The 72,089-nt window shown below is 42.3% G+C and overlaps 2 protein-coding genes across 2 annotated transcripts; both read left to right on the forward strand.

Moving 5' to 3' along the window:
- Window positions 1–11,151: 11,151 nt before the first annotated feature.
- LOC311500469 (receptor-type tyrosine-protein phosphatase epsilon-like) lies at window positions 11,152–30,787 on the forward strand. The gene is made up of 20 exons (XM_084561889.1): window positions 11,152–11,344; window positions 19,082–19,151; window positions 20,481–20,577; window positions 20,972–21,045; window positions 21,475–21,611; window positions 21,766–21,856; window positions 22,002–22,078; window positions 22,164–22,200; window positions 22,281–22,378; window positions 22,987–23,106; window positions 24,042–24,205; window positions 24,898–25,033; window positions 25,219–25,368; window positions 25,835–25,928; window positions 26,253–26,329; window positions 26,473–26,607; window positions 26,843–26,968; window positions 27,132–27,283; window positions 28,281–28,416; window positions 28,546–30,787. The coding sequence occupies exons 2-20, from the start codon at window positions 19,085–19,087 to the stop codon at window positions 28,618–28,620; spliced, it is 2,043 nt and encodes a 680-aa protein (XP_084418015.1). The 5' UTR covers window positions 11,152–11,344; window positions 19,082–19,084; the 3' UTR covers window positions 28,621–30,787.
- Window positions 30,788–30,806: 19 nt separating this feature from the next.
- On the forward strand, window positions 30,807–31,631 carry gnrh3 (gonadotropin-releasing hormone 3; the record flags this gene model as incomplete). The annotated part of the gene is made up of 3 exons (XM_084561888.1): window positions 30,807–30,949; window positions 31,155–31,235; window positions 31,575–31,631. The coding sequence occupies exons 1-3, from the start codon at window positions 30,812–30,814 to the stop codon at window positions 31,629–31,631; spliced, it is 276 nt and encodes a 91-aa protein (XP_084418014.1). The 5' UTR covers window positions 30,807–30,811.
- Window positions 31,632–72,089: the final 40,458 nt, after the last annotated feature.

A 72,089-nucleotide genomic window follows, 5' to 3' on the forward strand; every position in this document is an offset into this window, starting at 1 on the left:
CATCTGCTGGGAGAAACCTCTTTCTCAGAATTGTGGAAACGGAGCAGAAATGCAGCACAATGGGACTACCATCAACTTCCACTGTCAACGGAAACATCCAATGTCAGAAAAAGCGCCGCCATACTTATTGTACAGTATGTTCTCCTCCTAAGCTTCCCAATGGGCGAAAATGCAATTTATGTGCATATTAAATGCAAGATCACTCCTGGTTTTGGGAAAGAAAAGCTGTCATATTCGTAAGAGGATGTGCCAATTGGAAAGGTCACAACTGTCTATAGAGAACAAATGAGGCCGGTAATCGTTTTTCCTGCCAGCCTTCTACAGGCACATAAAAGACCAGGTGCTTGTCTGAATCTTGATGATCCCCTCTAAGTGAAATCATTGACGCACATCCAGCTCAATTAAGCAGCTACTATGGTGAGCAAGGAATGATCACATTCTGTAGTAGACAGTGAAAAAAGTCACGCTGTGCGATGAGCACCGTGAGGATGAGTTAAATTGCTGATTATGATTGGCTGTAATGTTGCAGACGACTCTACGAGGAATTACAGAGTTTAGAGGACTCCTTAAATCCTGCGTCTAAACAAGTTATTCGCCCCAGAAATCCAGCGGCCAAAGTGCCTCTGACATTAAGTGTACCTCGGCGAGAACTCCCAAGCTGTTAAAGCGGTGTGTACTGTAACACCTCAAGGTCGTGTGTGGCATTGGGTGAGGAGGATTACAGGGGCTAATGGATAGTGCTTGAGTTTAATGAAGAGGCCTGATGAGGAGGCAGATTGGTCCCCATCAACGGATCAGCCACTGTCATTTCGATTTTCATGGGTGACCAGAGGCTTCACATAGGGAATGTCACAAGTGATTGCTGGTCCCTGGGGGACTAAATTTGGCTTTGTACTTATGGTATGTTTACTTTTTACAGTCAGCCTGGACTGATCCATTACAGATACAGTGTCGAGTTCAGCCTGAATTGAGTTCTTTGATGCTGGTTCCACTTTCAGACTGTTCCACCCATGTCTGGAATCTGTCACATGCGGGGCATTCAGAAACACAATGTACTGTAAAAATGGATTTCAGGCTGTAAGTCGGGCAGCGTTGCACACACACGCACACATATGGCTTATATGAAGAGTAATCAAAAAGCTGTTAGGCCGTCTTGTTTGGAAAAATGCAGCTTTTTTTGTAGTCTGCAGAGCAACCGGGAACGTGGATTGGATTGTGGTTGAGCCCATGATACTTAATCATTTTCTTATCAGTGCTTGCTGTCAGAGCCCAGCTAAGGAATGACCCCGAAAGAAAGAGGAGAAATGAAGGACGGAGGGCGCCACATGTTAGGCTGTCGTCTTCTTTGAACTCAGTAGCACAGCTGCCTATTGACTCCGGTGCTTTATTCCGCCTGATACCCACTCTGTGAAGGTTAATGGGGGATAAAGCATTTTGTCATAAAGCTCACAGAAGCACCTTTTCACTTACTCTGGCATTAGAGCCAACAGGCAGGACAGAAAGAAAAATTTATATCACTGCCAGCGGTCACTAGTGAACAACTTGTCATCATGGCCTATTTCAGAACAATATACCCGCTGGTGCCAAGCTGTGGATGCTTCGAGCGCAAGGGCGCAGCTTAAGATGTGTGGAGTGAGTTTGTCATTTGTTGGAGGCAGGTTTTCAGCTCTGCATGAAGCGCTAATGAATCCAGTGAGTGCAATTTATTTACAAAAAAACGCAAAGGGACTGTCTTGGTAAATGCTAAAAACTTGTGATGTGAAGAAATCCTTCTCTCAGATGGGATGTAATAAAGTGATGAAGGTCAGATTTGGATTTTTTTTTTTATTAGGACAGAAGTCTTTTTGACATACAGGTGGAAAAGGTCTCCCAGGCCTTGAGGAAGTGAATGTACAGTACATACAACATTGTCTATCCCTGAAATGACCTTCACTGGGAGCCGTGGTGCTGTTTCACTGTGTAAAGTTCTAGTTTTAACGGAGTAAAAGAAACGAAAAGAAGAAACAAAACCAAACAAAATCACCAGGTACCGAATTTATGGACCAATGAATCTTAAGAATTTGGAAACTGAGGTTTTTATGTCTCACAGTGTGATGATTTAAACCTTAAATAATGAGAATACATGGTTGTTGTTGTTGCTGCACTTTTAGGACAAAAAAACATAAAACTCAGTGAAGCAGATGTATATAAGGGATCCTTTCCTTTCTCTTTATTGGGCATAAATGTTTCTTCTATGGCAACTAACGTCAGCTGGCCGAGCAATCCACATGATTCACACTTAATTCAGCTTGGTTAATTAGACCAGAGCATTGACGGTTTGGTCTCTTCTGACTTTATTATGGAGTGAAACTAAAATAATTCAATTATATGATGAGGTAAATTAGTTAAGTGATTGGGTCATCTCTGCAAACACACGCACATTGATCTTCATGAATCACTAAGCAGTGTTCAGCTTTAGCCCATGGTTTATGTGGGATTTATGGAGCAACACTGCCCCCAGCTGAAACGTGCTACGTGCTGCTGGTACAACCAGTTCAAGAGTACGTGTTGCAAGGAAAAGTGAGCACAAACGCAAAATGTGCATATGTGACAGGTGGATGAAATGCAGACCGTGTTTCAGAGGCAATGAAGGCACAGAATGTGTTTGATAATGCACAACCAGTGATGAAGAGATACAGTGAATGGAATTCTTCTATAAACAGCTGTATGCTGTTAAACTGTCATCCCGTTTCAGGTATGATACCTTTAAGATGCATATATTATTTTTTGCCTGAAATACTGCAGGCTCTTCCTCTGTAGCACAAATGTTTGATTATCTCTGACACTTCATTTGTTTTTGTTACATTTGAAATTATATATTTGCTAACTCTTAGTAAACAAGCGAGAGTTGTCTGAATCAAATACCAAATGACACCACTGCCCAGATCATGTTAATTCACAGACTTGATATTAGTGATTTTGTTGCTGCCAATGAAGACTCATATTTTGTAATCTGTGTAATTAATAATCTGTATTAATTAATTTGAAAGGCTGCAGTTTGTTAAAAAAAAAGGCCTGCATAAAATTCAGAGCCAACCTTTCTACACAAACTGTTATCTGGCAGAATCTTTTTGAGAATCTTTTTAATGAGAATGCGTAAAAGGGGGACAGAACTGTACTTAAACAAAACTGATAAAAGAAACAGAGTGTCTGTCAGTCAGCCAGATCACAATATGTCCAAACAATGCTAAAGAAAGTGAACTCGACGTGTAGAGTTTCTTGAAGACGTTTCGCCACTCATGCAAGTAGCTTCTTCAGGTCTAAAGGACTGGTGGGGAATTGGGGTTTAAACAGGAACATCTGTGAGTGTTGCTCATCAAAAACTTGTATGGCTAGTGTCAAACAGAGTTCATTGAGACAGCACTGATTTCAGTACGATAACTTCAGTAAACTGGCAACAAATCACAGTTTAAATCTGTTATATTATACTGTATAACACCTTAAATACTTAAGGTTTTAAACAGATTTCTCAAAAAAAGACTGCAGACACCTTACAGAATCATTTGCAGATTATTTGTCCAGCTTCATGAATATATTCATTTGGCAGCACTCTTATTTCCCATCATTCAACGCTTATATTCCATTAACTCAACGTTACTTCCACAAGAGGTCAGCAAAGCTGTCCATTTTTTTCTAAATGACTGTGTTTTCATATCACAGAGCCACAGATGATGATGGTGTTGCCTAAAACACAGACTTTAACACTCTGTTAAACAATCCTTATAATATATTCAGCAGCCTCTACATACTTGGCATGTGCCTTCACATCCTGAGAACAGAGAGGCTTTTACACAGATGCCCTTTGGCTAAACTGAAGTTTTCCTTGCATGGGAGCTCATATTTGACACTCATGAGTCACATGCGAATGTCACTTGCTGTGCACAGACAGGTTACTGCTATTTAACGTTAACAAAATTTGTCAGCAGCAAAGACACATGCTGAGGATGACTCAGATTGTTTTTATTCGTTTGATTCTTATAGTAAGAAAATAAATTCTAATCTGAGAAAATATGCTCACATACCACGCCATACCATGCCACATACATTTTACGTGATCATATAATATAAGCTTACACTGATCAGGCATAACATTATGACCACCTTCCTAATATTGTGTAGGTCTCCCTTGTGCCTCCAAAACAGTTATAACTCATCAGAGAATGAACATGGACCTTCAGAGGGTGTCCTGTGGTGTCTGGCAACAGGATGCTGTTAGTGGGGGGCCTTTGGGTCCTATGGGTTGAGGGGAGGGGCCTCTGTGGATCATCCCACAGACACTTGATCAGTTTGGGATCTAGTGAATTCGGAGGCCAGGTCAACACCTTGTGCTGTTCTTCATGTTTTTTAAGTTGTTCCTAAACTGTTTGTGTGTGTGTCTGTCTGTGTCAGGCTGCATCCTCCTGGGGATGGCTGCTGCCATCAAGGAGTGTCATTGCTATGGGGTGGGGGTGCTAGTCTGATCTAGGTGGGTGCTACATGTCTAAGTAACATCCAGGTCTAAACGTTTCCCAGCAGAACACTGAATTGTCACAGGATGGTTAATGTCATTAACTTCACCTGTCAGTGGTCATAATATTGTGCCTGATCGGTGTATTTCAGTGATTAATCATATTTACAACTTTTTCTAATCCCGTGAATGCAACACGGCAGCTTCATCATTACCAGCAGGTGGCTCTACCTACAAGTCAAGCCAACCTTTTGGCCAGGTCCTGCTTGTGTATTATAAATGCTGTCCGTGTGATTTTGTCACGTAATGACTGAAATGACCCCGCATCGTGGGACTTTTTCATTGCATCCAAATTCAAGTGAGCCTTTGGGAGCAGACATTAAATACACATATAACTGGTTGAGCAAAATAGTTGTATGGGGCAGAGGCAAATGTGTGCAACTGAAGGTGCACGTCTGTGGCATCGTGTGACCTGAGAAAACGGCATATACATACATAAGGTCAATGCGTATTCGTAATGCAAATCCACTATAGGAATGCTACAGCTTTCAGCCTCCCTTGGTGCACTCAACAAACACGTTAAAATGTCAACCGTAAAACGACCATAGGGGAGAAAAATAAGAACAGACTGAGCCTTTTCACAGGCCTGCCCTTTATCGTCCAGTGATGCAGGAATGTGAAGGATGCTGAGTGTCCACCTGATACTGCTTTGCGCCCGGGGGAGGGTCTCCAGTCTCCACTCTGGCTGCCATAACACGGCTCAGCTCAGGCAGGCAGGCAAGGCAGGCAGGCAGGCGGGGGAAGCGCATCCTCAGAGAGATCTGCTGGAAACATGATCATCAGGGGAACCTAAACGCATTCTTCGGCTGCGGTCAGATGATTCGACAAGTGAATGTGTTTTTGTGCTTTTCTCTCAAGGACGTGTGAAAGAAGAGGAGACAGGCGTCGCAGGAAAGACACGAGCCGACATCATCAGCCGGTGCGCCGTGTGAAGCGAGGTCATCGCAGTACCACGGTAAGAGCCATTTAAAAAAAACAACGCACTGAAACACGCTGGTCTAGTTTTGCGTATTTATGCGTAAACAGCGACGTGATTATCTCGGTTATTCCACTGATCTGATCATCACGTTGTAAACCTCTCCCCGGCTTTGAGTGTACCGTTGATGCATCAGGCTCCATGCCTGTCTCTTAGAATTAGACTACTATGCATTTCGCTAAAATCAGAAACGCCTTTGCTACAACCAGCTCTCCAGAGAGGGAATACGCATGCAGGCCACGAGGACTGGACATTATCTGTCGCTATCTACGCTGTCATTCCTGAACACGTACAACATGGACTCCAGTAAATATGGGTTAGTGGAGCAAATCCAGGCGCCCTGCGACCACCGGGATGCTCCATGGGATTATATCCTAGTCGATCAATAATTGCTTTTATATACGTTTTACAGGGATCAGAGATTCGTTTACTTACTCACATCAGGAATTGACATTTTGTGTTCATTAGATATGCAGCATCATCGCTGGTCTAGACAAAAAAACGCAAGGGGGCGAGAACACCTACTGGGGAATACAGCCCACAGACCACAGGCCTGTGGGCTGAAAACAGTCACTGTTGATGCTGTGGCTTACATAGTATGGGTTGTTTTCTGAAAGGGAATGATATGTTATTTTAATCTTGGAAAGAAAAAGATTTAAAATGCGCATGCCTTCCTTTATGAATTTGGAACAAGCAGCCAAAGCACAAAACAAATAGAAAGGAAGATGTAAACCAATTTTAGAACCGCACATAGGACTATGATCTTGGCGTGATATGATGAGGTGAGGTGACACTGTCATCATTTTTGCGGTGTGGGAAGCTGATTGAAATGCCATGTGTTCAAACATGAATTGATGTCCCTCATTCACAATAACCTAACCTTCAGTTCCATCCTGATTAAATGGCCTAATAAAAGCTGATGTTAATTTTGGAGCTAGCTCAGATTCCTCATCTGCGGTCTGAATACTGGGCTACGTAGCCCACATCTCTTTCATCTTGGGAGCACGCGGGCTATAGTTAGACACATGTTAACACAAAGATCCATTTCCACTTGATGACTTTTCAATATCCTGAGGTGAGATTGATGCTTGTAATGAACACTGGCCTTATTTGATCTGGTTTGCAATGTGTTATATAAGAATGGATGATGCAAACGGGGAGCACGAGTGCAGAACATTGATACAGCCACAGCATGTGTGTAGAAAAATGTGAGTCAATACAGAGTCAACATCCATTTCTCTGATGCTGCTAGCTTAAAATGGCACTCTTCCATATAATTTAGACAAAGCCATAAATGATCTGTCAGATGACCGACACAGAACCTCAGTTAGTGTTTCTTTTGCTGGTGTCCTGAGGCATGAGGCTGGCGTTGAACAGCTCGGCCAGAGAAACAGCTGTGGGCAGTTGCAAAGATGTGGACATGACCAATAACTAAAGTCGGGCTTTAAAGTTTAGACTGAAGATGTTTTTTTTCGAAGCTAAAGAAGGTCTAATAGTGTCATCTCTACTGCAGTAACTTTACAAACAAGCAGTCACGGGAGATCAGTACCTTTTTCCATGCTAACTTTTTTGTATTGATATGTCTGTGTTAATAATTTTCTTTTTCACACATTAAGTTATTTTGAACCCTCATGCAGAACTAATGAAGCCTGAGAGGACACTCTGTTGATCAGATGTGGATTTAGTCTTAAATGGCCCTTTTCATTTTGGTGCTCTGGTGATTGCTGCTCATCACTCTCTGATCGAAACTCTTCTTCTCTGTCACCATCTAGTCTGAAACAAGAGGATTATGTTTCATCCTATGGACTACATGTGTACTAAGCTGTGGTAGCTGTTTGCTGGGACAAATAAGATAATCCAACTGCACTTGTTTCATGATCACTGCGGTCTTGGTCATGATGAAGTATGTTGGAAGACAATGACTGATTTCTTTTACTTATACCACGTAGGTGCAACTAGACATAGGTCACGTGTGCACTGCTATATGCTGCAGCACCATAACCCAAATTTGAAAACAAACCTTCTTGCTGGCATTTAACTTCTGACCCAACACAGTTTCTTGTGTACCATGTTTTCTTAATACAGGGAGTCTATTTCAATACTGGCCGTGCAAACCACGACTTGTGCTGCAACCGTCTGCATGAGAACAGGAAGTACATGTGCTATCGTTCTGTTTGTTAGTAGGGGAAGAAAACGAAGTGTTCACTTTACTGAGACGTGTTGCACTTAAACACAAAAGGCTGAAGGAGTAAAGCAAATCTGAACAGGGCCGTGTTAATTAGCAGTTTGTGTGTTCAGATTTAATTAAACTATATTATATTGAATATAAAATTGTTAAGACTGCTGCACCTAATTTGGGAAAGTGAAACTGTACTGCAGGGGTTCTGTTTGCTCAAAGCTCTCCTGCTTTATAATACTATAATACAATACAGAGGACTCTTGCAGAAGGAGCTAGCTTGTTACCCTCGGCTGAGCTGAACGAGTGTTGGAGCTGTAATTGCAGTGATTATCATCGCTTGCCCCCGGTTTCACCTATGCTGTGCCCCAGAAGTGTCATTTTCTGAGTCCTCAAACCGGAGACTGAAGATTACTCCGCTCATCCCCCTGATGCCAGGCGTGTAAAAAATAATATTTCTCAGATATTTCCCTTGGCAGTAGCCACTCATTTCAAAGCATTGGCGTTTGAGGCTCAGGTCCTGTTGACATGCTCACTAGACCAGTCGGTTAAGGTTCAGGAGTTGCTGATTGTAATTTGAAGTTTCAAACTGGCGGACCTTTTAGTCACCACTATGAAATGTTATTCGTCTGTTGTTGTCAATACAGTTTCTCACAGATCTGACGTGTGAAATACAATTTTCCAACTTGACTGAGAAAATCAGCTTTCTCTCTGCATTCAGCATCATGAATAAATGTTACTGCATCTGTGCTCTCTGAAGACGTAGTTTACCCCATTACTGCTTGTATGCAACCAAGGATTCATCATTTCAGGGAACCATCAATATTAGATTTTATGTTACAAAGGCAGCATTTGAATAGCGTGAATTCATCTCACCAGAATTCTGCATGGATTACAAATATTTTGACCGTGCAGCTCATAAGAGAGGAAACGGTATTTACTTCGTGGCTGGGCTTAGCTAGAGTACTCAGTGTTGCCTGTTTTGGGATGAATTAATGATCGAGCCACCGAGTGCTGGGTGATGACTGCACTCACATGAAACTTTAATGACCGGCATGTTTCCCGTTAGTCAATGGACAGAGCGGCCCAGAAAGGAAGTGCTTGTGCCTGTAATAATCACATGCATTGAGCATGGCTCCTTTTTCTCTGGACTGAATGCGCAGGGCTGAAAGGAGAAAAGGAAGCAGATAGTTGCCTTAAAAGCTTCCCCAAGGACTTTTAGGCAAGTGAAATTCTGTATAAATAACTAAGCATATTTTATATATTTTTTACGCTTATTATAATTTAGTTCAAGCTTCTTAACATTTATATTAACATTGCAAAACGTGTAGTCGAGCTCTTCGAAGGGTATCATTAATTCAGAATACCACATTACCTATTTTATGCATTATTAATATAGTTTTGCTGCTGCTAAGTAACTTTTCTTTAACAATAATTTTGTCACTGGTCGGCAGCTAAACTGTGCAGAGATCAGCTGATATTAAAATGTGTGATTCACCTCGGATTTTTATTTGTTTGCAAGGTCAAAGTAGCCTGGAAACCAGACCAAAAATGCCTTGTGGCAGACCCTTGGTGTGGAACCGCAACGTTGGGAACTGAATATGCTGCAGCAAAGATCTGCTGTACAGACGAGTAACAGCGACTAATCACCACGGAGGAAATTTATTTACAGTAAATTGGCTCTGATTGAGTGAAGGTGTATGCAGCTGCATGCAGACATGTTTTTTTTCTCTGTATAACCGGAAACTAACCCCATTATGAAATCCAAATGTTACCAGACTCAGTCTTGCTATGCCAGGCCTGGGTCAACGGGAAACTGTGCATGCCCTTTTCTGAAAATGTCTATCCAGTGTACTCTCTAGTGCTTGTGGTACATGTTAGAGATGCTAATTTTGCATGACATTGTCCACATTGTCACAGAGAGCCTGTGAGGACAGTTTTGTAAGGACTTCTGTGGCTCCAGGGGAGTTTATTTTTATTTTTTTTCAATTTACTAAAATAACATTGCGTAGGTCATTTTTGCTCGAGTTTGAAAGACATTGATGTCCACCAGACAGAAGCTTTTGACTTTATGAGACGTGTCCAATCCAGTCCCATTTTGGAATTTGACCCGTACCGGGGATTACATAGCCATGATAACCCCGCATCTGTTTTGCTAAGCAAGACGCGGAGCAATAAAAAGATTGCCAGATATGAAATTTTCAGTGGAATTGTCATCGAGTGACTGCAGATCCGAACCGCCAACAGAAGGCAAAGCCCGTAAAAAAAACAAATCTGAGATTTTCCTAAGAACACATTCTTCTAATTGAATGAACAAAATCACCCCACATAATTCAGTGTGGATTAGTTCATGAACCTCAAATCATATCAAATCTACAGATATACCAGAAAGTTGACCTAGTTTTTGCCACTACAGTGGAGATAAACTGTAATGTGACTCCTGAACGTCTGCCATCATTATAGAAGTGCAATAGTAAATCGTTAGAACATATTTTTAAAGAGTCATTTATTAGGATTGTTTTACCAGATTTACAGTCCTCCACTTAAGCGGGTGCTTTGAATGGCGAAGCTATTTATATTCAACAGCTTTAAAACATGTTGCGCAGCTGCAGCATTTGGGGAAAAGAGTTGTTTTCCATTCCGCGTTCATTCACTTTCTTCATCACAGCTCAGACCGAGTGGGCCCATGCAGCTGGGCATAGTGACTAATTCACATCTCCCTGCTTTCTGCACAGCTGTGTCACAGCAGCAAAGTGTTAACAATATGCCTTTGTGTCTCACACCTGTGGGCAGTGGGACTCAGGGAGAGCAGGAGCAAGTGGGCAGAAGGGGGAGTGCTTTTTTTTTCTCCAGAAAAAAAAACAAAAAACGGTAGAATACCATCACAGTGATGTCTTTGTGTAGTTTGTGAAGAACCCACATGGTTTGTGTGATTTGTTTTGTTGCGTAGGCGTGTGCGCAGGCACATCCAGGGCTGCGTGTGGTGACAGCTTTAATTGTACAATGCTGTTTGTGATCAACGCTCGCATGCCTACAGCTCTTGGATTTGAAGATGATGCTTATGGCTGCTAATGTTTTTTCTTTACAAAAGTGGAATCCGTGAGTTTTTAGTTGCAGAGGAGCGCACTAACACGAGGCATGCAATGTACAAATGGCTGCACATTCACATACACTCACCCAGTGGAATAATTTTCAGTGCATAGTCATCCTCTCTGACACACTGCACAGATGCACACCCCTACACATTCCAGTCCTCTTTTATTGTGCATTCATGCATTTCGAGTTTTTTTTTTTTCCTTGAGTAGGCCTCCAATAGTGGAGCTGAAGACAATCTGCCTTTGTTTTTCCTTAAAAATACGCTAACTACCGAGTTTTTAACTGTTGTCTTGTGCTTATTTTTCCAGATTCCTATGATCCCCTGGTCCCTGATCCCGATCTGAACCTCTGACACACCTCAGAGCAACTGCACCAACCCCACTCATCTCTTCATCCCGCGCTATTATCGATGCCTCGGAGGATGTGAGTAGGAGAGGGACAGAGGGCAGAAAACCTCAATAAATCCAACCAAGAAAGGAAGCGGGATCCCGTGGTTGTTATGGACTGACGGGTCATCTGATAGCAGATCACAGTGGTTTTGCTTGGAAGTGTAAGTCTTTTATTAATCCGTCTGACCAGGTCAATTCTCTTTCAGGGAATCAATTGAAATTCTATCCATTAAAGGGGAATAATCAAATAATGACTCCCTTCTAGATAAGACTAATTGAATTATTCCTCCAAATTGATTCTTTTCAACATAACTATGCAGCAGATAGCAATCTGAGACACTTAAACATGGTCAGGAGGACGAGCTAAAGATACAGTATCATTCCCAGTGTTAGGTTAAATGTCTGTTCGATAAGAAATGTGTAATATGATGCTTTGTAAAGTCTGGCAGGTGAATTTTTAGAGGTGAGCAAAGCCTCCCTCATATAGGAAATATAAGAGGATGCATTTGAACATATAGCAGTGACTTCACAGACAGTGAAGCATTATCTTTTTTACCATGTCTGAGTACTAAGGATGTCTTCTATTCTGGATGTTATCTCTGAACCTTGAATCTAGACATTTATCTCCTGCAGCTCCGCTCCACTCCTCTCCCTTCCCTTCTCATCTCATCTCCTCTCATCTTTCCTCTCCTCTCTGCTGCCACACTTCACTGACATGTGTTTGTGCTCTCGTTCTGTCCTTTTTGTTTTTTTGGCACTAGACAATGGAAGTGGTGGCTGTTTCTGGTATTCTTTTTCTTTTCCTTTGTTCCTCTGTTCCCTGGGAAACACACACAAAAAAAATCTTTTATCTTTTGTGTACGAGACATGCCATTTATTCTGTGCCAAGCACAAAATGTGAATCTGTTTTTGAGGCCATATCGATCCACGAGGAAACTGAGACGTGATTGGATAAAGTTATCTATTTGATATACACTATATTACCAAAAGTATTCGCTCACCTGCCTTTACTCATTCTATGAACTGAAGTGCCATCCCATTCCTAACTCATAGAATTCAATATGATGTCGGTCCACCTTTTGCAGCTATTACAGCTTCAACTCTTCTGGGAAGACTGTCCACAAGGTTGAGGAGAGTGTTTATAGGAATTTTTGACCATTCTTCCAAAAGCGCATTGGTGAGGTCACACACTGATGTTGGTCGAGAAGGCCTGGCTCTCAGTCTCCGCTCTAATTCATCCCAAAGGTGTTCTATCGGGTTCAGGTCAGGACTCTGTGCAGGCCAGTCAAGTTCATCCACACCAGACTCTGTCATCCACGTCTTTATGGACCTTGCTTTGTGCACTGGTGCACAGTCATGTTGGAAGAGGAAGGGGCCCGCTCCAAACTGTTCCCACAAGGTTGGGAGCATGGAATTGTCCAAAATGTTTTGGTATCCTGAAGCATTCAATGTTCCTTTCACTGGAACTAAGGGGCCAAGCCCAGCTCCTGAAAAACAACCCCATACCATAATTCCTCCTCCACCAAATTTCACAGTTGGCACAATGCAATCTGAAATGTACCGTTCTCCTGGCAACCTCCAAACCCAGACTCGTCCATCAGATTGCCAGATGGTAAAGCGTGATTCATCACTCCAGAGAACGCGTCTCCACTGCTCTAGAGGCCAGTGGCGGCGTGCTTTACACCATTGCATCCGACGCCTTGCATTGCACTTGGTGATGTGTGGCTTGGCTGCAGCTGCTCGGCCATGGAAACCCATTCCATGAAGCTCTCTGCGTACTGTACTTGGGCTAATCTGAAGGTCACATGAAGTTTGTAGCTCTGTAGCAATTGACTGTGCAGAAAGTCGGCGACCTCTTTGCACTATGCGCTTCAGCATCCGCTGACCCCTCTCCGTCACTTTACGTGGCCTACCACTTCGTGGCTGAGTTGCTGTTTTTCCCAAACGCTTCCATTTTGTTATAATAGAGCTGACAGTTGACTGTGGAATATTTAGGAGCGAGGAAATTTCACGACTGGATTTGTTGCACAAGTGGCATCCTATGACAGTTCCACGCTGGAATTCACTGAGCTCCTGAGAGCGGCCCATTCTTTCACAAATGTCTTGTTTCACAGTCTGCATGCCTGAGTGCTTGAATTTATACACCTGGGGCCAGGCCAAGTGATTAGAACACCTGATTCTGATCATTTGAATGGGTGAGCGAATACTTTTGGTAATATAGTGTATTTTGTCATCGTTTGAGGACATTCTTTGACTTTGCTTTCACTATAAAGCAAAGAAACCTATCCTGAAGCATACATTCTCTTCGTATTTTTTTATGTGTCACTGACTGTGTCACTGTAAAAGTCTATAGTTATCTACTCTTGGTCAGAAATCATAGTTCAATAAGCATCACATGTGAAAAAAATCTGCACTCTATGCTATGTCACTGATGGAACACGTTGAATAATTTAGAAATGCATGCATTTTTCAAATCACTTTCACTAAGCTTTTAGCATCTTAGTAAGGCGGCTGTTTATTTACAAGCACATATAACATCCAGTGTCTGCTGTGGTTAGAAAACATTTACTTCCAATGTAATGGAAAACTACGATACAGTGATGCATTCGTGCATAATGTGTTAAAGCGTTCACTGTACCGTTGATCTGCCTGTGGGTCAGTGATAAATATATCTGCAATGATTGGATGAATTTCCATAAAATTTGTCTTTACGTTCATAGACCCCAGAGGATAAATCCACCGACTTTTCTTTTAATGCCACCGTGAGACATTTGTTTTCTGACTGAAATGCCTCAACAGTTACCGGATGGATGGCAATGACATTTGATACAGGCGTTCATATTTCCCCCGCAATGAAGTCCAATAACTTTGTCCTCCAATAACTTTACATCCTACACTATAATCAGGCCACCATTTTCATGTTTATGTTATGACCAGGAACCTGCAGAAGACATTCCCATTAGTTTACAGCTAATTAGCAATGCTGCTAACACGCTGCTAAGCCTGATAAACATCCAAATGCTATCATTCTCGTCATTACCACCTTAGCATGTTAATGTTAGCATTTCGCTCAAAGCACCTCTGTGAGTAAGTGCACGCTTACGGACGACTGGCTCACCGTCTTGTTTTATTGCACAGTGCATGGCTAGGAAAGTTGACGTGTGCAGTAAATTGAAATGCTCGCCATTTTAGCGACATTAATTTCAAACTGTGTTCATTTAAAGAGTACTGAACTGGATGGCGTAAAAGTGTTTATTGCTCATGATTGTCTAACCCATAACTGTAAAATATAAATCCTATTTTGATAGACTCGAGAGCTGTTCGTGGTTTATGCCTCCTGCCTCGCACATACTGGGCCCATAATATAAAAATAGACCCATAAACCTGAGCTTGATCTGCAGGTATAGATGACAAATCTATCATGACTATAAAAGCAGATTTAAGGAGATGGATTTAAGTTCGATTTTTAAAGGAAACGATGTATCAACAGAGCGCGTACATGCATAATGTGAAACTATTTTGTGCCATTTAAGTAGTACCAATGTAAATCACATGAAAGACAGTGTTTTAACATTTTAAAATAGTGTTTTAAAAAGCACAGTGCCTCTGTAAAGCTGTAAGCATTTTGTTGCTGCTATGGTTTTGTCCAAATGCTTTTGAGAATGTAGGCAATAATTGCTGCGCAAGCTACGCTCTGACATGCCTGGTTGTTAAGAAATAGATTTTTAGAGAAATGTATTGCATTATTAACTAGTGCTCTATGAAGTTACATTGCATGGCCACAAAAAAAAAAAAAAGAAGGTCACACACTCTTGTTGGACTGCCTTTAGCTTTGATTGCAGCACACATTCTCTGTGGCATTGTTTCAATAAGCTTCTGCAATGTCACCAGATTTACTTCCATCCAGTGTTGCATTAATCTTTCACCAAGATCTTGTATTGATGATGGGAGAGTCTGACCACTGCACAAAGCCTTCTCCAGCACATCCCAAAGATTCTCAGTGGGGTTAAGGTGGCCAATCCATGTGTGAAAATGATGTCTCATGCTCCCTGGACCACTCTTTCACAATTTGAGCCCCATGAATCCTGGCATTGTCATCTTGGAATATGCCCGTGCCATCAGGGAAGAAAAAAATCCATTGATGGAATAACCTGGTCATTCAGTATATTCAGGTAGTCAGCTGACCTCATTCTTTGGGCACATAATGTTGCTGAACCTAGACCTGAGCAACTGCAGCAACCCCAGATCATAGCACTGCCCCCACAGGCTTGTACAGTAGGCACTAGGCATGATGGGTGCATCACTTCATCTGCCTCTCTTCTTACCCTGATGTCCCCATCACTCTGGAACAGGGTAAATCTGGACTCATCAGACCACATGACCTTATTCCATTGCTCCAGAGTCCAATCTTTATGCTCCCTAGCAAACTGAAGCCTTTTTTTGCGGTTAGTCTCACTGATCAGTGGTTTTCTTAAGGCTAGACAGACTAACATCTTTCCCATGACCACGGGATGTGTCTTTCAACATGGTTGTTTAAGAAATGAGAAGCTACTCATTGCATCAGTTGGGGTTAAATAACGTGCTGCCAGCTGAAAGATAATTCCCCATGCAGTAATTTTCCAATAGGAGGCTTGTACCTGTTTGCTCAGTGAAATCCAGGTGGCGACTTTTTTTTTTTTTGGCTAGGCAGTGTACATTATGCTTAAAGAGCATGAAATACGTTGGCAGAGATTAAGAGTAAGACAGAGATGTCAGAGATGTGCTATTGTCACAGTGTGACAGAAGAGTTTTGAATCTCCTCAAATCTGTTTGAGATAATCCATGCCACTGTTCTAACATGAAGTAGTCTGCAGGCTTTTTCCAATTTCAGTTCTTAATCTATCAGATTTAATGTCCGATAGTGTTTGCGTGATTATCCGAGTGATTTATGAGTTGAATGTTGGTAATTTGTTGATTCTGAGCAGAAACCTCTATATTGCTACAACAGTTGATCTATTAACATCAAGGTATAATTAGGACCTCAGTAATTGTTTGAAAGCTACTGTACACTTAACATTATTCAATTGAGAAGCCTTTTTATATATGCACATCATCATTTAGTGTTCTCAGTGAAGCCTCATACGATTCATTATTTATAGGAGGTGTTTAACTGAGGTCAGGAGGTCAGCAGTGAGCTTAGACGTGTGTGCTTTATTTAAAATATTCAGAATTCCTCTTAAGGATTTGCTTAAACACACAATGTGTATATGTCGTAAGTTTAAGTAAGTTTAAGTTTAATCGATGAAGATGTTGTCCAGTCACATCTATTTTAACTTGTCTATATCAAATCTGTAATTCTAAGCAGCATAGACACTTTGTCTTATCAGGTTGGAAACTGATTACTTATTTCCTAAACCTGAATAGTTTGAACTGACTTTCAGATTTTAGGGCGAGTCAAGATGAGGAAGATGTTTAACTGCTGAACTTTTAGGGCGTCATGAGTCTTGGAATTTGACAGATTTACAGTTTAAATCAAAACAGTAGGTCTATTTCTGTAGCTGCCACACATGTAGTGCGTTGTCATGCCGTGATCTCATCCCTGTTCACAAATCTAAGTGAGTCAATGTTGAATAATGCATATTCGCTATTGCCTAAAATATTAACCTCCGAGATTCAACCAGATCATTTTGCACTCAGGATCTCAGCATTGCATCATGCGTGCATGTGATGATCTGCTTCTGCACTCCCAACACAAGTGAAGCAGTGTAATTTAATTCACTGGGAACATTAATGTCGAGGAGGTGCTGGAGGTTGAAGTGATCCAGATGTTGTAAGCATTTCATTAAAGAGAAAATAAAGCAGGGATATGCCATTAATGATGCTAGGAATGACAGGAACAGTTATCAAAAATGCGTTCTTCCTGCAAATCCTCTTTCATATTAAGGTTAGGTGATGTCATATGGTAATTAAGATATACAAATAGCAACTCATGAGTCATGAGATGTGGTCACAGTTTGGTGCCCTGCCTTCTAGTTCTACTGATCAAGATATTGATACACTGGTCTGCTGGTTCTTCCTCTCTCAGTTTCCTCTATTCTTTTTTTTTTTTTTTTTATCACTTCCTCTTTTTCTCTTTAATTCCCTTTCAGATGCATAAACCACCCAGTCTAGTTAACTCGGAGCATTTTACACATTCTGCCATTTCCTGGCCATATGCCGTGTACTGTATACAGTGGCTGCCAGAAGATGACAGATATGCAGTGGCCTGTGCAGTGACCCATTCGCGCAGTATGCCTTGCAGCATGGAGCTGTAGGACTGGGCCGTGTGAGTGAATGTGGCTTGCCCAGTGGGGGAGAGTGGGGAACAGGTGCTGGCGCTGTCAGCTTGTTAACACTGGAGAGAGAATTGGCTCCTCCAACGGAGTGTGGCACATATGCAACACATAGCCTTTGGCTGTGGGACGTATGTGCAGGCATGCATACATGTGAAAAGCAGTGTATACGTGCACACACATACTGCATGATTCTAGGTGCGTGATTCTAGGGCATTGATGGGTTTATTTGAGACAGGACTGGCAGAGCCTAATCACTCCCTCCCGTGTGTGCTTGTTGTCAGCCTCCTGGGTGTTTTACAGTGAGAGAGAAATTGTATAATGTGCAAAACCCAAAGCCCCTAATTTGTTGTCCAATAATACTTTATAAGTTTTGACATAAATTTTGTTTTGTGAACATTGTTAGAGCATTATTATGGAGCTCAGTTTTCCACAAAAGCTTTGGGACGTATAGTTTTATGAAACCCCCCAGGGTTACGCGCAAGATATTCTCTCAAACATCACAAATTAGGCCCCTAGATGACCCATTTCTAGAAGAACTAAATTGACACAATGAATTATTCCATTCAGTCTTGTGGCCTCCATAATGAGAAGGGGACAGAACAGAGGATGAATTAGGACACTCAATTCTTGCTTCTCTCATTTATTCCATCAAAGACATTTAGGCATATTTGCCCAATTTATTCTGTGATTTCTTGCCCTATCATTTGGAGGAAATGTGAAGGAAAGAGGAAAGGGATGTGAATTTAAAGGAATTGGCCACTAGATAAAAAAGACTGAAGGATAATGTGTTGGAATCCATTTAATTCTGGCGTACTTGACGTACCTTCTCCTTTTGTAAAGACACTCGTGGCACGGTGCCCCAAATACATTACTAATGGCTTCTAGCAATAACATAAAAGGGAAGAGTGAGAATGCAGTTTAGAATAAAATAATTGTTCACTGCAGAAAAAAAAAAGAAAGTGACAGAGAAACGGGAAGGAACTGCAGTAAAGTACAAAGCCTTTAAGTGCAATGTATAATATGTGTATGGTAATTTTCTAGTCTGGTTATCAATTCCCCTAAAAAAGAGCACATGGCTTACTTTTAAATATTCACAAACACCTACTACAATGTCTTATTGTCACTAAGCAGGATGCTTTGTCGGGCTGCACACTGTAGTACATCAAAGAGCACGCAGCAAAATGAGAGGGCTTCTGACAAATACTACTTGAGCTCAACTCCATTGCCAAATCCACGCGGTCCACAGGGTATATGGTTACTGTCACCTGTGGGTTAAAGCCTCTTCTCCGGTTTGATGTCTGAATATCATGTTATTTGATGCTGCTCTTTCAAGTCAGCCTGACAGGACGAGACTGCGAGCAGATTTCCCAAAAGGACTTAGACTGCTCAGCAGAGAGACACGCAGACATCACTCTCAAGCCGCATCAAAGCAGAGCTCTCGTCTCTGGCCTCTGTTTGCTGCACCGAGCTGCAGAATGGATTGCATATTGAACTGGCGCCGTCTAGTGGAACTTCTGAGAATTACAGAGTTTTAATCTGTTTGTTGAAGTGACTGTTGTGTTTTTTTGTTTTTTTTATCCCCAGACAATGGTGTTGTTTCTGGTTGGGATCACTATTGCTGTGAATAATTCATCTCATGATAACCAAACTACAGGTAAATGTTGGAACTACGGAGCAATTATTTTATATATGGCAAGAATCAGACGTTAAAGCATGACTGTGTCACTTTTGAAAGATTAAATAACTATATATGTTCACATCCCAAGGAAACAGTGAATTCATTGAGATTTAAACATGCCCGTACTAATTTTAAACATTTTGGGTCTTTATGTGCTCTAGTGTGACTGGTATCAATCAGTACAACAGACAAGGTTTGCAAATTTTAGACTCTAGATTCTTCTACTTGTGCAACTGATACATTACATTTTACAATTGTATTATCTGTAATTGTAATTGACTATATTGTGCAGCAAAATAGCCTTGAAGGAAAGTGTAATTTGCTGTCTTGCTGCTTTAGATGGAGAGAAGTGTCATATCAGTAAAATGCTTGAAATATATTTATCAGTCTTGTACAGCAAATTAACAATGACTCCATTCTAAAATCCATTGAAGAATGCAAGACAGTAAAAAAATGCAACTCACTGGCTCAATCACATACACAGAACTAACAATACAGTCATTTATAATCATCCCTCTTCTGTCAGGACAGAAACCCCTGCAGCACGACCTCAGAGACACCAGGCTCCAAAATAATTCAAAAGGGTTTCTATACTTTATAAAATGTTTCTGATTTTGACTATAGTATGCACGTAAGATGTTCTAGCCTAACGGCACTAACTCAAACAGCCCTCTATATATCGGTAAAATGTTAAATATGAATCTTCCACCAGGATTAGGTCAGTTCAACTAATCCTGCACAAAGCTACAACATTATATCCTACATTGTATCCTGAATAAAGGTAGTGACTTCCAGGAAGAAATAGTCCGTCACATAACTACCAATAAAACCTCAGCCTGCAGTTTTCTTGATTATATGAATCCAAGTTAAATCTCAATAAATTGTCAGTGTGTGACCTTTAAAGCTTAAAATTGGATTGCTATACACGGTTAGTTTAGCTTGCACAAAGTTTCCACATTGTACATCAGAATATTTCTCAGCTGGAGATAGTAACATCCAGTAAAAATAGTCGATATATCTACACATAAAACTAGATTGTATTTTCATTCATTTTTAGACTTAAATTAATACTATTTAAATCGTAATTAAATAAGTGAGAAATACATTCTCAATAATTTCTGACCTTTCAGTGGAGCCAAACAAAGCTGATCTAAATGTCTCCCAGTTTTAAGAATTATCATCAAGAAAGAAAATGAAGAAGAATGTTTATTTTTCACTGCTGTGGTTTATTCCTTTATAGGTGATGTTTCAGTAGCTTGCATTCTTGGGTAAAACTAATATGTTTCACGTCTGTCTTTTATCTAGGAAACTCCCCTCACCAGTCGGCTCATGTGCTGCCCTCCACACTGGTCATATCCCTTCTTCTTATCATTATTGTCCTGCTGACTATCTACTGCCTGAGGTGAATAAACCTACACCCTTAGCTCTTCATCTTGTACTCTCACTCCCTTTTAGCGTGCGTGTAAGCATAATAGTGAATGTGCTGGGTCAGGGCATCGGGGCGGGGGTGGTTTGGAAACAGGCGGCGAGCGGTGGCTTATGGGTAAACAGCTGCACTTTAAGTAAGACGGCAAATAAAAACGGTGAGGTCAGGTCAGGCCACAGACGCTCACTCCCTGACCGGTCAGCTCAAACCTCCTCTTCCCGGCGACGGCATGAGGAGGAACAGCTTTGCCTCTCTGAGATGGTTGATATTGGTTTTGGTATTTGTTGTTTGCTTATCACATGTGCTTAAAGCTCTGTTCTAGCTCATTTTTGCTTTCTTTTAATACGTGGCTTTGCTGTCGTTACTGCAGGTTCAAAAACCACAGGAAAGCTCTCGTCACCTCGGTGGATAAAAAGATTCCGAATGGCTTCTTGGAGGAACAAGGTACCGTTGTGCTGTACTCAATATAACAACCACTGCATGAAAATGTAAAACAGCCTTTTAGTTTTTATTTCTTTTTTTTTATTTGATTAATAAATTTTAACTTTAAGCAAAGTTTTGATCGTCTTAAGTCCGTGATACCTGTAAAGGTTTGGGAAGGCTCTCAGCTTTCCCAGCACGTAGGGAGACATAAAGCTTCACTTCAAGTACAAAAAAATAAACAAATAAATGAAAAGGCCAAATTCTGAGTTAAGACAGTTACGTGCAGCAACTCCATGTTTATGACTCTAGAAATCATTTCTGTCATGTACCCACAAAAGTAGGAAATCTTAATAGCCATCAGGCTTGTTTTTTCAGGTGCTGTGAGAGCTCGTAATGTTCTCTTTTGGGAAACGTTAGCAGTCTGACCGCCATATATATCTTTAAACACAGGAGAGCAGACAGTGGTCCTCCTCCCCAGATCTCCCTCGCCGTCCAAGAGGTACTTCCCCATCCCTCTGGACTCGCTGGAGGAGGAGTACCGGATACGCTCTGCAGATGATGGGAAGCTCTTCAGAGAAGAGTTCAATGTAGGCACAAGTTTATTTGGTGTGGATGAAGATCCTTGTCCTGGAAGCATACAGCAGTACAGAAAACCGTAATAAAAATGTTCTGTTAGTGGGCTTTGTGCCCTTGGCTTTATTTTTATTTTTACCTCCTGAGGATTGGATTCTGTCTTTACAGTCACTGCCGTGTTACTACCACCATGGGTCCTTTGAGGAGGCGAGCAGGGAGCACAACAGAGAGAAAAACAGATACCCAAACATTTTACCATGTGAGTGCCGATCTGTATTCTGCAGCAGGCGATATTAATGCAACCTTCTGACTCACAGTTTTATTGATAACTAAATCACAAGGAACACTGAACAAAGTGAAATATAAAACACAGCTTTATTTTCTTTTTTATTATTGTTCCACAGATGATCATTCGAGGGTGGTGTTAAGTCATCTTGATGGACATCTGTACTCAGACTACATAAATGCATCTTACATAGATGTGAGTATTAATACTCGTACACATTTATTGTGGATGATCTTGGCAAATGATCGTGAATACAGTGTTTTTTTTTTTCTTCTTGCAGGGTTATAAGGAGAAAAGCAAATTCATTGCAGCTCAAGGTAAATGCACCTTTAATTTTAATTTTACATATATGACTACTCACAGGCTATGTTTAACGCTTTCCTCCATTCTCTTTCAGGCCCAAAGCTTGAAACATTGGCTGACTTCTGGCGGATGATTTGGGAGCAGAAAACGGCAACTATAGTAATGCTGACGAACCTGAAAGAAAGGAAGGAGGTATTCTCCCTCCGCAGCACATTCCTCTAACGCTACAGTATTACAGAACGAACCTATACAATCCATACGGCTCCGATGCGCAATTAGTCAAACCCACTTTTGTATTCTCGTGACCCAAAGTCATGGGCATAATTTATTTGACCCCTTTCCCAAATGAGAATCCATACGGAGTGTCACCCTGCAGATTACTTAGCACGGCATTAAATTTAGCCTCGAAGGGATGATCAATTGAGTGCTCAACAGCAGGTTTGATGGGGCAGAATCGAGGCAATGGGGATCAATGACGAAATAATTGTTGATAAGATCCTAGGAGGCTTCATGATAATTAGTCTGAGAATCTAGTTAATGAGTTGAAACGTCACTGCGAAGATCCTATTGACTGACAGAGTCGCACAAAGTCGCTGTGATTGCCTTTGAATTGGATTGTGAAAACACACACACATCAAATACACGTTCCTGTACGTGCAGTACACACAACAGATCCAGCTATGCAACCTCAGATTCAACTGTTTTGCGTATTTTTGAGGTGTAAATGTTCACTTATGAGGTGTAAATGTTCACTCCAGCACAAGAAGAATAACCTCTTTACTGTTGTGATTCTCTTGCAGGATAAATGTTATCAGTACTGGCCAGAAAAGGGCTGCTGGATGTACGGGAACGTCCGTGTGGCGATGGAGGACTGCATTGTCCTGGTGGACTACACCATTAGAAAATTCTGCGTTCAGTATGTGAGTAAAAACTCTTGAGTCCACAGGAAAGCATTAATGATACCAAGCTGCACAGTACGGAGCGCGGCGCTTCACTCGACTCACTTCACAGCGCAGAGCAAACATGTAATTATACCGTAGAGGCGCAAGAAGAAGACATTTATCCCAAAAAGTAACCTCAAATTAAGATAAATGTTTGCTTTTTATTTAGACATTTACACCGGGCGTAAAATAATAAGGCGTCATTTCACCGTTGCTCTTAATATAGTTCTTATTTGCTAGTAAAATATAAAAATCTATTCTCATAATAGCTGGATTCTTATTAAAAATTAAATAAAGCTGCACAGCGATGGTGTAAAAAGTAATGTCACCCACGGGGAACATTTGGGTGAAGTGTAATAGGGGACAAAATATAATAAACAAAAGTATGGAAACACATTAAAGAATATTAAAGGTAGCGATAAAAGGCACAGCTTTAATTATCGATATTTAGGCGTGTTTTAGCATACAGTAAGCACCATATTAATTTGCGGCTTCATTTTAAGAGATTCCTGCACATTTAGTATGAAAGCGCTCGGCGTACTGCGTAGACTTCAGATGGCGAAATTCAGTTTGTTCCTTCTCCATCTGAAGCCAGACGAGTGCATCCTCTCTCTGCCTCCAAAATCTGTGACTGTGCCGCGTCTCCTCAGTAAAAGCCGACAGACTGGCTGCTTTTACGGTTAGCTCTGTGAACACGGAACAACCAAATGTTCAAGAGAATGAAATGACGCTCTCTTGAGCATTGATGAGATATGAGGCAAAGGCAAACCATTGATAAAAAATAAAAAAAAAAGACAAAACACCTTCTAAAACTGATGCAAATCCTAGGTTCATTTTCCCATAGTTTGTTGTTGATTCCTTTTCTCAGCCTTGTTCATGCACAGGAATAAATCTTGCGTGTCTGTGCTCCACAGCAAGGCAGCGATGGTCCCCGAGCTCCTCGGCTGGTCACCCAGCTCCACTTCACCGGCTGGCCGGACTTCGGGGTGCCATTCTCACCCATCGGCATGCTGAAATTCCTCAAGAAGGTCAAGGCTGTGAATCCATCTTATGCTGGACCCATTGTTGTGCACTGCAGGTAAAATGTGTAGCGTGACGGAACCAGGAAGAGTTTGCCAAGGCAGCACAGTCATATAAATAGCATCTGAGCTGATTCAAGGAGGGTTATATGTTTAAGATGTATTCAAAAAAGAAGCTCAACGAAGATAGGTAAAAACATTTATAAATGTATTTCCAATTCTATTCTGTAGTTATTCTGCAGTCCCTCATTTTGTATGTGCCTCACCAAAGAATTCTGCAGCCGACCGTAGCAACTGCTGCAACAGGTGCTCAGGGAGAGGGACTGTTGTTCTTGAATGGGGCCCATTGAGGAGGCCTCAACACCCCGCTGTGGAATCCCAGCTCTGTGCTCCCAGAGGTGCAGTGTGCTGAAATGACCCTTGTAAATCTATTAGGGGTGTGTTGGGGCTTCAGAGGTGAAGCACTTCTACATGTGGTTGACATCTATGTTAAGATAACATGACAATGCTAAGAGAAAGCCAATATATACTATATATACACTATATAGATAACATTAAATCATATTAATATGTATCGTGTGAGAAAAATGATGATGGTTGCAATGGTGTTCCTCTCTTGTTGTGTGTTGTCTCGCACATTTAAATATAATGTTGCACAGACTTCTTATTCCACACGTTTCGTGTTGCAACCATGCTTGGCTGTTTGTTACAGAGAAGACCTTGTGCCTCCTCCTTGTTTTTGCCTCCACAGCGCCGGGGTTGGGAGGACTGGGACGTTCATTGTCATTGACAGCATGATCGACATGATGCACATGGAACAGAGGCTGGATGTCTTTGGCTTTGTGAGCAGAATACGAGAACAGCGCTGTCAACTTATCCAGACAGATGTAAGCATTGACCCTTTCCGACCTGCTGTACCTTGGACTGACAGCTCAACTCGCTGCTCTGGTCGCGGCGTAAACAAGCGGGGGGGACATGGAAAACAACCGCGGCTGTGATGCGAAAAATAGTAGGAAGTAGTTCGGCGAACTACAGGTGCTACTCCCATGCTTTCCTCTCTCTTCTTCCTCAGATGCAGTACTCCTTCATCTACCAGGCTCTGTTGGAGTACTACCTGTATGGAGACACCGAGCTAGATGTGTGCTCTCTGGAGGGCCATCTGCAGAGGCTTCACAACACAAGGGCTCCCCACGACAGGCTGGGCCTGGAGGAGGAGTTCAGGGTACGAAGAAAGGCGCTCCCTCTTAAACATTTCAGTCAGTAATGAATCGTCCCCCATCACCCTGCGCCCTGCATGGGTAGATTTTCATGGAAAACTTGCCCTGGGTGCAGCTCTTGGCAGTAGTAACATAAATAACAATGCTTTGGATCAACTAAAACTTTATAAGCCATCACCATCTGCCATGTGGAATTTACTGTAGCTCTGTGAAAATTTCACATTTTTCCTGCAAAGAGTCCTCCACAGTTCCCTAGACACTGAGTGGAATTATTCCCGAAAGCCTCTTCTTCTCCTGATGTCTTCCACCTTTTGTCCATTTGTCCGTACCGTTATTAAGATATTTTCCAATGCAACAACACCAGCTTTACAAAAACAAAACCAAAAAAATGGTTTATTAGTTATTCTGCTCTGTACTGATGAAAACTTTTTTTTCGATTATGCCACTCCGCTCACGTTTCCTCCCTTTCAGAAGCTGACCAACGTTCGCATAATGAAGGAGAACATGAGAACTGGGAACCTTCCTGCCAACATGAAGAAGAACCGCGTGCTTCAGATCATTCCGTGTAAGGACTACGCTCCGATACTTGGAACGCCTTCATAATACATCACATCCGACTAACATCAAAGTATCACAGCGCTCGTGATGATACACCGATATCCGGCTCATCGGCTCATATCTGTGTGATCAGTGATATTTAAACAGGCCTTGGATCTCTGCTTTAAGTTGCGATTCGAGTGGGAAAAGAAAGCAACTTTTTACACTGAAAACCGATATAGACATGTTTGGCCTTAATAACACAGCTGAAGTTTTTTTTTTCCATTGGCCCTCTCAAACTTTTATTTTATTAGGAATCAGTTGTGGAAACTTTTTTTTTTTCTTCTTGCAGATGATTTCAACCGAGTAATACTCTCAGTGAAAAGAGGACAGGAGTTCACCGACTACATCAATGCCTCCTTTATTGATGTAAGCGCTCCCTCACGACCTCCCCGTATAGATTTCCCATAGAAGTATAAATATAAAAGCTCATTGTTTCTTTTACAAAACAATGCAAAATATTATGTTTGCCGCACTCTCAAGTCTTGTTTACCGGGTGATCTGCCCTCCAGGGCTACAGGCAGAAGGACTATTTTATCGCAACCCAGGGCCCCCTGTCTCACACGGTGGAGGACTTCTGGAGGATGGTGTGGGAGTGGAGGTGCCATTCAATCGTTATGCTCACCGAACTCAAAGAGAGGGAGCAGGTACAGTACGGCGCTCTCGCAAAAGTACAGGCTGGGAAAAAAAAAAAAAAAAAAGCAGAGTTGCACATTTTAAACAGTCTCTTTATTTCCATTGCTTTATCACATTTCCTCCTTGATAGTTTACGTCTGGATTTAGTTGTTTTTAGCGATACAAATGTAAAATGTGGAAACAAAAGCATGAGGTAAATCTGTCAAATGTTGCCTGATTGCGTTTCCATGTGACCTTTCCAACCAGGAAAAGTGTTTCCAGTATTGGCCATCAGAGGGCAGTGTAACATTTGGAGACTACACCGTGGAGCTGACTGGAGACACACTGTGTGAAACCTTCACTCTCAAAGACATGGTTCTCACCTACAGACCAGTGCGTGATTATAACACTTAATTCACCACATATTCAGCCATGTTCTCTCTGTGCCGCCTGCATCTACATGAAAAGAGCTTAAAGTTCATGGCATTTGTTTTTTTGTTTTTTTTATTTATTCACGTGGGTGAAAAACAACACCGTACTCTGCCCGTCTCTCCAGGAAAAGCAGTCACAACACGTCCGGCACTTCCACTTCCACGGATGGCCTGAGATCGGAATACCAGCCGAGGGGAGAGGCATGATTGACATTATTGCCGCTGTGCAGAGGCAGCAGCAGCAGTCTGGAAACCGTCCCATAATTGTGCACTGCAGGTGAGGAACTTCGGCTTGACAATTCTGCAGCGTGGTGCGCACCATCAGATGGAAATTATATACTCCATATTACATTATGTGTCCGTCCACTCCTGCTTTTTAATATAGCCCCTTTCATTTCCACTCTGCTTTTTATTACCCGATCACCGGAATATCTCAGAATGATACTGGAAGGGATTTCAATTTTAAGGATACATTTTTTTTGTTCCTACAAATGTCTGTTACAATAAATTGTACATTTTCCCTCAGTAGACCCGGTGCTCTATGCCTAAACCACTTATGTGATCCCTTATAAAGACTTAGCTGTGAAAGCTTTGATCAGAACCTAGCTTCAGGTGAAGTGATTCTAAAGCAGCATGCCCCTGTGGGATTGATCCAATCCACTGATTCACAGTCAATTAAAACCTCTCAAAGTGAAATCTCCTCTGACTCCCACTATGATTAATCTGATAAGATGAGCTAACGACAGGAAATGGTGTCATCACTCTCTTCTATTCCTTCATCACCACTTGTCTAAGAGGGGCTTTTTAAAGCTTTTTCTCCGTCTCTGGGGAATGGGGCTAACCCGCTGCAATCCCTAACGTCTCTCTACACTTCTCTTCCGAATCACACATCTCTCCCGCTCTCTCTCTCTCTCTCTCTCATGCTCCCTCCCTGTCTTTCTCTCCATCCCAGCATCATTGTAAACATTGACTCAGTCAAACGCTGAGCTTCCAAACTGATTAGTGTTAGCGTTTGGATTAGCCTCTCTTTAAGTGAGGATAATTATTAGCACCATTACACAAAGGTCACCTTTTCTCTTGCTAACTTTTTGAGTTAAACGATTACAAGTTGCACTGCAGTTTTACTGTTATTAGAATTTCACATTTCCTTATTCTGCTCCAGAGGTTCATCTCTAAATTGTTCACAATTGCGGTTCAGCTGTGAGCCTTGCAGCCTTCAAACACCTTGCAGTATGTGATGTGGCTGCTGATATTTCTGTCCTCAATCTTCCCAGTGCTGGTGCAGGACGAACCGGCACCTTCATCGCCCTCAGTAACATTCTGGAGAGAGTGAAAGCGGAAGGCCTCCTGGACGTTTTTCAGACAGTGAAGAGTTTGCGCATGCAGAGACCGCACATGGTTCAGACCGTGGTAGGTGGAGAGCCAGGTCATATCAGTCCTGCTGTGCAGAAAATGTCAGCTTATTTACTTTGGTTTGGAACTGTTTCTGCTCGTCTACACACGGTGACTCTGTTCTCCCTTTTGCCTTTTTTCTTCCAGGAGCAGTACGACTTCTGCTACAGAGTGGTGCAGGATTTTGTTGACATTTTCTCAGACTACGCCAATTTTAAATAATACCTTCAGACGGTGTCCTGTGCGCTTCTGTCAAATTAACGTATGCAATTTTTTTCTGAATGTTGTTTTCTAAAGCTCTTTTTACATTTTGCACTTAAAAAATAAACCTTGTAACATACTGTAATATAACTGAAAACATCTGCGACACAGGTCTTTTTCAAGAATGTTTGACCTTCCAGTACGTGAACTAATATGTAAAATATAGAATTCTTTACATAATGGGTTTGGTCGGATTGCTCTATGTAAAAACAATAAAAAAAAAAAGTAATAGTTTTATGAGGCAGAAATCCAACATTTATTAGATCAAATGTTCATTTGAATATTAATTGTATTCCAGCATTATCTATTTGCGTAAAATATAAATACTGTATATATTACTCTGTACTACATTTTCCTCACTTCCTACCTGAAATATAAGCGTGTTGTGGGGTCCACCAGTTCTCTTTTATTTCTATTTTATTTTCCTACAGACCATAATGCCTTTCATTTACATCAGCCTTTTATTTTATTGCCCATGCAACACGTTTGGATTGTTGCAGAGAGAATAATGCATTGTGATAAATTGTGTGTTAGATACATAAGATAAAATGATTAATAGTTTTTGCAAAAATGATATCTTATTTGACATGTGTGAATAATATATAATCTACATTTAGCTCAAACTAAAATTTCCATCACATTTCCTTCTGTTAGATGCTACAAATTACCTCACTTCTGTCTGGGAATAACTTAACAGCTGCTGCCTGTTGCAATTTTATTCAACTTCACCAACTTTCTTTTTTTGCCTGTGGCAATATTACTTAGTGGTTTGGTGCCTGACTGTGCAAAATGCAATTAGCCCACATTGGAACAGGCGAAATATAATGTACTGTGACGTATAATTCAAACGTATCGTCGCAGTTAAGCATCACGCCCCGCTTTAAAGAGGTGGGGGGAAGAAGCTCTCTTTAACAAGCCAACTTTACACTTGCATGTTTGCATACGGCAGTGCCATACAGATTAGAAAGAGTTCTGATCTTGAAAACCTTGTCACCGAGTGACACCATTTTAGATGAGACAAATGTTTACTGTAATTTAGAAATGATAGATACATTTCAAGTGTATTGATTTTGAATGCTGGTCTCATGGTCACCCATAGTTCGTGCAAACACTTCCCAGAATATAATACTCATGCAAATATACCTTTTTTGCATATTTTAGTTGTTGCAAATATGTGTGTAAGAAAAATCAGTGTAGAAATTTGGATTTAAATGAAATAGCTGATATTTGTTGCAGCTGAACCCTTTTCATCCGCAAGAACAACGTGGAACATGTCCGGGACGTTGAAAAGTGTTGACTTCAAACACCACTGCTTGTCTTTATATGAAACATGCACTTGCAGGCATTGTGGCATCATTTGACTATGACAGTGTCTTGGTTTCATACATTTAAACCCCCAAATTTCTGCAAAGCATATATTTTTGCAAGGCTTTTCCTTATTCCTTTGTGAAACAGTAAATTTGGGATTCTATGGGGGTGAAGAACTTTTTACTGTTTATACTTCCATTGTTATCTGAAACCGGTCGATGCACTGATCGTTCTGTTCATTCGGTGTACATAAATACTCGTGCTGGTCATCTGCGAAGTTTATTGCATTGTTGACTCGTCATGCTGAAGGATGTAAAAAATGCACAAACATCTTGTTTCAGCGATGTTTCTGCCTTTTCAGCCTGTACGGATTTGAGCAGCTATTTGTTTGCTAAAAGCTGAATCCAATAAATTATAGATGGAGAGAGATTTCATCTTAATGTTGTCTTTTTTTTTTTTGTCCACCTCTGCATCCAACACAAAACACATTTTGATATATATTTCATGCCGCTTGTAGCCTCTCGGTGATGTCAGAATATCAGAGCACTTAGCCAGTCCATTAGTAGTGTTTTGTGTCCCATTAGTCAGTAAATGTGTCACACCTGCAGAGAGGGGATTATAATCCTGACAGCAGCCTTGTACAACACCTATAAAACCCCCTCTGCCTAATGTACCACATGCTAACAAGAAAAATACAGAGGTGAGTGTGTCTCAACTGAAATTTGTTCAATGTTCATTAAGTTAGAATTACCCTTCTTATTAATTACCATGTTGTTTACTAATGTGATATTTTAACCCCCCCTTTTTTTTTAATTACAAATTTTGTCCTTCCTCTGCAGTTCAAATGGAAGCGAGCAGCAGAGTTATGGTGCAGGTGTTGTTGCTGGCGTTGGTGGTTCAGGTCACCCTGTCCCAGCACTGGTCCTATGGATGGCTACCAGGTGGAAAGAGAAGCGTGGGAGAGCTGGAGGCAACAATCAGGGTGAGTGATTGTTTTATGCAGAGTCTAGAGTTTCAGGAAACGTGCTAACTTTATTAAATTTAAGGCTAAATTTAAGAGAAATATCTTCATAAAATAGGTCTCACTTTTTTTTTTTTTTTTTTTACTACGCTGTAACTGCTGTGTTGAGGTCAGATTTCATATCAACCGTGGTTTTATCACCTAAAGTCTCTTTTATTGTACTTAGATGATGGGCACAGGAGGAGTGGTGTCTCTTCCCGAGGAGGCGAGTGCCCAAACCCAAGAGAGACTTAGACCATACAATGTGGTAAGTGCTTATTATACATAATTTATCACCAATGTCTACTTCAATTGTACAATATTAATGTACACTACACCAATGTGTGCCACTGTGTTCCAAAGCAGCAATGACAATATACAAAGCGCTCAATGACTGCTTTCATTTTTCCCTTTTAGCATGATTGAATATGTACATGACTAATTTTTATCTTTTTTTTTTTTAGCCTTGGCAGTAGTAATGCTAATTTTCTCCGACTGGTCTTGTATCATATACATTATACATCAATTAAAAATTAAATATTTGCCGGATTAAATATTCAAACTGCAGCTCAAATTATTAACTGATATTTAATTTTAATCTCCTCAGATTAATGATGATTCCAGTCACTTTGACCGAAAAAAAAGGTTCCCTCATAATAACTGAAGAGCTGCGGGAAGAAAAAAAAAAAAAAAAACAGATGAGAAAAACATGAGAAGAGGAATACAGACTGTATCAACTATCAGCACCAGTGACGGACCGCCGGAGTGCAAGATGCTGACTTCAACAAATCATCATTTATTACACCGATGTCTGTCATACGTCTTTAATGTTTCATTCCATGAGAAAATTGTAATAAACTTTTGAATCCTGATCAACTCAAAATGTTTTATTCGATCTGATTTTCAGGATGTGTAACTCGCAGATCTGGTCATTAGATGTGAAATGATGCTGTTTAAGTATAAAATGCCCCTTTAAAAGCTGCTTAATAGATTAAATTGCCTTTGTAGAGCAGCCACGACCGACAAGCATGACAAACTTGTGACACAACAATCTTAGCATGACAACAGCTGGTAATTAAGCCAATTTATTAGAAATCAATGACTTAATTGAATTTGTTACAGTTTGGGTAATTCTATTTTCTGCCACGCCAGTCATATGTGCATGTGCGATGTGGAAAATTACACCAGCTGATTTCTGTGCTCATACCTGAATGTTGATTAGCCCCCAAAATGAAAGACACTCATCTCAATATTTTCTGCTTGTTATGTCCACAACAGCTTTCTGCTAATTTAGGATAACTGCAGTCATCCAAAACAGACAAAGTGTGGAACTTTTTTTTTTTTCTCTTCCTCCACTCCGTACAGGAAATTGGTGTTCATTATAAAAATTGGAATTTCATATCAGGAAAGGAAAAGAATCAGCAGGGGGCATATGTTTTAAAGAGAACTCATTTTCTGGCAAAGCCCCACAGACGGAGCACCATACTAATCGCCTGGTGCATAAGGGGCTAGGATTCATGAACTGTGCTGACACCGGGGAGGCCCCGCATTGTTAGAGCGTGGTTGTAATGCACACCAATGAACCCAAACCCGCTGGCACCGCTGGGAAAAGGTGAACATTATAAAAGCACATAGAATTAAAGAGAAATTAAACCACATTCCATTGCACTTGCAGAACAATGCTTGTTCATTTGTGATACTTCACATCGTTGGTTTAATATTCATAGTTGTAATTTGCATAACACAATCATTTTCTTTGATGAGGAAAGACTTAAGTGCTATATTTCACTTTACCTTCTTTGACAAAGTTGCTGAGGAGAACGTTGTCGTGGGCATTTCCTTTGGAAAGTCACTACGAGACTTTCTTACGGGTTTATTCTTATCTTCATGTTTTCGATAATTTCTCAGCATCCTCATAAAAGATAATTATGCTTTTACAACTTTTCCTAAAATATGGTTTTAATTCAATTTGATATACTTTTGTGAGAATAATTAATGTTTACACATAAAGCATAAAATCCCATAAATTCCCTTTAAATAATCCCTAAGCATTTGCTGGGAAACTTTCTCCCTCCCAGTGTCCTCATCAAGGACCTGCCTAATTGCACGTATATCAGGACAACAAAACCTGCTGGTATCTATGTTTCCAAATTTGATTTAACCTCACTTTCTCCTTCCCAGACCCCCTGGTGGATATTCACTTTGTTTACCTCAAATTAAACTTCATATTGTTTACAGCCTCCCGGTCCCTGAGCATTTTATAGCATTTTAGAATTATTTATTTATTTATTTTTTGTAATGATTGTAGAGTTGGGATTCATTTGAATGTTTCCCTCATCTGCATGAAAATTATATAATTAACTTTTGATTAACCAGCTCAGTTGAGTTGGTTCCCCCATGAACACCGGTGAATAGTACCCACCGCATTTTAATGACTGTTTTCCAATTGAGTGGCGACCTTTTCATCAAAGAGCCACAACTGGGGCTAAACAACGGATAGAAAATAATCACGGGGAAGACAATAGTAGAGGCCGACAGGCTAGGATGTCATCCTTAAATATAACAACAAACATGAAAGCAACCGTGCTGCATGCAGTGGCTGTGGAGAGAAGCCAAGTGCTTGTGCTGCTGGATGCCCCATTGTTAAAGCTGTGGAGGTCACGTCCATTGGCATAGAGAGGGAAAGGACAGGAAGCTGAGAATGGCCCATTGTTACATGTCCTTGCTCAGAGGGAATTCCATTATGAAGGGCAATACATTTTTGATACTTTGATTTTTGTGCCATTCATTTGTTTGAAAAACAGAACATATTTGGATAATGGCTTCAGGAAAAAGGGGGTCTCTGAGCACCTCCATCCAAGGCTACGGCACAGCATTAACACACCTGCCAATCAAGCACATCGGAGCAGATGTGCATCCTCGCTCAGCCTACCATCAAATAAGCATTCTATCAAATGCATAATATAGTTTTCATTTCATCACAATTATGCTCCTTGCACCGTGTGTGTGTGCGCGCGCGTTTCCGATGGGTCACAGGAAACTTTTATTGAAGCGGAGTGTATAATAAAGTCATTTTCCAGGTGCTTGTTGTGGCACTTATTATGAACAGAATGATAATTTACCCTAGAGGACTCTGGCACTGCATATCAATTGAAGTTTAGTGTGGGTCTTACTATGTTCCCGCAGGCTATAGTAGAAGGCAAAGTCATCTTCAGAGAGAGTCTAAATGTCAGGGAGGTCTTCAAACACTTTTTTCCCAGAGCCTTACTGAAAAGGGTCTTTGCAAGTGCAATGTCTTGGAATTGATGTGCTGGACGTGAGGTAAAGATTGAGGCTGAAGGCTTAATGTAAAGCAGTTGACATGAAATTTAATTAGAAAAACACACACACACGAAAGAAAAAAAAAAAAAAATCTAGGGATGGGGTTGTACGAGAAATTAAAATAATACTACTCCTCCAGTGCTGCGTCCTGAGGTAAAGCACTTTGTTCAGACAGACGCTCAGTTACTGTTTCGTCATTTCCGCGCACGTCCACATGGTGACACTCTTGAGCTGTGAGTTTTGAATCTGCTCCTGGACTTCGTTCTCTCAGCAATTCCATCACTGAAGTTGCAGAAACTGTTATTCCTCTAAACCCAGCACTTCAATCAATCATCTCAAACTCTGCAAAAAAAAAGAAAAGAAAAAAAAACTGCTAATTTTTCTCGGTACTGACTGATGGAGTTTGTGTTTATGACAAGAAGTATTTTGTACAGTTTTGCAGCAGAACTTTGCTACGCCTCGAACTATAAAGCCCGCTGTAAAATGTGGAAACTCACATTTCATCTATGGAAAGCCACGAATCTCTAAAGCGTTCTTAGTTTTGCATTTGCAACGGCATTTATTTTATTCTATCTTTCTTTTGTGAGTGAAGTGTTGAAGTACAGCTATACGGTAGCATGTACAGTGGTGGATTGGCCTTCCTTCTCCTTCTTGGCTGGCAGGGAACCTTCCTGTTGTGATCCGACTTCTCTCCTTTGATCAAAGAACAGTGTTAAAGCACTGGGAGAAGGAGGAGGTATGAAATATGAATGAATACAGCTGTGTTTTGATGGATATGTCTCAAAGTATCCCAGTAAGAGACTGCTAAAGGCCAGGAAATCTGTTTGTGTTGTGGAAATAGGCTCTTCCTCGCTTGTTTCTTTACCAGCTTCATCTTGGGTAGCTTTTCACTTCATATTTTAGAGATCCTTTGTTAGGAAAGAGATCAACCCCTTATCCATGCATTTGTAGGAAACTGTTCTAAGAGGCCCTAGTTCATGAAATATATCATTAATGACACCATTTCCTTTTTTTTTTTTGTCTTGAAAAACACCTTTTGATCAAAACGAGTCGAGGATATTTATTATTTTTCTAGGCTAGACCCAAAGTTCTCACAGATGGAATGAGATCTTATATGAGGTGATGGAGGGTTTGTCACTAGTTATGTCTGTGATTCCATTTCCTTTTCTAAAGCCCCACTGGGGAGCTGTGACTCATTTTGAAGTTGGAAGTTGATACTGTGGTGTAAAACTAACATTCCCATCTGAATTAAGAAACTATCAGAGCTCACGCAAATTTCAGATTTTCAGAGTTAGATGAACTCGTCTTTCAAATTACACTTCTTTAATAAACAAAGATATTAAAAAGACGTGCTCGTAAAAACACAATTAGGCGGAGAGACTGTAAAATGAAAATGGGTGCCTATAGATGTTTAATACACCACATCGCAGCAGAACTGTCTTATTAACAATCATTTTAAGCCCCTCTTCAGTCATTCAGGACTACATTAACTAAGATTCAGTCTTTGGACCTGTGGCAGGACAATGTCTCTGGGCTACTGGCGGTTCAAAACTTTCTGCACGGGCTTTATTAGCCTCGCTAATAGCCGGGTTCCCCAAATGCCAGGGTCCACCTCTGCTGGGAGTAAGGGCTCAGATCCTGTCAGAGAGGGGTCGCACTAACCAACTGTAATCTTTAGGGTACTCCACTCCCGCTGACCTACATCTAACGCTGGTTCCATCCCCCCCGCTTACCCCCAACTGTTATCCTTTCCCTCCCCAATCTGGTCTACCCATCCCATGTCAGTAATGCCACCCTTGGCTCTCCCTCCCACATCTTACCACCCTTGTGTGATAGCATCCCTCCACCCAAACCACCCCATGCTTGTTCCAGCCTTGTCCGGCTGGCCGCAGCGAGGAGCACGCCTTATCCTGTGGTAACGGCAATTAGCAGAGTAAAGCAAGCTGTGGAGAAGACTGGATCCCTGTCCACGTTTCAACCCCAGATCACGAGTCTCCAGCTCGACTTCAAGGCAAACCATGCAATTAGCCACAATAATGATAATGTGTTGTAGGGGAACAAAGAGAGTGTAAAACAGACTACTGGTGTGAGAGAGAGTGGGGTGCTAATAGTAGGGGGGTTATTTGAATGCCCTGGTGCAGATAGGAGACCAAATCAGACTGATTATCAAACGTATGATGAATTACATTTTTCCTCTAATTATCCATGCCTTTTATGTGCAAACCAACAGAGTGAATTTTGCATTCTAGACATCTACGGTCAGCGGTCTTTGGGCATCACACTGGGGTTACATCTTTTATTTCCTCTAAGAAACATACAAGGAGTTACTCATGTGGCTACGCTGATGGGAAGAGGGGAGATATGTACTGACAATTTTCTTAGTTGACTTAATTAGATACTTTCAAAAATGTTTGGCAGCGGTACAGGAACGGGGAAAAAAAGGGGGGAAGTATGTGGTTTGATGTTTGACTATCGCAGATGTGTTGACACAGAGTCAAAACATGCTGGAAACAAACCACAAAACCCAGACCACAAATAACAGCATTTCAAGTCAAGGTTGTGAGTAGATACAGTTGAGAAGCAGACGCGCTGCTTTGGTTGGAACACAAAAGTGCAGCGCCTATTCTCTCCGCTGTGAGCAGAGACCATTCCTACAGTCTTACATCCAGAGGTTTATAGAGGATATTTTGCTGGGTGTTGTGCAAAACGAACCGTGTCCCCAGAGCTGCAGCAACTTCACCTTGGCGGAGTAATGCTGTGATATTCTGTTTATTCTTCACTCACTTCATTTTACTCAGAGGAAATCCTCTGGAGATGGCTTATCTTGGAGCTGGAACAGGTGCACTCTAATTTACTCCTATTGCTTGGGGAGCCCAGGGGCCCCTGTAGAGAAGAAAGTAGCGATGTAGCACACTCCACTGTAAAGCACAAACAGCCAGAGAAAGAGCATTTAATCGAAAGAGAAGAAAACTGTGAGCTTTGAGTGCAGCCGTATCATTTGGATGCAGAAAATCTTTCTCCTATTTTTTTTTTTTAGTTTTCCTCAGGAAAAAAGCAGCCGTCATTTCATTTAACTTTCATTTGTTCAACACTGTTTACTTTGCTTGAAACTGTCATGCTACACTTGGCAAAGCACCAGATGACGTGGGGGACCTGTTGTATTACCCCCACATAATAAAACATTTCCTCACCAGCCATTGCTGAAATATCTACAGCGTTTAGGTCTTAAAAATGGTTTATAGCATCTCTGATATGTCCCACTTAAGCTTAAGTATACGTAAATGTGCGTGCTATGGCCTATTTGTTTTAGTAATGCTGCACATTTTCAGCCAGGAAAAAAGTTAGTTTCATCTTTCACCCTCATCCCTGCATTCACTGCGAAACAGCTAAGCTTTCAACTTTGAATTTACTCTCCAATTCCTTTTCTTTAGAGAACTATGGTTTTGAAGAGTGGAGCTGGTATGTTATTTGTTCGGTATATTATAAGTCTGAATTCAGTCAGTATTTTTGTTTTGTGTTGTTCGTCTCCTGGGAATTATGCAATCAAAGCAGATGCCTCAAGCAGTCTAGAAAGCGCCCCTTGTGAATAAGAGAAAATCTTGTACACAGCATTTTTTGTATGTGTGTATGAGGAAGGGGGGCATGACAACAAAGCAAATATATGGCATTGTTCTCTGTATACTATGCTTGTGTGCTGCACCTTTTTTAAAAGGGAATAAAATCATTCCACCTGTATTCATTTATTTTAAATGTCAGATTATCTGACTTTGCTCAAATGACAAATTCCGCGCCGCTGATGAAGTGCATAACTACGGCACGTGCACCGCCTTGACTGACGCAACGGCGGTTCAGCTGTCAATGCGCCGGATCTCTGTGATGGAAAAATGAGGTTTGAAGACAGTGCTGCTGGTAGAATTTCACAACGTATAAACAGACGTTTCTCACTCAGGAAAACACACACAAACAGAGAGACAAAGGCTTTGGTAGAAAAAAGGAGTAAACACAAAGAGGAGAGAGCGATGCAAGGACAACAAGAGAAATATCATATACACTTTTAATGAGCGTGCCCGCCCGAAGCTTCTGTTTTTAATCACCTTTCCGTGTGACATAATTTGCGGCAAGATTGTATATGCTTGAGGGACTTTCAGTTCTTGTCAACTCAAGAGCATTTGAACCAATCAATACCTGTCTATCCTGTGGCACACTCATAGTTGGCCATTAGGAAAGAGCTGCTTAAAGTAAGCTCAGCCAATACCATTAGCCCTAGCCTAAGGGCAGTTCCATGCCTTAGTCAGGGTAGGCACCTGCCCCCGTCACCCCCACCTCACCCCCTTAACCCCCCTCCACCCCTCCCCCTACCATTAAGAACCTCCCCTGAGACATCATTTGGACACATCGGCCAAAGAGCACTTCTTTATTCCCTCTCTTTTCTTTGCCTGGCTCCACCAAAAATCAATACATCTCCCCTTTTTCTTATTTTCACAATTTTGCCTCAATATTATTCTCTCCTCTGCCAGAAACCAATGGTCTATCCTCTTTTGTCTTTTCATCTACAATTTCCTGTGACTAATGTCTCCACACCTCATGTTTCAAGGCACAGAATTGGAAAATAATTAAATTATCATGTCACGGGGATATCAAACATAGAGCCCATGGTGAGACTGAGACATTTTAAAAACAGTGGGACCATCTGCATTCAGTTGCTTCCATACATATATATATATATATATATATATATATATATATATATATATATATATATATGAACACACACATTTAAGTGCATTGCTTGTTGCTTTGCAAACTCAGCAAATTTTGTACTTGTGCTTAAACTGACTCATTTGTTCTTGACACTCAATAAGGGAGACATCAGAGCTCAGATATCTTCGCAGTAATGAGTGAACTTCCTCTGTGTCAGTGTTTTTCTGCTTCAACCATGTCATAATACCAAACCCTAGAGAGCAGAACAGCGTACACAGTAATGCCTCCTGACGTCTTCTAATTTTATAGCAAGGCAATGAGTCCACACAGCACAAAGTTTCAGAACAAGTGACACAATGTAATATCCTTCAAAGGGCCTCGGTCACTCAGTTATTGCCCTTCCAACCCTCTATTTCCAATAGAAACAGCGAAAGTGGGGTACTGCCCTAAATCTTGGCCAGCGCTGTTTACGATAATAACTCTGAAGAGTGATAGCTGGTTCCGCAGCACTGGCGATTTCTGTGGCCGCCTGTATCGATCGGGGGTCCTAATGAGCAGCAGCGGAGCTGTGGCTAATGGTGTTGTGTCTGGTGTCCGTGGTAAACGCCCACGTTGAGATTATCATTCCCAAGGGGGACTGAGAAAGGTTTTGCCAGCCCAAGCCCTCAGGGTGTGAGCGACACACTTCAGGGGTCAAGGTAAACTATCAAATGAACAGCCAGGCCTTTTCCTCCCCTGCTTTAAGGACCATACCAAACTATACTCCTACAGTAACACTTCAGTCCCCACACACAGCTATATGTAACGCAAAGCTATGTGTTTGCAAAGATCTTTGATGTTTTTCTTATTTTAAAACGAGATTATAATCTCACCACCCTGTTGCAACAGTACTTTATCACTTTAGTTCTTTAATTTCTCTACAGTAGTTGTAAAAAGCAATTACTGGAGCATTGATAGAGACTTCACCAAACTGCCTAACTGTTATTAAGAGACCACAAATGAGACCTGGCTTGACAGACTGATAATGGCTTATTTGACTTCAGAGATCGCCCTGGCACAAACACTCTAGCCACTTCTCATACCCATGGCAGTCATTGTCCTTTGCTATGCACGGCCATTCTGGCAGTCTTGAGTGACATCCAACAAGTTCAGCAGATTCACAATGTAAGTGCACACCAGACAGTACGTAGTATCTTCAAAGAAGGAGCGGAAACAGTCCCATTGTAATGAAGGGAGCTGTTGCTCCCTCCATAAACCTGACCATGAAATGAAACCTGCTGTCAACTCACATGTGGGAAGGGAAACTCTTTAAGCTATGTGGACAATTAAGTTTCGATAAAAGCGCAGCAAAAAATGCATCTTTATTACTGCGACCAGCTCTGTGATTCAACAGACATTTCCTCCACGGATTACGCTTGATGGTATTCAGCTCAGGGTGCGTGCCGGGCCTTGGTAGGGCACATTCTAATGAAGTCAAACCAACGCACAGCACCTCTCGGAGTCATGCCCTGTTTGGAGTCACACTTCCATGTCCTGGCAAATGCTGAGCATGTAAAACAGAACTGTCAATTATTCAACATGAACAGGAGGATGTATGGAGTGACATGGGGGGTGGACAGGGGCCGACTAAGCCTCGGGCAGATAGGGGGTACCACTTTGATGTGAGTGTGTGGGCCTGCAGAGTTGAGCAAGGTGCACCGGGTAATCTGCTAGAACAACCCCCACCCCACCTCCAACTCCACCACTCCTTCGTTTTTCTTTCCCCTCCCTCCCAATGGCGAGCCTCTCTGCACCCTTTATGCCCTGCTTCGTTTTCCCCTCTGACACGCGCTCCCTCTCCCGCTTCATCTCCGCTTCGCACATACATAAACAAACCCACACACACGGACGTGCATCTGCATGTGCGTGCACACACAGTGACATGAAAGCAAGCTTCCTTTGTCCATTAACCAAACAAGATCAGGCAGCACTTGTTACAGATAATAAAGTTGTGAATGGTTGATTTTGGAGAAATAGCGTTGTTGCAGTGTCACAGGAATGGCATTACTCATTTATACAATGAATACTAAAAGTTCCTCTCCCCAGAGTCTCCTCTCGTAGTCATACAATAGCAAGCTTAATTACATTAAGTTCAGAGAAGAGAGAAGTTAATGGATGACATTTTGCTACACCATGAGTGCTCCTTCCAATAACAATAGAAACCCAAATAAGACCTAATTAATATGCATAGCAGAGCCAATGAACTTAATTGTCAAGTTGCTTTTATCAACCTGTCAAAGGATTGACAATTAAAACAGCCTCCGTTAAAACTTTAATGAGAAGCAAGTAGGATGGAGGGATGATGAGGGAACAAAAAGACGCAAGCTTCATCCGTCATGAAAGACGCTACAAGACAACTACCCATTATTATTTCCTATCAGGATAAAACTATGCAAATCATATTATGCATTTTTAAATAATGAGTCAATGAGTAATATTTAATTTATTACCTATACTCTTAGAATGAATATTTAACGCTGTTTTTAAGTTGATGAATTCATTAGATAATTTAGTGTGGAGCTGTAACAGGAAATTCTTTTTTCTTTTTTTTTCTTTTTTTTTTTTAGTGCTGCTCACAGTGTCCTTCAGTTTCTGTCCTGAAATCCCGAACAAGTATGTGTCAGTTTTCAAGTTCAACAAGTAAACTTCCTAAAGTCTTCTCTCAAGGAGGCCGGAGCGTCTCATCATTTTTGGTGGAGCCTGAGCAGAGCTAAGGTCTGCACTTGGACCTGAACTGAGGGAAAAGCGGCATTTTGACTTGAGTTTTTATCCCAACATTGACACCAGCATGTCTATGTTCCAGAGGGGAGTTAAAACTGCTGACTCACTCCCAGCGCGCTGGTTGTTGTTCTCCCTTACAGATGTGACCGTTAATAGGCCTGCATCCATAATCATTAGTGTGTCTCAGTGCACAGGTACCCGATGGGCCCCGTGCGTCTGCCATTTGGTCTCGGTTCACTGTGCTTGCCTGCAGATGTGAGCGAGACACACACCTGCTCAGGGGCTCTCAAACAGACCGGCGCCATCCGTCACAGCTCACGCTACACTCGCTCTGTCGGAACAAGGCCTTGGTTCCGGTCCAACGGCCCTCAGACTGTAGGTCAGCGGCCGTCTCTCGTGATGAACCCACCCTACCATGAATCATATTCTCTCGTCCCTTTTATACCCACTCCACTCAGTCCAACCCAACCCTCATCGCCCCCGTTCATGGTTCGCTCTTCCCTCAAACAAGCACTCAAGCGCGCTGGGGTAGCTCAGGTGAGCCAGGTAAAGACAGCACCTTAAAGAGAGACATAAACTAATGATCATGTTTTCCCACTTCATGCCGTCCCTCTGCCCAAAAGCCACAATGCACTCAATAAAAAAGAAAAAAAAAAAAAAACTTTCGTGTGGGTCTTTCACGGGCATCAGGCCACGCTTCACACTACATTTGTTGATGTGTGCATGCATGTGCACGTCTCATGCCAGCCCGCCTCCCATCAAGCCCTAATGAGGCCAGCTGGCTCGGTGCTCGGACCAAACCAAACTGGAGACGGCACAGTCCTGGCTCTCTCCGCCTTGTACCCCCCCTCCTCCCAGAAGCCTCCCGCCCACCCTCCCTCTCCTCCAGAAATCTTGGAGAACCATGGACGGCTGAGCACACAAGGCAGATTTGGAAATGGCCAGTGTGTTTGTTAAAATCTACGATGTCTCCCGGATCCCTTGGCCAGGGCCGGAATTAGAAAGTCCACGGCTGTAGCCGCAGACCTGCCTCCCTTGTTGCTTACCACTACAGTGTTTTCAGCATCTACAACAGGAGCGGTGATGTTGAGGTCTGGCGTAGAACAGCGGAAAGGAGGAGATACCCCGAGGCACAGTCAAGGGAATATTGTACCTGGCTATTGAAACAGAAACACAGCCAGTGTTACATATACCTACAGTAACTACAATAAAAACTCAGACAGATAAAAACAGATCCTAGACAACATGTCACAATGTACTTTCTTTAAAAGCTTAAAAATCCAACAGCAACAGACATAATTTTAGCTTTAGTGGCCATTATCTCAGAGCTGCTGTCTTTTTAAATTTTTTATTATCAGGAAGATCATTTCTTATTAGACTGCTGCAGTTAATTTCACTGCAGACTAATTAGAGGCATTTCACCTTATTAACAAGCATTATTGTTGATAAGGGCGAAAGAGGTCTACAGAGAGACCGGTACTGTCCAGGCTGTTTCTAAGCATGCAGTTATGTCCACGTGGGTGAGTAATTCCAGCTGCCTTGCAATATCTCCTTGACAACTAAAAAAAAAATATACCTGCTCTTAGAAGCTCTTAGAAATCACACACAACGTTTGCACATTTGAGATCAGCATGTGCACACTGCAGACACACACACTCGACTGTGATCACACATATATAACGTGTCCTAATATGCATGTGGTAAGCATGTGCACATCATCTTCAATTTGCATACAAAAATACACAAACAATACACAAACACACTCCTTGTCGCTTTCGTGCAATCGTCTGCCTGATCTTCGCTACAGTGTGGAGACAGCAGACTGCATGTGAGGGTTTTTTTTTTGCCCAGGAAGAGAGACTGGACCGGGGGGAACACCTTAACAGGTAGCCCTGGGGTGCTTACCAGAGTTCGGGCAGCCAGGGGGAGAGAGTGGCTCTGGGAAGCCGTACCACCACTATCCTCTCTGTCCACTGATTATGAAGCAGGTCCCAGACGGGTGCCTTTAGGAACCCCCCAGGCTACTCACAGCCTCCTTCTCCTCTGTTACAGGATCTGTCGCTGGGGGATTTGACTGAAGTGTGAAGAGGGGTGTATGTGGGAGACATGCCGGGAATTCTAAATAGGTACGTGCTGATTTCATTTGTTGTCTCTCTGTTAAGTTTTGTTCTGGTTACAGGTTTGATGAAAAAAAAATAAAAAATGACTGAGATCATCCTCTGTGTGAGATTGATTTCAGATCATTTCGATTTGACTTGTGTATTCCCCAGATGTCTCGGTTGTTGAAATACTCAAACTCCAAACCCAAAATGTCCTGCTTTGTATGTACTACGAGAGCTGAGAGGAAAAGGTCTCAACACTTGGGCTCAACTATAACCCTGTCTTGAGTTATGATGACGTCCCAAGTTTGCAAAAGCCCTCTGGCTTCAAGTATCTCTGACATGGTGTGCGTGTGCATGTTTGTGCTTGTGTGTGAGTGTGTGTGTGTGTAAAACTCCTTGCAAAGTCCAAAAAAAGAAAGAAAAAAATCATAACTAATGAGCCCATTTAGCGCCCAGCACCTGACTTTGGCCCGTGATCTCCGGGAGACATTAGAGGCAATTTGCCATCGACTTCAGGGCTCTTGTCCCAAACGTTATCAATGAGCTTGTCAGGTAGAGACCTAACCTCCCTTTGTTTCCTCCTACACCCCCCTCTCTGCTCCAGTCCCCCAGCCTGCTCCCCGGGCCCCCGAAGAGGAACCAGCGGCATGATGTCACACACCTGTTTGGCTGGAGGCTGCGGCCCGGCGATGCTCGCAGCCGTGGGTGTCGCGTTGGCACCCCTCGCTCCCCCCTTGTCGCTGCCTGCTACGCCCCGTGGATGTGTCAAAATGGCAGATGATGGTTGGGGTGTGTGCAGCTGCTTGGGAAGAGGAGTGCCAAGGGCGCTCATTTCCTGCGGTGAGTTTTAATTTGCTCTACCCGCGTCTTCTGAAGAACCCTACCCCCAACACACACACACACACACATTCGTCTATTCCTATAAACTTAACTCCACTATACACACAATAAACACACATACTGTATACAAATCTGCCACCACCCAAGGGGACAAAAGCCCCACATGCCCAAATAGAGGTGAGTGCAGAGGAGGGGGGTAACAGGATGGTGCCAGACTTTAGTTTTGGGAGCACACTTTTCTTGAAACTTGCTCAAATGATCTAACTGGTGCGCGTACAAATCACTTCTTAGAGGCATTCAGCTGGGTAAAAAGAGACAAGTCAGAAAAAGTGCTGATAGAATATGCGGCTAGCATTGCTACGTTATGCGAGGGGTCTATGTCTCTTGACATCTGCTATGCAGTTGTCACTGGTAACTTAAATCCCCATTGATCAGACAGCTAGAGTGAATTTGTGTTGCTGTTTTTTTTCTAACTCCCACTTTGCGAACAAACCCATTTTCACACGGGGCACACGCATATACCTGACAGTTACACCCAAACAAGCCTTGCTGTTTACTCGAGAACAAACACATAGACGCCAACCAGCAAATCTATTCTCAATACACACATCACCCTAGACGTAAAGAGATTCAATTTTCGCCTACCGGGAGTGTTTCCATTTTTTTACGCAACAATTTTTTTCTTTCTCTCCTGTGTCAAGACAGCTGCCTTTGATGTTAGCATCTAATATACAGGGCTAAAAAACTATAGTTTGCTGTGAGCTGACAGATAAAACAGTGCAAGACGCCATTACCCCGCAAAGCGGAATAATGAGGAGACCTGAACACACAGAAGACAGGAGCCCAGTTGAATTACCGTGGTCTCTCATCCAAGGTGGGAGCTTTTTGACAGCTTTCCAGGCAGCACAACACATTACCATACTGACGCTGCTCTGTAGTGCCAAAGAAAAGCTTTGATGAAAACATAACTGGGAAACTGGGAAATCTTTATATGTGTGTGAGCGCGTTTGTGTGCGTGGAGGCGCGTGCGTGCGGGCGCCTCTGTATGTGTCTGTGCACGTGCACATGCGTGTTCCGCGCGAGCATGTCCGCGGATTTGTGTATGTGCATGCGTGCTCGTTGAGTGTGATTGTGCACGTCTGTAAGTGCCTGTGCGTATGTCTGTGTGACAACAAAGACAGGACAACAATGGGAAACCAAGCAGTGTCAAGCTGCAACTTTATGTTCTCTAATTACTAAGTGGATACTGTATTCTTGAGTGTGCTCCTATTGGCTGAGATACAAGGGGTTCTTTTTTGATTTATATTCATGTTGATGATTCAGTTGAATTATCAAAGTATCAAACCCATCTGACAATATGTCTAAAAGAAAGTGGAGAGTAATGCTGCCAGATTTATTCTGCCATTTCATTAATGTGGTAAGCTAGTTAGTTATCCATATTCTAACAGAGTAGGCTTGATGTTAGATCTTTGGCAAGGACACCCTGTACTGAGTTTTGGCACGGTACTGTGCCGCAGTATGCTGCTGACTCTGGGTCTTAACGACAGGCTAAACGAAGCGGGCGTTACGGCCCCCTGGATAGGTCATTACTCGTCCGTGGCCAAGAGCTAAACTGGAGCAGGGCTTTTTAAAGAGGGGAGCAGGTGTGTTTCACCATAGGGGCTGGAGCCGGCCCAAGACCAAACAGCCTTAACGGTCTTTATCTCCTTCATAATGAGGCCACGCTCTCCACACACCCGAACTCTGCCCACATGGGCTAATGCTGGAGGTATGGAGACCCAACCCTCCCCCCGGTTAAATGGTGACACTTTCAAAATGACCCGTGCCCCGAGCAATGGAGAAACAGTGGCATGTCATGAATGTCTATAGTCAGAAAATGATAGGGCACCGTGCCATTTAATGAGAGTTTCTTAAGAATTTAACCCAGTTAATTATCAAAAAGTGCCTCAGCGATGGAAGAAAAATGCCTTTGAGTATACAAGTGATGTGCTGACCTTTTTCCTGTTTAAAAGTAAAATGTTTAAATAACTGTACACTGGATGAGGGCTCCTCCTCGGCATGTGTGTGTGTGTGTGTATGTTTGTGCGTGCGTATTTGTACGTGTGAGTGGCTGCGTACGTGAGTGCGTCTGAGTGGTATTGTCCCTCTCCTCTTTCACCTGTCTGAGTAGGTTCTCTAGTATGGTCCCTGTGCTCCCCACAGTCTTCTCAGCCCTGTCAGCCGAGTTGAACTTGATCAACATCAAACGGCATAGCATTCAAAAGTATTAGTGTTCTCTGTTGATGGGCCCTCTTGCTATCACAAATCAGTCCCTGAGCTACTTCATTATTTATCTCTAATTCATCAGTGTTGTCTCCTCGCACACGGGCAGTAATGCACACACATATACTAAACGCGAACGCACACACACAGGACACACACTGACTGCACATCAGCGCATTAATCTCTGCTTACTTTCAACAGAGCTTTTGTTTTTGTGATACTCCGTCACCACACTTTGGCTAAAAAACATTTGCTTCTTATTATTCTTCTTCTTCTACCTTTTCCCCAGGTCGGTCAAAAGCAAAAAAAAAATATTTCTGAGGAGTGATTAGGCTCATGCTTGTACCTCCAAAATGCTGATTATGGCGGGGACTCGACAGGCCTTGTGTTTTTCTCCGAGCATTCTGGGGATGTGAGTCCGAAAGTAGCCCCATGGTGCCGTGACCCCTGACCTAGCGTGGGCGATCCCACCAGATGTGGAGTGTGTGCTGGGACAGTGGCGAGGGGCAGCTCGGTCTCACGCGGGGAGGCCCCGTCTCCCCAAACTGCCACAGAGAGCATGGCCAGAGGGGTTCTGTCAGCACCGTTATCAATCATACTCCCTCCCTGTCTCTCGCTCTCTCTCTTTCTCTCCCACTTTTCCTTTCTCTCACTCTCTCTTTCACACTGTTTCCTTTTTGTCTCTCACTTTACCTCGTTCTCTGTCTCCCCCATTCTACTCTGCTTTTGTTTTTCTCTCACTTCTTTTTATTTCAGCTCCCTCAGATGTCCTCCTCTCCACTTAGTCTACCAGCTCTTTGGTTTTCAGCCCCGTACTGTACTGTGCCTTCAGCACAACCCCTCCCTCACGTATACACACTTTAACCTTACTTCAAATCTCTAATCTGTTTCACCCCTGACTTGCACGTGCTTTTAGTCCAAAAAATGCATTAAAAAAAAAAAAATCACTAAGCAGATGACATTGTTCCAACATATGCTGTGATTTAGCACTCTGAGAAAAGTGAAGATGAAATGCAGAAGTGGGAAAAAATAAAATAAAATTACATCAGCAAAAATATAGAGGACACTTGGAGAAACATTCTCCAAAATTAAGTTTGAAAATAACTTCCTCTTGGAGATGGTGATGCAGTGTAATGAGAGATGGAGGCAGGGGTCATGGTTTGAGGAATAGATGCCAGTTGTCCCTGCCATCCGGTGTGAGGTGTTCTCTGACACATGGCACTTTGAAGGCCCCCGTCCCTCCTATCGCTGCGATCCCTTACATCTGCAATCAGGGCAAATGGGTTACAGCCAGCACAACAGACAACAACTAAATAAACAACATACCTGGGGTGGATCCCCTCCAATTCCGGACTGCCAGTCTGGCTTTGGTGCATTTTTAAAACATCACTAGGTAATTGAACTCGAATGTTCACACTGACACATTTGCATGGTGTAAAGGGGGGTTGGTGTAAGCAATGGAGCAGCTGGTACGCACCAGTACGACTCCGGCTCAACCAGTCCTTCTGACTTCATATGTAGCACTTAATTGGTTCCCAAGGCAAGAATGAAATATTTAGCTCGCACGTCCTTTAAAATGCGATTGATTTTGATCTGACAGCTGTGCCTGTCCCGCGCGAGGGAGTGAGAGAGAGAGAGAGGGAGAAAGAGAGAGAGAGAGAGAGTGAGAGGAGAGGGTGAGGGCTGTCTGGGCTCGTTGCCTGAGAATAGCGCGACAACACCCACTCACCCGCACACAAACACCGGTATATGGCCACTGAATGTAAAGGATCACTCATGGATGCCATATGCTTTCAACTAAAGCCTCCTTTTAAAATCCCCCTACTTAACCTCCATGATACAACAAGCTTTGAGCTTCAGACGATCATGAGTGTGAGCTGATTTTTTTCAAGTTCAAAGCAAACTATATAAAATGCATACGCCATCTCACATATCATAAACAAAAATGTTCCTTAATTTTTCAATCTAAATTATTGAGTATAATAGAACATGTAAAAAGGAAATTTTAAAAAGCACTTCTTCAACGCACTTGACCGCGCTTAGCTCCAACCTTGTCTATGTAGGTGCAGATTCCGCTCAGAAGTAATACACGCTGCAAAGTCCAATCAAATTGGATTAATGTCACTAATTATATGACAGAGCTGAGTGTTGCAAGGCAATGCTGTGGTCACGCCATAACATGATAGAAATGCATTAAAAGGAAACCTGCATGGGATCCATGGCTGGGAACCTCCCCCCTGTCAAATTGACTAAGCTGCAAATTACGTACAAACGGATATATCCTTTATATAACAGCAGTGATTTTCTCCACTTTATCCTACCTGTCAAGCTCAGAACATCACAGGCTAATTCTTTATTAAGTGAAAGGGCATCGGGGACCAGATGATCCAATTTAAGTACATTGGGCAGAATAGAAGACTAATTAAAACCCATATTTTTACATTATTAATTTTGGAACTTCACTTTTAATGAATGTGAAATGACAGGCCTTCCATTTATACACACATACTCTTTGGGCTGCCCAACAAGGGAATAAGAGTTACGGGTATACTGCAGGGGCTAAGAAGAATTTTTAAGCATTAATGACAGACTTAATATCAAAGTTAGACAACGGTGTGTGTATAGCCAACTTCTGCATCGTAAACACTTCTGTTAATTGAGTGTATAGGTTTAGAGCGTATTTTTGGTATATTTGGGGCTGCTGTGAGGCTTGAGACAAAAAGTAATCAGGACGTCTGTTGCCGGGGGTGCAACCTTGTCATTTAGCCCTCATTCTTCTCAGCACCTGGAGAAAGAAACAGACAGAGGCACCTACATGGCATTTAATGATGTGCCCCATTTCCAGTCACCTCTGCTCAAAAGCAGTGCGCTTTTTTAGCAACGTCACCCTTAATTGTCCATCGTGCCCTCTAATCAGACCGTGACCCCGTTTTAGTGCTAACTTTAATTATCTGAGCGACTAGCAGTGGAAAAAACTGCTTTCAACTGAGCTTTTCTGCGTGCTCTCCATCAGAGGAATGGTTAAAAAGCATCGTGTCCCATAACCAAGGATAAAAAAAAAGAAATCATTTGCAATGCATATTAAGTTGAAGCAAGTAAAAATGAATGAGTAACTACTGTCTGAAAAAAAAATTATGAAAATGAAGAAGGTGGGTCTTGTGTTTACCCTTCGTAAAACACAACTCTTTCTATTCGCTTTTCATTCCCCACAGGCTAACGCATCCTCACTTCCACAAATAGGCACATGTCAAAGGGCAGCGGGTTTGTTAAATTGAGTCAAATATACAAAACAGGGATATTTAATGGCGTTTCTTTTTTCACATCAAGTGACCCCTGCATGGAAACCGATCTTTTTTTTTTTTCCTCCGGTTTCAGGAAACTCTTGGAAGGCAAAAGCAACATCCTGAGTTGGTGAGGAGACAGGAGAGGTGCTGACATGCCGACAGGCAGGGGATCCTGGGAAAAGCCACAGACAGGAAGAGCCTGACTGACTTTGACCCCTGAGGTCAAGGCTGGGGGCTCGGCAACTGAAAGATGTTTCCAAGCCACACTCAGACTATCATAGAGTTTTACAGGAAATAGCTTAGAAATACTGTACGCTGTGAAATGTGGGAGATCTTTTTATTGCTTGCTCTTTTGTTTTGCTCTCTGTGACACAAAATGCATTTTGGCCCTGAGCTATATTTGACTTATTTGTTTGAGGGGTTACCGTATGTAATTGAGTTGAGCTCAAGTTCATTTCTCATCGCTATAACGTGAAAAACTGTATTTTTTAGTCTGTTGCTGTACCATGACTAATAGAATTATAGATGATGGGAAATGTTAAGATTTGTGTGACTGAGAATTTAGACTGGCACAAAAACACAGTGTTACTATACTGCTCCAGTTTCTGACATGTGTTTTGAATAGAGAGAAGTTTCTCTACTTTTTTAGGCTTTGTGTGGTGGGTCTCTAAAGGCCCTTTACAGTTAAATCAAATTGGGTGAGAGGAGATCGTCCTTTCCCCAGTCTCGCAGAAGGACCCATAAATCAAGGCATCCATCGTTTGTCACACCTCTGTCTCCCAGCTCGTGGCTCAGGCCCACCGCATTCCAACATTCCAGTTTTTACGGCGCAAATGTATCCATCAACCCCACCGAGTGGCCGCCAGCCGCCAAGCCTCCTCAGCGATCGATGGGTGCGATGTACCCTCCCTCTCGGCCTGTGTGCTGCTCTCTCTGCGTGGGAAGGGGTAAGAGGAACCTCATTTTAGCTGGTTTTAGCCTCGGGCCACTACTGTGATTTTACCCCATGCTCCTGGCCTGACGTCATTAAAGATGCATGATGATGGATACCATGAAGTCAACCTCTCCGAGGGGGTTTTGAGGTGCAAAAAAAAAAAAAAAAAACCTTGCTTGTTTTTCAGATCACACTAAGAATAAATCAAGACTGTTTAAATGTAGAGGTTGCAACTGGATGCATGTGACTAATCTTTCAATGCACATCAGAGGAGAGAGTAGTCAGGTATTTAATGGTGAGGCATGTTTTGACCAGTTGGTGGTGCTCCTGTCACAGTGAATTCACAAGCTTGGATCTCTCTGTGATTCACATAAATACACGCGTGGCTGTTTCCAAACCGGGCTGGAGACGCAGAAGACAATGATGCAAATTTAGATTTCAGAGCAAGACGTGCTTGAGAAATTGTTTCTTTTTCTCTTCTTTTGCAATTGAAACTTGTATTTGCCGTTGCTAATTTTAGACGCTTTCACTCCCACTTTTCATAATCTGATCCCCGTCTTCTCCTCCCACAACATGTACATGTTAATACGATGATGGAGGATATTCATGAAGCCCTACTACACCACATTCGGAAAAATTAAGAAAATATATGCATGTTCGGTTATTTTTAATCTCGGAATTCCAGTACAACACTGACAAGTTATTCGTATTTCTTCATTTAAATAGCAGGGTGTTTAACCTTGAATTTCCTACTTGAGGTATGTGAGCGTCTTAGTTCGGTGCAACAAATGCAGCGAAAGTGTGTGTATTTGTGTGTTTCCATTCGCGGTCACAGAGTGTGTGATTTCTTGTGAAGAACCAGCGGGTCTCTGAAGGGAATGACAGGGGAGACATTTGACAGCTGTGCTCCTCAGGTTCAAAGGTCATGTCAAGTCCTGGATGAGCCCAAGGTAAAATGCTTCACAGGGCCCGTACCGGTCAATGGGTATCGTTTGCCTCGATGGCAAACGGGGTTGGCGGTAATGGGACCTCAGTCATGTGTCAGAGCCTGGAAGAAAAGCCAAATACCATGAGGCCACATGTATAACCTCCCAAAACAGAAGAGAAAGTGAAGAGATTGAACTTTTAAACTCCCCAATTTATAGCTTAAAGGTGTCATATGCATGGAAAACTCTCCAGGCAGCATCCATTACCAGTCAACACCTCTCTGTTTCGCTCGCCGTCTTCTCTCAATCTCTTCTCCCACTTTCTCCTTTACTTTCTCCATCCCGCCCTCCCCTCTCAGTGTTTCAGCTCTAACTGCAGTTTCTAGCATCTCCCTTAACCGACGCGGCCCATGCTGTCCCTGCTGGGGAGTAGAATCCAGCCCCTCACTGGAAGACCCTGAAATAAGGCCTTTATCAGCCAACCCCACACAGTATCAGGGGGCCCCCCGCTCCTCCAGCAGCCTCTGATGTGAAGGAGAGATGGACAGAGCTCTGTGGTCCTCTGGTCGAGCACCAGAACAGGATTCAGCCCATTGTACCATTCAAATTAAGCAGGCATCAAAAGGGAAGAGGAAGCTGTTGTTGATGTATTGTCTCGTGTTATTTTAACCGGCTTAACTCAAGCCTCTTCATGGTGGAGTGTTGTGGTGCTGGATGCCGATGATGATAAGTGGTGGATTCTCTGTTAAGACTGCTAAGCTGCTGTGCTGGCTGAACGGGAGGCTCTGGCTCCGTTGGCTGTCGTAGCTGATTTTGGCTGTGGTTGAACCGTTTCAATAGGTTACCATGGATTTATCCACTCAAAACCGCTGACTTGGCTGTCCGTGTACAGCCTCTTCATGTCACCAGTGGGACCCCTGTTTATTTCATAATGCTGACATTTTTTGAGGAGATTTGATGAAAAATTAAAGTTCAACACAACAACACACAAACAGAAACTTTTTAGCGACTTACACAGTTTTAAAACTGCACAGCCCGAAATCGCCATCTTAATTTATCAAAAACTTTTTTTTATTTTTTTAAAATATTAAATTAAAAAACATTTAGCTTTTATAGTGCCTGTATCATTTACAGTGCCATAAAAACCAAAGGCCGTATTTCTGGGGCCTTCAAATTCAAAACAAACACGGGCCTCTTTTTAATAATGACGCCAATAACATGTAAATAGGTGCTATAAACATACATGTGAGAGGAAATATGTTTTCCATAGACTTAAATTGCGGCATTTTATTTACTGGCCTGGTAAATAATCACCCTGTAAAGACAGTTCAGTCAGCTCTGAGTACTTGTGAATAGCTCTCTCCATTCTCCGCTGAAAGCTGTCTATTTAATTTCTCTCGTCTGTCCTCAGAGCAGTAGCTATTAAGTGCCTTCATATGTCAAGCCAGTGACACCTCCTCCATTCTCTTCAGCTTGTTTAAGCGTGCCCCTGTATTGTTGCCCGCCGTGCTTGACGTGTTAATAGCTTAATAACGTAATCTGGCAAATAATGACACCTCATCACAAAGACCGGGGCCAAATGTTTACAAGGGAAGCCGTAATGTATGATGACAGTAATCTGAATAAAAATGAATTTACTGGCATCCTCTCATTTGCAGTAAATTTTCACTTCTTCCGTGCACAACTGATGCTCCGCGGACACCTTCCTTTGCTCTCTAGCTGTCTCATTACCCTGCCTTTCAAGTGGTGGGAGAAAGGGAGAGACGGAGAGAAAGGAGATGGAGAAGGGGTGAGAGTGTGAGAGGGAGAGAAAGAGGGGGGTAGAACGGGGTAAAGGAAGAAAGACAGAGAGGGCAAGGAGGAGATAGGCACTGATAGAGCTTGTTATTTTCAAAGCTCTTTCTCTCTCTATTGTTTGCCGTGGAACAGGAATAAGGAAAAAAGAGGAAGTTCACACCGATTTCAAAAAGTCTCACTTCCTTTTTGACAGATGTGGTGTCAGCTTTGCTGTTTAATTAAAAGGAAATGGAGGTGATGATTGCAACACAGACGTGATCTGATATGATAATGTATTTACAATCATCAAGATGATCGTCATTAAGGATGTGTCAAGGACGAATTCATTGTGGGATTTGGGGTCCTGAGCTGTCAAGTGTATTTTTCTGAGGCAGTTGTGTGATTGTCAGGAGGACGCTGCGACTATGACAGACACAATTAATAATTTGCTAAAAGAATGTGATTGAGTTTTATACACAGTTTTGTCGTGGCGATTTGCAAAGCCCAGAACATTTATACCAGCAGTGCAAGGGGAGGGGGGGTGGAAAAACGAAGGCCGAGGAACGACTGAAGCAGGATACGAAAATACCCCTGATACGCGTGCTGTATGGAATTCTATTATTAAACAACTTTGAATTATTTTATTCACGCCAAACTGAATTTTTCATAAGAGGTGCATGTGGAAGGTTCATCAAAACAAATTGTTTGATTTTGACAATTACTACAACAATCACACCCTTCTTTCACCGCACCTGTTTGAAAATGAATAATTTGAAGTCATTTTAATTGCTTATGTGACAGCTAATCATCAAGGCATTAATTTATTTATCGAGCTTCATTTGAACTTCCTCCTTAGTGATAACATATCCAGCCTTACCCTCTAGAGTAACAAGATACTGATTAAACTGTAGCAACCTCCTTCAGTATTATGCAGATGCAGAGGAGTAAGCCCAGAGTGGCTGCAATAATAAGATGCATGATCCACACTAAGTCAAGATTAACCATGTATTGGTCATAGGAATGAAATGCAGGGGAAAAAAAACTTGTTGATCTTATCATAACATTTGAAATTTCAGTCTCGGGAGGCAAATAAGGCTGTAAATATCTTCTGTCTGAAGATTTAATTATTTCTTTTAATTATGTTGCCGTTTTTATTGGGTGAAGCAAAAATATCAAATCTGTGAATGCTGGAATATACCCTAAATGAACAGAAAACTTGATAGTGTGATGTGACACACAGAAAAAAAAAAAAAAAAAAAAGTGAGGAACATCTGCCCCAAACTCTCAGAGAAGCGGAGCATTAGCCTGAATGTTTCTAGCTGCTGGTGGCTCATCTGCAGTTGGTGGTGTGCCGGGATTGGTGCGATGGCAATGGGGAAATCAGCCACTGTTCTCTCTCTCTGGGTCCCAAGCATGGCCATTAACTGACTGCCAGCAGCTCTGGGAAGAGGAACAACAGATGCCAGCAACTGAAAAGCCTCCAGCTCTTCAGCTAAACCAATCCCAACTGAGTCGGGACGGGCCTCTGTAGATTTTTGGACATACAGCGAACAAATGTGGACATGAAAGGGGGAAGAGGAGGGCTGTTCTGGAGGTAAAGATTTGTTAACCCTCTTGAACTTGACAAGAGACGGGACCGAGGCACAGATTAGCCCTCTCAAAGCTGGCTTTTGCAAAAGGTTGCTGTGTGAATATGTGAACACTGATGTGGTGTGTGTGTGTGTGTGTGTGTCGGCACATATGTTTGTGTGTTTGTATGCGCTCGTGCAGTTGTGTTTAAACAAGTCTGCCTGTTTGCGCATTCTATATGCAGACACCTACAGTCGTAATGACTGCGGCACATTAAATGGTATGTAATTACAGCGATGAAACCGTTTAATTATGTTGTAATTACATTTTACTTCCCTGCCATTACCATATGTGTTCGACAGCAAAGATTTCTTTTTTATTTGATGTCATTAGATATCATTGTAACCATTTAGTGGGGCATTGCGCTGCTACACCGCAGCTTAACTTTCATTTCCAACCAAAAGGAAGGAAATGGCATTGACCTATAAGTCTGCACATGTTTAAACGATTCAAATACTTGTCTTCTAACTGGAAAATAGGTAATGAGGCTAAACTACGAAGGTGCAGAGGTCCTGTGCTTGAACATTACATTATACTTAAGCAAAGGCACATGAGAGAAATAAAAACGATTTTGACCACATCAAGCAGCGGAGCAACAAGGGAATGAGGAAATGACGGGACAGTGAAGTAGGAAGAGGAGGTGGAGAGTGGGGTGGGGGAGCAAGAAAGCACAAAGCCTGGGTAAACACAGCTAGGCCTGCATCTGGAACCAACTAAAAAGATGCTTAATAATGCAGAGCCGTGCAGGCGGGCCCTGTGCAGCTGTTGTGTGCGCAGGACCATGAAAGACTCTCCATCTGACAGCTGGCTCCATCTAGCTGGCTCCATCACCCTCTCCCTCTCTTTCACTCCGTCTCTCTTGCCTCCCTCTCTCCTCTGTGGTCCAGAATGGCAAGGAGACAGCAGATTAGGGATTAGCCAATCCCTGCCATCCTCATCTGTCCCATCTGCCTGCCAGCCAGCCGGGCTCCTGATTCCGGGGAGACGCGGGACATTACTGGATGAAGGGGGGAGAAGTGGATGTGAGACAACAGAAGAGACAAAGCAGGACTGGCTGGGGGAAGGTGGGAGAACTGGGACAAGCCAAAACTACAGAGGACGGAGCCGGAGTGGGATCCGAGCAGCGGGGAAAGAGAGGGTGGATGTCAAAAGCTTGAAGGCAAAGACAGGACAGCGGGACATGACTGGGATAGACAGAGACACACTACTGTACAGTTTGGGGAATAAAAGATTAGAGACCTCAACCTTTCAATGAACTTCAGGCTACTTTAACAATTTAAGTCAATGCCATGATACATACCACGATTCTGTAATCTCATAAAACATTCAAAGAAGCTGCCACTCTGAATATTCAACAACTTTCCAATGTATCACTGCATCTTAATCCGCCACTTTCTTGCCACGAGCCACACGTGAACGTACAATAATTCCTGCGCAGGAAATCCACCTGAACAAAGCTGGCAACCCTTTACAGTTGCTAAAAATACACCCTTGTATTTTGTCTCGGTATCAAAGAGACCACTTGTCTTTTTAATAATCTGCCAGCTCACATTTGGCAGAGACCAGAAAGCGCACTCAGAGAAATAATTGCTGTTATCTGTTAGAGTCAATAAAACCTCTACAATTGCACTATTTGAGATAAGAGTGTGCTGCTCGCCATGTGTTTCCCCTAAAAGAAGTCCCGCTAAATGATTTAGATATACACTCACTAAGTATCTGCTTATACATTATGAGTGTAATAAGCTCCAGGCAATTGCAGGCTATTGGAAGCATCAGTCATCGAAGTAAATTAGAAGGAAACAGACACTCATGCAAATGTGGTTTTAACCTAAAATAATTCAGATATCAATATTCTGATTTCCTCCTGAACATTTTGCAGCCTTTCACATCTCTATCTTTGGCAACAAGTTAATGTACTGTAAATTGACATACTGTAAGTGGTGTCAAGTGAACATTATCGCGTAGCAGCAGCATTATGGCTTTTGTTTCATATTATAAAAACGATTCAAACTTAGGGGACCAAGTTCTGCTCAGCAACGAGGGACTTAAAAAAAAAAAAAAAGAAAAAAAAAAGAAAAGTTTGCTCCTCTTCCTCTAGAAAGGCACCCGGTAGCTTAACAGGCCCTCAGCTCCACTACCTGGTTCCCTCTGTGCACACCTTTAAATCACACCCAGGATAGTTTCCTTGTCAAAGCTCTCTCAGTAAGCCAGGCATCTGAGAAACATTAAAACATTTCCTCATGCAAGCCCGAGCCTCCCACAGGGCAACGAACGGGAGCAGAGCCTTTCTCTCAGGCCCAGTATCCGGGGAGGATACTGCTCAGTACCGCTTGGAAAGTCCCAGCTCGGACAGCGGTGGTTAATATTTTAATAGCCTACGGCTGAGGCAGTTATCATCCAAGTGTATTCTTGTTGGTGGATTTAAAAAACCCACTCTCACTCTCGCTCCCTCTCTCTCTCTTTCTTTCTCACAGTTAAGAACCCGATTTGAGTTTTTAATTATTCTTTTTTGAATTCCCCAACCAGCTCTCCTCTGTTCTTTTCCATTTGTGCTGTGCAGTTTTTCCAAGACTCGCACCCAGGGAATCCCTGACAGTGTCCTACTTAACTTTTCACTTTCTTTCCTGTGATTTGTTCTTTTTTTTTTTCCAGTTTGAGGGACTATTACTGATCAATCCACAGTTTTTCCCCAAACACCTGCGATTATATTGATCAGTCATCTGCTTTCCCTCCTTTTGAACTGAAGGGAAGACTTGTCAGCGCAGGTAAAAGTGATCAAATCCCCTCGTGAAGCCACCGCTCTGTACTGTGAAATCCTTTACTGGGGACACTGTTTGCCCGCAAGTGCTATCCTTTGGAGTTAAATGTGTACAAAAACAATTTCACCACCGCTGAACTGGTCTCTTAACGCAACTTTGCAATGACTTTTTGTTGTTCCCGCTAATCAGCAGGTAAAGCTCCTACAGTGCGCCATAATACACTCCTTTAATTTGATGTTTAGAAACAGCGGAGGGGAATGTAGTAAAACGAGAGTAGAGTCGAAATAAAAGTCTAGAAAAGAACAAATGCGTGTTCGCGTGTTAGTGCCTACATTTGCGCCCGTGTGCTTTTGCATGTGTTTGCATGGGAACATTTGTGTCCATGCTAATGCAGGTCTACAGGTCTTTTTCCATATGTGTGTGCGTTTGCGTGTGTGTGTGTGCGGCTGCTCTGAGCCAGCCGTCAGCACAGCCTGCAGGGAAGGGGCCGGGGTTACGGCATCAGCTGCAAGCAGGAATGAGAATGGCTGAGAGTCAGACAGACACTGCCGTGGGTTATTATGTTTGAGTCAGACCAAGCACTCCTGGGAGCACCGAAAATATTGCTGTTACAGTTGTAACATTATCACAACAGAATAAATAAGAGCAGGCCTGGGACACCCAAGGAAAGATTTAAAAAGAATATATGCATGGGCCAAAACAGAGCCGGAATAATTAATTAAATAAATCTCATCACAGCACTCCTCTGCACACTTAATTGAAGTGTGCTAAATGCGGCGAGTGCTTTCAAAATTGAGAGGATGGGTCAATCCGAACCTCTGAACCTCCATAATGAAAGAGAAAAAGGAAGATAATAGCACACATAACCTCAAGCAATTAAAGGGCTCTAGAATGTGGTGAACAAGCTTTGCCCTCTTGGACACTGTTGACCCACGGTGCCCAACAAGGTCCCCTGGGAAATAAGCACTTATTAAAAATGGAGGAACAGCGACAATCCCACCGAGGCTGTAATATGCTATAGAGTAATTTAATTCTACTTACATGTATCACTTCAGCTTCCGCGCCGAGTATGAAGCAATTCAGCATTTCATTTGACAAAATATGACCTGTCAAGAGACTGAATAATAACACTGTTAGATCAGATGTGTGGACATGCAATGCAGCACGCTGTTCGCGGTTCCAGAAAAAGGTCCTGCCATTTGTGAAGATAGCATTTCAACATAATTGTCATCTCCTCTGCTATCTTGAAACACGCTGCATCTTACAATAAAAAGCAATACATAAAAAAAAAAAAGTCATCTACTTAAGGGATTATTTTGAAAGTCTCTCTTTACCCTGCAACAGACTGATGAAACACACATCCATGCTTGATTTGATCATCTTTCATAAAGGAAAAAAAAAAGTATACAGCGGAATCACAAGTCCTGGCATGGGTTTGGGAATATTGGTTGTACCCTTCTCAAGAGTCAGGAAAATCCCCTGGTATGGTTGCTTTTTCTTTGTGCTGTGTAGCTTCATCGCAAATAAACATACTGTCTGTTATTGTTTTCCCATAAGAACTTCAGAGTTAAAGAAGTATATTTTTTTTTCTTTTGCTCTTCAAAATGAAATACAGGTCAGTGTCCTACATAAGTTTGCTGCAGTTTCCAAAACATTTCTGCAGCATATTTAAAGTGTGAGTTGGTGTTTTTGCTAAATTCCAACATTCACTGTGAAGCATTTGCATTAGTTTTTTTTAAAAAATGAGAAAAACCGGTGTAAAAATTCTTCCGTTTTGATGTAAATAATTAACAGTATTATAGATTTACTTTTAAATACGAGGGCGGGGGAGAAGAGGAGAGCTCTCAAATGCAACCATGAATAAAACAACTGCTGTAGGGGAACAATTTGGGACGTCTGATTTTCTCTGTGGGTGTTGAGATGAATAAAAAAAAAAAAAGGCCCTTCTTGAGCATGCATGTGTGGTTGTCTTTGGGAGAGCGGCCATGCCCTGTGGACAGATAAAGGAGTGATAGGACACCGGGGGATAGGGCAAGGACACGTGGCGGCCCGCCCCTGGTCATTGGTGACAAGAGCAGGGGGACGTTAAACACACACACTGGGCTGACTCCACACTTTGATTTAGCGTTTTTGCCTAATGTTGCAAAGGGGGGTTACTGAGGCCCTTTGGAGATGGGATCAGCAGATCTCGCCGACTGTCGTCATAAAGGAGCGCGCGGAGGGCTCAAACCTCGGCTCCCATCTTGACGCGCGAGCCAAGCCGGCGTGCGTGTGTGTGTGAATGAAAGGAGGAGAGGAAGAGAGCGAGGAAAAGAGGGGTGGTCCGTAGACCATAGAGAACAATACACAAAGGGCATTTAATGATTCCATATTGATGCTCTGTAAATGGCTTAATTTGTCTGAAGACACTCAGCAAAGGCAGTGCTGTGCTGAAAACTGTATTGACTCAAAACACATGATTTAATACATATTAATATTGGATGAATAACTCATTAATGGATGCATCAGACAAATCATAATACTGTGTCATAAATAGATTGAGGGCTTTTAAGAATTTATGAAATATTGGATTATTTTCCCCAACGTTACTGTGATACGGATCCAACTTCCAGCCGCGGTAAGCCTTATATTGTAGTTGCAGGTAAATAATCTCTCCTTTTTTTCCAGCTAGTTACTCTCACTGTGGGCTGGGAGCTGATCTCTGCTCCAGACACTTTCAAGTCTACTTAATGTAGCCTACACGGGCTTCACAGGCTGTTTCATGCTCTTATGGAAAACAGGCCTTTGAAATCCCTCAGCAGCCCAATCTTAATCTCATTTGTGAATATGAGCCGAGCCACGACAGGACCAGGAACATCCTCGTCTTCCTAAAGCACCGTTTCATTTGTCAGGAGATTTGGGGCGGTTGACACTAGAGGAGTGATTTAATTGATTTTAATCACACACCTGAGATAGGGAGAGCGAGGGGGCTGCCCTTAACGATTATTCAGAGGGCCCATCCCGCGCCGTATCTCTGCTTTCAGCCCTATGTTTGTTTTGATACATCAGCATTTTGATGGATAGGACTTAGATTATGAACTTACAAAGCAGCGCGGAATTTTAAACGTGACCTTGGACTTAATATGCCAATGAGAAGAATAAAACCATTGTTTGTCAGAGAGAAGAGCACGAGAATCCCGCACACTTTGGTGAAAGAGCTTTTCCCAAGAAGCAGCATGCAATATGGATTTCCTATTTCCAAATGTTGCTGTCAGCCTCCTGACAACGTTGACTTATTATCTGCAGTTGACTGTCTACTCAATGTTTAACGGACACACACTGTGAAAACGTTCCACAGGCAATGTTCAACTTTGTACCACTTAAAGATGAATTTTTCCCTTTTGCCTCCTCAGGAAGTTGGAGGCTTCCCTCTTCCCCTGGCGTACCACAGTAATTTGTTATGAAAATCTAGACCAAAAGCAGAGGGGAAAAGCAGGACCACGTTGTTGCAAGCCATTAGTTGGGAAAGCTGTTTGGTGAACATTATAATGCAAACCAACTCGAGGAAAAAAAAGTGTGTAAGACAGCCTGGGGAGAGAGATTTAAATATGTAATAAACTAATATTTCATTTATTTCCCTCACATGGGAACCTGACCATTTAGTTGCAGCATGCTCAGATCAGAACCCCTCTCCTTTAATGAGTGAAGCCAGCAATTATACACATCCTGGAAAATATTGGAAAATAAATCCGATGCAGGCATGGAAAACATTCGATATAAAAGTCCCTTTTAACGTTATATTTTGTTTATATTCTGTGCATATCCATTATTGTGATTTCTTCGTGGCTATCTCCTGTCAGACTCTTAATCTCGCTTCAGAATTGCAGCAAAAACAAGAAAAGTGAAATAAAAGTTGCGTTTTGCTCTCCATTTCAAGATTTCTTTTTGCCCTCATTCCTTCATTCACAGCCTTTCTCCGAGCTTTGGTTCTCGCTGTTACGGATGCACTGTGGAATCCTGTGTTTTATTATCCGAGTTCCCCCCGTCTTTTCTCCTCCGTGTAGAATACAATGGCATTCATTCTTGATGAGGATGCTGTCACTTTTAATTTCTGTTAGTTCGGGGTGAAATGAATGACAGTCAGCCTTGTAATAAATATAACATGCGCCGCATTAATTTTTCAGAGAACAAGAATGGGAGGCTCCCGTTACTAATTCCTTTTCAAATGTTTAGATTTATGGCTTTCTCAATGAGTGCGTCTTTTTCAAACTTTGTGGCAGAAATATATTTACATCTCATTAATGAGCAATTAAGGAAAAGGGGAGTATACAGACAGAATCTCCACACTAAAGGACATGTCTTTGATGAGTCTTCGTTACTGTGCACATGTGTGTGTGCATGCACATATTGGCGCATGTGTCTGAATCTACTGATTTTGTGCATATGTGAAGTATTTGCAGTGTTTTTCCAAAGTAAACACTTGAGGAAAATGTGCATATAAGTCCATGCAGAGGTGATATGCAGGGTGGGTGTGTGTCTGTGTGTGTGTATGTGTGTGTTCTCGCCTCCCCAGATAGATTCTAATTACTGTTGACTCTTATCCCTGAGTTTGCACTGTTCCTGCTGTCTGGATATCATCATTGACAGGTCCGCTCATCTAACCCTCAGACAGTAGGGGAAAGCCTCAGCATCACCTCGGCTTGTAGCCGCATCAGCAAAAAATTCAGGACATAATGGTGCTTCTCAGTCAACGTTTTCAAGCCAAAGTGAGAGTAATGATGGCTCTCTAATAAGCCCTTTATCAGCCATCTTTGTACTTTGTTAGGTAGGAAATTCACTCTAGCAGTTTTATCACCCTGAATTAGTTTGTGTTGAGTCCCTACTTTGTGGCAAAAATAGATTTAAAAAAATGAGAGAGATGAAAACGTTTGGATATGCTCAAAAGAAGTCCTCTCTCAAAGGCAGTACATCCTCAAAGAAGTTGGGGGAATCTGATATTCTTTTTAATGTCTGGAAAGCTGTTGAAGACATGAGCTACTGTATGTCCTTGTAGTGGCTTCACCGTAATGATACATTACAGGGGCCCAGGTTAGCCACCGGGTATCCCTAAATATGAAATAAAGTGACATGTTGTGCCAAATAAATGCCAATTTTTATTGTTTAAGAGGGCAACACATAAAATGTGGAATTAACAGCGTGTTAGCAATTAAACTGTGGTATCACCGGGTGGGATTTGTCACAGGTATTTTATATTTTAATTTGAAAAAAGAACGAACAAGGTGGCCTTGACTGCAGCTGTGATTTACACTGAGGTAACGTTAACCTCCTCCACCTGCAATATGCAGGCCGCAGATATACTGCTGCATGAATGCCTCATTCAAACTGCAGCAACTATGACTTAAGGCTATACAGTATGTATGAGCAGCAGTAATGGCGAAGCTTTAGTTATAAGTTGGTAATAATTTCAGGAATCTAGTTGCTATGCAGTGACATTAATTTTAGTTATAATGGCTGTAAAAAATGCATTAAGCATAATTTAGATGATAGGTTGAAACTAATAAGAAGGACTAAATCAGTGGCAATCCAATTTCCATCCAGGATTTTCTTGGAGCAAATGTCATTCATATTTTAGCCCTTATTAGGAATGTCTGCTTCTGAGTCCCTGAATTATATTTTCAGGACTTCCACTCATCTTGAAAGACAAAATCATTTGAATTCTAAAGATGGCAGACATTGACGGAGGTGAGACAGAGTAAAAATATATATAAATCCAGACATACTTTTTCTTCTGGGCTTTTTTAATGAGCTAAAATCCCCAGTTCTTGCCATTTCCCTGCCTTAATTGATGATTATGTTGTTACACAGTAGAAGCGCTTCCCTCTCTCCTCCCAGTCATTATGATATGGACAGGCAGCTCTTGAAGCTTCAAAGGCAGAATGGAGTGATTTAAGCTCAATTCAGCCATTGCCTGGCCCACAGGTAAAAACCCTTGTAAACAGTGAATGCTAATCGCTAATTAGCCCTGTGGCTGAATCACACAATTTCTGTTTGAGCTGACCGCTGTTACGGTCCTGCTTAAGGGCATGTTGTATCTCTTTTGACGGCCCAATTAGAAATTCAGCTGCAGAACCATAAGGCAACCTCGTCATGAATATTTAAAAAGACTGCCACAGACGAGCACGAAGGGGGCACTGAACCACATGTCATGGAGGGAATATTCGGAGAGTAACCGCAATCAATAGTCTCTTGATGTTCTCTGTATTAACGTGATGATTGCTGTTTTTCTCGGGCCTGTAATAGAGGAAGACTACAGGTCAGGGTGATGAGGGGGCTAAAGTAATAAGGGTCGAGTTCACACCACCGAATGTCCAAATTAAATCTCCGGTGGACATGATCCTATCTGACTCAAAACATAGCAGGCACTCAGGAATCAAACTCCAGCCTCGGTGGTTCAACTCAATCTGAAGGGACTGGCAGGTCTGTGCCACTGCCAGGGAATAATTAGGCTACTGTCCTTCACAATATGTCAGGCTAACTGACTGAGGAAATGCTGCGTGCTCTCCCTGCACTTTCGCTCCATCGCTGTATGGTGAGGTCTGAATATAGAGGCGGCGCATGTGCTGACTCAGTATAGTATCAGGATATTGGTGAACATATACCGTGTCAAATGCAGACACGTCGCAAAGGGCAATAAAGCTATACCATTATCATCGCTGCACAGGTTGAGCGTTCTGCACCACATGTTGGCAGGTGCGACGTCAATCTGCCGCTTTTGTGTGTTTTGCCAACTTCCATTTTTTTTCCGCTGAATTTTTTATTTTTTTTTCGTGATAATTTATTTTTACATGCATCAGACATTTTCCTTTCAAGACAGGATAAGTGTATTAAGAAATAATGGGCTCCCACTTCCTGTTTCGACAATGATTACAGTGAAAGTGTCAGGCAGAAGCTGGGTGTTATGTGTTTAATTGGCGTTTTAATGCACTACCTGCGACACCTACAATGATTCTTCATTTACAATAACACTGTAAAACAGCGTGCTACCTCGCATAATTATTTTAGTGAGTATGAAAAGTGCCTGTTTAAACTTTATTCACCTCACCTATTCTTCGGCACGTGGAGCTGTGAAATAGCTTCCAGAACAAAACAGGAATTCTGGCAGTGCATTAACAGGGTCGTGTTGCTTGTCGCTGAATTACAGAGGGTTTAAACACCTTTCTCAAGGAACCAAGGTAAACATTTTTTTTGAGCTTAGGGGCAATTGAATGAATTACCATAGCTCATCATTTCATTATGCTGGTGCACTATTTCTTAGCTGTGCATACTCAGAAAAAAAAAGTGTAGGTTTGTGGCTCCAAAGGATTCCCGATTACCTTCATAAATGTATCCTGTGATCACACGCAAGCGTCGGTTTCCGCTCCGAACACGAGAGCGTCGTTTGGATGAGCAGAAAACAACAAGTGTAAACCTCTCACCCTCCACTCACTTACCCCATATCACTCCAGGCAAATTGTTTTTACTCCGGACCCCACGACAGCAACTAAAGACCCACCTGCTCATCCAATAACAGCAAATCAAATCACATAGGCTTCCCTTTCTTGGTTTCAAAGGGACATTCTCTAAGTTGATTCTTTTCATTTAATTCCTGCAAAGGGATAGAGCCCCCCACCACCACCACCACCACCACACCCCCCGCACTCGCCCTTTATCTGCTCGTGAGAGTGGGGGAAGAAACAGAGGATTATCGATTTGCACTCAAACAGTGGGCCAACCTAAAAAGCCCCAATGAATTGTCACTCATTATTGAAATTATCAGGCACTAATTAAACTGGCAACCCTAAGCCCCCTGGGCTGTGCTCATCTCCAACTGAATTTCAGCTCCTCAGACAGTAATAGGGAGGCAGCATTAGCCGCTACTGGATGCTAATGAGACCTGGAAGCTGTCTCTCCCTCTTAGGGTTTCACAGAAGCAACTGCTGAATGTGAACCACAACTACAGTGCAGCACTGTTTGTGAGCACTTGATTGGCAGAATGAGAAGAGAGAGAGAGAGAGAGAGGGAGAGAGAAAGAGAGAGAGATTTGAGCTGGCGACTGTATGAAACTGGATGGTCCTCTGAGTACAGCGTCAACAGTTACATTCAGCAATAATTTTAGTACACGGATTTGAAATATTTGAGGCTTTTACACATAATACCTCCCCCTCAGCCGTTGCTCTGCATATTTCCACCTCGCTCTGTATCTCTTACAGCTGTACTGAAGTTGTTGACTTACTCCTCATGCGCTCTCCGCTTCTCCTCTACGCGAATCAACAGACACGGTACCAGGGAGAGTCTGACTGACTTTATCACATGGTACACAGCTTGTTAATAACTTCCTCTGACAATTCCTCCTCATCTTTGCTGATGACCAGAGGGACAGCCGTGATTGTCATGTTTGTAGGGAAGAAAGAATCTAAACAATGATGTCACGTCAGCCTCTCTATTAAAAGACTTCATATTTTGAGCGGCATAATTAATACTCTTGGGCACGTCGCTTCCAAGTTGGCACTCCAGGCAAAGGGCTGCCACTCACCTGATAATTATTTTTGGAAATGGAGCCCAAATTACAGTGATTGACAAATGCAACAAAGCAGAGACAGCCCCAAGCATTCATGAAGAAAGAAATGAGAAAATAGTTAAGTGGTTAATGCACTTTCACTGTGGATTTAAAGTTTAAATCACTTGTCCTTTCATGTCTCAAATGGAACTTTGTCTGGGGTCAAACTATTTAGCCTCTTGAAGGAAGACACTAAAAAGGCCTCTGCAGGAGTAATTAACACTTTTATCATTTCTTTTTGCAAGTAAGGGTAGTTAAAATGTGAGTGATTTTTATTGCCTTTTTTTTTAATAGTAGCCTTATGCTCAGATATATCCAGTGCAACATTAACCAACTGTTATGTGTCAGGGCGCTCTTCACAAATCAAAGTCAGCAGTTCGTATGAATCCAAGTGTGTCCTCACTTCACAGTTCTCTGAAAAAAAAAGGCAAACAGTTGTTAGCCCGTCGGGTTGCATCCATTAGACGGTGGATGGAGAAAAGCGGCATGCCTCTATGCTTTTTACACCTCTCGCCATGCGTAAATCAGCCACTCTGTCATTCTACTCGGAAGAGAGGGGGAGGAATTATGTCAAGTTATTTGTTTTGTACCAAAATGAAATATTTATCGGGAGTGAACACCTACCAGGAACAGACGATAGGCCGGGGTGCTTCATCTTCTCAGACTCATATTTGGCTTCCACCTCCGCAAAGGCCAAACCACGTCCTGAGGGTTTTCAGTGATTCAGGGAAGTCCGCTAGCTTTGAATCCACATTTCAAAGCCTGTGTTGAACTGGAGGACTGTGCTGGAACTGGAGGGAGACATGTGTATACACACTCTAGCCAATTATATGGTGATCTCCTCGATTTCTCTCTGTGTTTGATGGGTACAGGATACATAACTTCATGCTTTTTTATTTTTCCATGTTTCCACATAGGCTCCGAAACATAATTTAACATTTCTGTAATGAAACGTACGGAGGAGGGCGGCTGATTTATGCCTTTGTGGTTGGGAAGTTTTCCACTTAAACGTTAGGCTGTGAGGGAGACGTTAAGTTACAGTGCAGTCATCGGGGGCTATTTTGTTTTCCTTCCCAACGCACTGAACACACATCATTTGCCATAATTTAAGTTTGAAATACTGATTTTAGAGAGGAAAACAGAAAGATTGATGGAACGAAAGGCAGATGAAAAAAAAAACATGGAGGTGGAAACCTTAAATCCTCTAAGTAAAATCAAATTTTAGGTCTCTTTTACAAAAACAAACTCTGACAGGAAAACCACCACACGGCCGTGCGGTTTTCAGAATGAGCACTCAAAATAAATTCCTTCACATCGGCCCTCATTGGAGAAAATACTTTTCACAGTGAGAGGCGGCAGGGTGGTAGAAAGGGAAGTATTATTTGCCTATATTCCAAGTGGACCACTTAAACAGTTGTATTATTGATAGAGGCAATAATGTGGACCTCTGCTCCACGTCCTTCGGTACGTCATTAAATGTGTTTCAACAACGGCTTCCACTTTCCTTCTTCGCTGGGAAATCCATTACGGACGCAGAATGCTAAATACATTAACAGAAAAAGGTCGGAAAGCAAAAAGAGAGAATCACTGTACCTTTGTCCAAACCTATTACAACACTGACCCCACTGACTTCAAAGTAACAATGATTGAGTTGGTGTCATCACAAGCCCAGACTTCCCTGCCAGTAGGCCTACCTGGAAAACTCCTTTTCTGCGAGGTCTCTCGTTTGATCATGCATGCGGGCGACGCATGTCAAGCCGGGTTATTCCCACAGTTAATATTCTTTCATAACCTGCCATGCTAGCTGAACTTGATTATTTTGGCACCTGGGCAAACAGCTACAGCTTTCAGGTGGTGCATACAGTATCAGAGACCCCGGTCACAAGGGTGATCTATTCGCTGAAAAGGCAGGGCTCTGGCAAAAGACTCAGCACCTTAGAGTAATGAAGCCAGCCCTACTCTGTGAGCATGGGCAGAGCAGGTTACATTAGAAATGCATGAAGGCCAATAGGTGGTTACCTTAGGTTTGCTCCAACCCATTTATATTCCATCAACTGATATCAAAGCGGGAAAATGTTTTTGGAGAGGAGGAAAAGTGGCGAGCGGAGAGGTATATTGAAATGTCTGTGTATCAACAAAACATGCAAAAATGGCTGTCAAATATCACTGGGCATGTGAAAACGTGCGGCGGTCTCCAAGTTGATGGTTACCACAGAAGGCAAGAGGCGTTTCTTTGGAAGCCTCAACTATGGCTTGGATAAAGGCTGGCTCGCATAATGAATCTTTCCTTTAACAACACTTAAAAAAAGCGCCATGATTTTTTTACGTTGCTGTCTCATTACCAGTGTCCACTTGGCAGAAGCTGGAGACTGTGCTGCCCAGAATTAAGGCCTGAACCTGGGCAACTTTCCTGCTGTCCACCCACCCTCTCTGCTTTTGCTTTCGCTCTCAGAGACTTGGTGCTTACTTAATCATGATTAATCGCTGCCTGGATAATCAGATACAACATCAAAAGGTTGGAGATGACAGTCCAAGGACGCTTGGGAGGAAACAAGGTATACCAGGCATTCATTAGCTTTGGCATGGCAGTCATACATTAGCCCATAACCCTTTATTGTCCTAATTAGGCTGGAGAGGGGCTGCTAGTATTAACACTACCAATATCATAAATATACATACAGCAATATAGTTCACCTCAACTTTTGGTCACACGGTGTAACGCACACATAAAAGCCCCTTTATGTCCTTCCTTTATGTCTGTTTATTATTTCATTTTCTCCCTTGTTCGGTGGGTAGCAGTTTGTCCACACAATGTATTATGTTAGCTCACATCCAGCCACTAAGCTGGGCAGTGCTTTTGATTTACAATCACTTGCTCAGGACAAACATAAGACAGGCTTCCCCTTCCTCCATTATTTTACTCATCTCACTTCACACTGTGAGGTGCAACCCATACTGTATATTTCATTTCTTTTTTTTTTTCCCCTCCCTCCCCTGTTTTAAGTCTCCCTGGATGGAGCCTGGCTTGCAGTGCACCATTTTCCCAGCTACAGTAGCAGTGGTGCTGGGCCCTGTTCAACCCCATTATTTCTGGGAGCCAAATTCCCATGGTCCCAGGAACAGGCGTGCCAGCTCTGCCTTCTTGGCTCTCTTCCCTGGTATTGTTTCCTTTGTTACATCCAGAGCTGCATTTCAGCCCGTTAATGTTTGCGCTGGGAGGTCCAAATTCCCAGTGTTCAGCTTTAGAAAAGGTAACTTGAAGTTCAGAATGCAACCACTTTTTTTTTTCTTCCTGAAATTATGTCTTTTTCACTTTTATTTCTTCCACTTTTGTTCTTTGTTGTGATATAGTATATACAGTGCGGTGGCAACAACACTATAAACTTGCTAAAGATAAAATTCTTGCATGCAAAATAATCATAAAATCCCTGCCCTGCAAATGTCTCTACAGATCAATAAAAATGTCATTATTTTTTAATCGTGTGTAAAAATTTACCCCTCCAACGTCAAGGTAATTTTGCAGTTTCTACGTTATTATACAATTAAACATGTCCTATGATCAGCACTGAAACGTCTCCACCTTTAATGCTAACAAAATGACACTATCTCCAGTTTATACAGGGATGATCGCCAAGTAGTGAATCACTATTATTAACATTTTGAGTCTGACTTAGTATTCAAGCAGGACGGTATTTCCCCATCTGTAATCCATTTTATCACCCATCATTCCAGCCTTAGCACCCTAACTCCTTTTCTCTGATGTCAACTCATGTAGCCATCATGGCAGCTCACACATGGGATTAAATGCAGGGTTTGTTGGCTCAGCGCAGCATGGAGGGAGCATTTCCGACTGATGTTGGCTGTTCCACTCCGAGCCACAGCACTTGTCTCCCAGAGCGCAGACACGACGGTGTCAGGTAATTCTCTGAGGAAGAGCCACACGCCCCTGCAGAGAGCAGTGGGGGAGCCTGTATCACATCTCAGGAGTTGTAATAGCAGCTTTGAAGACTTCAGTCCACTAATCCCACATCATGTGATCATGTGTCTAATAGACCGGTTCCTAATTCACAGCATTGTGGGGGATTTTTAGCTGTCACTTGCACCGGCAGAGGTTTACAGTGGGAGAGTGTTATATGAAAATAAATGAAAGCGACTTCTGCACACGGCTGCACACGGACACACAAACTCCCCAACACTCACACCCTGAGATATAAAGAATCATAAGGCAGACATTTAGTTAAAATTTGAACAGTAAAGAGCAAAAGTAAGAACAGAAATTGTTTTATGTTTCTAAAGTCATCAGAATTTCGGTCCACAGCGAAATAAAATGATCAACAAAGAATACTCTTTGTGCAGGACTAAAGCTCTCCCTTAATAAACAGTTAACAGAATTTATATTAGGTCGGCCTATGATCAATAATAGTATCTCTGGTGACTCTGCAGACAGTCTGATCATACATCACAGAAGATATTCCTTGTAAGAAATTTGAATCAAATACCTTGAAGACTAGTTTCATACAGTAGAAATTGTCTACTCCATAGTCATAAGCTGTCAAATCTTAGAAAAGAGAAAAATGCAACAAGACCCTCTGAGTATAGTGTGTGATCACTGCAGAAGCCCAGGTCTGTTGAGGTTTGTGTGACATTTTTAAGTCCTTTTTGAGTGATTATCTCCAAGGTACTATGCACATTAAATGGCTGAGTTAACCTTAACACATGTAAAACCATTACGCCTATTGACGACAGCAGTGTGTAATCCTGCTTTGCAGTTTGATATTGACACTCATGATCAAATGCTAAGCTCTGCTAGCAGATAGGTTGTCCCTCTCTGGGGGACTCGGAGACAGGCAAATGAAGCAGCACCAGATTGATGAGAAATGAGTGCTCTGTAAATTGTGTGCATGTGTGTGTTAGTGTGTGTGTGGGTGGGTGGGTGTAGTGGATGTGTGCGTGTGTGTGTGTGTGTGTGTGTGTGTACTCTTCTCCTGTAAGGGATACTGCAAAGCCAATCAATTAATACTTAAAGTGGAACCAATTCTTGTTTCACTTGGGAACTTACTGAGGGCTTTGCCCCTTCATTTTAATACCGAGGTCTGCATTCCTAATTATGAACAGTGCAAATGGATGTTAAGCCATGCCAAATTAAATCTTAGTTCATTAGATATAAGCTCTTTAAAGATTGAAGGAAAATATTTGAATTTTTAAAAAGTTTCAATGTGCAGTGTCCCATTTTTAATGAGGGCGTTGCAATGT

The sequence above is a fragment of the Chelon labrosus genome (genome assembly GCF_963514085.1).
Source record: "Chelon labrosus genome assembly, chromosome: 15".
NCBI classification, from domain to species: Eukaryota; Metazoa; Chordata; class Actinopteri; order Mugiliformes; family Mugilidae; genus Chelon; species Chelon labrosus.

Excerpts from the sequence above, each read along its gene's own strand:
- LOC311500469 (XM_084561889.1), top strand. The coding sequence starts at position 19,085 with ATGGTGTTGTTTCTGGTTGGGATCACTATTGCTGTGAATAATTCATCT. Across the intron at positions 19,152-20,480 it reads TCATGATAACCAAACTACAG|GAAACTCCCCTCACCAGTCG; the intron begins GTAAATGTTGGA and ends TCTTTTATCTAG. Across the intron at positions 23,107-24,041 it reads GAAAATTCTGCGTTCAGTAT|CAAGGCAGCGATGGTCCCCG; the intron begins GTGAGTAAAAAC and ends TGTGCTCCACAG.